Source organism: Medicago sativa, chromosome 7 (assembly GCF_051527215.1).
Source record: "Medicago sativa cultivar Bolivia chromosome 7, Bolivia_mono, whole genome shotgun sequence".
Classification (NCBI taxonomy): domain Eukaryota; kingdom Viridiplantae; phylum Streptophyta; class Magnoliopsida; order Fabales; family Fabaceae; genus Medicago; species Medicago sativa.
This window is the reverse complement of record NC_140755.1, coordinates 51,408,143-51,480,231: the sequence shown is the minus strand read 5'-3', so window position 1 is coordinate 51,480,231 and position 72,089 is coordinate 51,408,143. Positions and strand designations below refer to the sequence as shown.

Genomic DNA, 72,089 nt, shown 5'->3' with positions numbered 1-72,089 from the left:
TTGCCATAAAAAAAAATAGAAGAAATTTTGCAAATAGAATAAACTGGAGTTCCAAATAAATGGTACAGGCTCAAATTTGATGAATTGAGTGGTGGCCTACCAATGTCGTGGCTCCACGGATCTTTGAAAATTTTGGAAAATGGTAAATATAATGGGAGGGGTACATTGAACACAATAACCGTTATACTCCCTGACAACTTTTGAATGCCCCAGTTCCGAGTCTTTGATCTGCAGATTTTTCAAATCAGAGGTTCTTTTGACGACTGGATGCCCCAAGAGGATTGTGCTGGCTGATGCAGTTACTTGTCATGATCCTTAATTTTTGCATAGATCGCCCTTTTGGGTTTCAACCTATCAGGATAATTTTTTTTTTGTCTCTAACTTTTGCCTGGACCGCCCTTTCGGGTTTTCAGTCCACCGAGACACTCATTTTTGCCTAAGCCGCCTTTTTAGGTTTGCGACTTATCGAGCTTTTATTTTTGATAGAGTATTTGTTGACTACATCGGCATGCACGGGACGTGCGAGTTTGTCACCATCCATAGTCACGAAAGTCATTGCACACAAGCCTTCAAAGTTAGGCATCCACTTGCCCCTGGAGTCTGGTTGGAAAGTAATACAAAGTTCCCTTCTTGAAATTCATGGGGACGAACCTTTTTGTTAGAAGCTTGTTTCAAACTTCTCTTGATATATTTGTACAAGGTCGTCATACGTTTAAATTCGATCTAGCTTGGACTTTAGCAGAACTCCTATTGACGGGACTTCGACCTCCACAGGAAGCATGACCTCCATGTTGCATATTGGGGAAGGAGGGGGGGTTGCCCCTGTTGAAATGTGTACTGAAGTACGATATCTGAGCAAAGCGAATGGTAGCACCCCGAGCCAGTCTTTGTAATCGAATGTCATCTTCTGGACAATCTCCTTGATATTTTGTTTACAGCTTCAATGGCTAAGATGCCCCAATATGTGAGAGATCTCGTCGGGAATATCTTCATTTTCCTTCTTCAGCTTCGGACACAGGGAACTCACAGTTGGAAGAGAGTACATGATTAATTTGTTCAACGGGTTTATTAATGCATGATTTGATTATTAATTTTGACAAGAAAGTATAGGTTATGATTATGCAGATATTTGAGAATGATTTTATTTTTTGGTTTTTTGTATTACCATTTTTTCCAAAAAAAAGCACAAAATAAAAACAAAGTCGTGATCAAAACGACCTTTTTATTAATGATGACAATGCAAGAAGCAAAATGCCCTACACAAGTTCACTTTCGTCTCAGGCGGAACGAAAGGATTTTTTGGAAAAGCAGTAAACAATAAACATATTATTTAAACAAATCGAGTAGCGGAAGAAAACATCAACATCGACTTAATTGCAGCTAAACCCTCTTTGTGTTGCAACATCAGACACCATGATCTAGTAGTAGATTGGCTTGCACATTTGGGGTCAAGACTTAGAAAGTCAGCCTATTGGTCCGGATCAAATTCTGGACTTCTTTCTTCAGTGCATTACAATGTTCAATATCATGGCCAGGTGCCCCTTGATGGAAGTTACAGAAAAGGTCAGGTCTATACCATGCTGGCAGTCTTGCTGGCACCGGAGGAGGCGACTTGGTCATGACTAGATTCTTTTCGAGCAACTGTGGAAGCAAAACCGCATATTTCATGGGAATCGGGGCAAATTGTGCCCTTGAGGCCTGTTGTCGAGGCTGCTGTTGCTGATACGGTTGCTGAGGATATTGTGGTTGAAGGTGTTCTTTCACCATACTAACCTCCTGCTCTTTCATTTTCGAACTGCTAGCGGGAACACTTTCTTTGATCAATCGTCCTTCTCGGACTCCTTCTTCCAACTGTACACCCATATCAACCATCTCAGCAAAGTTCTTGGGCGTACTTCCGACCATATTCACGTAATAGAACTGATTGAGAGTTTTTAAGAAAAGTTTGGTCATCTCCTTCCCTTCAACACGTGGGCTGACTTGGGAAGCGATATTTCTCCACCGCTGAGCATATTCCTTGAATGTTTCTTTGTCTCCCTGCGTCATAGCCTGAAGATCGCTTCGGTCTGGGGCCATATCCACATTGTAACTGTATTGCTCTACAAAAGCATCACACAGATCACGGAAAGTTCGAATCTTTGTTTTGTCTAGATTCATGTACTACTTTGAGGCAGGACTAGCCAAACTTTCTTGAAAGAAATAGATAAGGACTTTGTCGTCCTTGGCATATGCCGACATCCTTCTTACATACATTGTCAAATGCTCCTCAGGACAAGAGTTCCCCTTATACTTCTTGAAATCTGGGACCTTGAATTTGTGGGGTACTTGGACGTCCGGCACCAAACAGAGATCGTAAGCAGTCTTCCCAAACATTTTCTTTCCATGGAGGGCTCTCACATCTCGCTGAATTTCATCATATTTTTGTTGTAAGTCATTAACTCTATCATAGGCTTCCATATCCCCTGAATGGTAGATGGGTTCTTCATCTTGTGGGATAGTATGAACGGCAGGTGCTGAGTAGGTTACGGCAGCTGCAGGAGCTCTCACAAAAGGTGGAGGAACATGAGCTACATATTGATGGGTAGGCATCTGAGCTTCACAAGCAATGGGACGGAGTATTTCGCCAGCAGTAAAAGGCAGGAACCAAGGCACGGAACGTTGCGGTGTAGAGTACTCCGGAGTATCGGCACAAAACGTCCATTCAGGGCCAGTAGAAACAGTTTTGGCTAGAGTCCTGGTAGGAGGAGGAGGAGGAGGTGTTCGTGCTTGAGCAACCGTCAGTGTCTTCATCAATTCAGTCATTTCGTCCATCTTAGTCTGTATGGCTGCTATTTCCTCCCGGAGCAATTGATTTTCTTGCTCGAGAAAATTCATCTTTTCTTTATGATTGCTCGAGTGTTGTACATGCGAGTTGGACGAGGACGCCATGAATTTTTTTTGAGATGGGTTGACCTTTCATGGAGAAGGAAAATTTGTGAGACTCAGAATTGAGACTATGAAATGCAAACATGATGCAAGATGCTTATGCAAAAATAGACATATTTTTCGAAGGACTTGTCAAAGTAATTGTAAACATCATAAGGAATATTGTTTCATTTGATAATTTGAAATATTGAAAACAGTTCCCTTTTTTAAGAACAAGAGCAAAGCCAAGGACAAAGTCCCTAAGAAAGCTAAGGTCTAGTTAAGACTTTTGAAATTGTATTCCTCTTTAAAAGGCCCACACCTCTGATGTTTACAAAGTTGAGTCCTTTGATGTTTTGATGAGAAAAAGTTTTTATGAATGAATGCATGTATGCATGTTTATGCTCAAAGTACATAGAATACATGGTGGTAAGGTTAAGTCCACATGTTGGAGTCAAGAGTAACAACGCCATTTGGTAAGGACTATGGTTTCATTTGTAATTGTAACAAGGGTTCTACCAAGTTCCCAAATTGCAACTACCCTTATGAATATATCGGTGTATAGGAATGATCCTAGTCCAATATCATCCACAAGGAAGTCTAGTTTGAGTGTAGTATCGCGTGACAACTAAAGTCAAGAATGCTCTTGGTTTAGCCACCGCACTACGTCCTAAAAAAGGTCAAGATGGGTTAAGGGTTACTAAGGTCCACGGCTTCACGGGACACTCACATTGAAAGTAATAACGTCGACATGAATGCTCATGACAACAAGAGTACTACCTTCCGTGAGGCCTCCGCCGAGTAGGGTTATCACATGTACACATGGTCCAAGAATGCTCTTGGTATGGCACTATGATTATACCCCGTCCTATCTTATATTTCTCTCAAGTCCGGGTTAGGACTTATCTCACCACTCACGTTGAGAAAAGAAGAAAGAAGAAGAAGGGAGAACATATATACATGTATTTCCATCTTTTATTTTTTTGATTTTTTAAGCAAGTTATAGCACAAAAATTTAGGTAAAACCAAGTTAGGCTCAACCCTCTTAAAGGGGTTCCCCAGTGAAGTCGCCATTTCTGTCGCGTCATTTTTCGGAGATCAAGGCTATTTGGTTAGCTTTTGACTCACTTGATTATTTCACGACCGAACATTTTATTTTTTAGAAAAGGGAAAAAAAAGTTCAAACTACCCCATTTTGAAAAGATTTAAGGTTCGGGGGTTAGTTACATAAAGGGAAGGTGTTAGCACCCTTTATGTCCGTAGTACTCTACGGGAACCTCTTGGTTTCATTTAATTAATGTGCTATAACTTACTTGCTTTTTTGGAAAAAAAGGATTTGAAATGATAAAAAAGAAAGAAGACCTAGTTTATCTACATTTTATTGATTTGGAAGGACGAGTGTCCTCTGCCTACGTACCCGTGAGGGATCAAAACCTCGTAGTTCGGGGTAAAAATTGACGTTTGATTGGTTGAGTGTTTTTTTTATTAGTTTTGAAAAAGGTTTTAAAATGAAAAGCCAAGGGGCAAATGATAATTGGTTTGTATTTTTTATATTGAAGAAAAAAAATGACTCAAAATAAGTTAAATTGATTGATGTTTGATTAAGAAAAAAAAATAAAAAAGACGGTCACTTGATTTAAGATCAAGGTTTATTTAAAAAAATATTTTTTGTGTTTTGTTATTTGTATGTTATTTGTTGTTTTTGAAGTAATTGAACTAAAACTAACAGAGCCTAAAAGTAAAGCGTAAGTACCTTATGGTGGCGTTGGACCACCACAAGGACCTTTTATCTAAACTACAAAGCATAAAAATAAACATACACCCACTCACGCACACATGCACCTAAGCTATTACAAAAAACCTATTAATACATTCTACGGTCTGCGATGAAAAAAATAAATAAATTACATTAAAGCCTATTTACATTCTAAATTATGTGCAACAAACGAAAATAAATAAATAAATTACATAAAGCCTATATACATTCTAGTGACAATAATTTATAATGTCTAACAATAAAATAAAATGCAAAAAGCCAACTAAAACAAATATGAGATGTAGCAACATAATAAAAATAATATGCATGGAGAAAGTAAACGTAATAAGAATAAAAATGTATGCAGGGGGGGTGCAGCAGTAATCAGGGTGTGCAGAATTGAAAAAGACTGAAACTGGGCTTAAGAGTGAACCAGGCTGCGTGTGGGCTTCAGAGAACAGATTACGGCCATCTGATCAAAGTCATGTGGTCAGGAAGGCGAGGGTACACAGTCAGACTGTGTACCCACACACACTAGATTGAAGGGGGCCTATATATTTAGGCTGTGGCTGGTTTTCCTTTCGTTTTTAACTTCGTTTCTCTCTCCTTCCATTCCTGTACTCACGTTTCCTCTCTTCTCTCTCTCAACTTCTATTTTCTTGTTTCCTTCTTTTTCTTGTACACTTAAACCAACAAAAAAAAGAAAGAAAAAAGAACTATGTATAAAAAAGAAAGAAAAAAACGAAAGGGATATACCTTTTGGTGTTAGATCAGAATCGATTTGATGGTGATGGCTTTATATCGATCTGCGGTGTTTGTGTTGTTTGTGGCGTGGATCAGCCGAGTTGCTTGTGACGGCTCGTCGATGGCTTACTGAGTTGGGTTCATGCGGATTGCTGATTCGGATGGATGGTGTTATCTGAACGCCGGTTGGACTCGTCGACGGTACTGCTGGGTTCGTCTGTCGTCCTCGGCTTCGTCGGATTTGGGTTGATGATTAGCGATTTCCGATTTGGTGTGAGTTTGTGAGATCGGTTTGGTTGATGATCGAGTTGGTGTTGATTGGTGTTCGAGGTTACGTCTGAATCGGCGGCATTAGTCCTATGGTTCGTGACTGCGTGAAAGGTTTTGTGATGCTGTTAATGGTTGATGATTCGGCAGTGGTTTCTATGTTGTTTGCGAAATTGGATTTTTGCAGGTTTTGTAAAATTTGTGCGTTGCGGTTTGCTGTGTTCGTTGCTGTGAATTTTTGGCTTACGATGAATTGGTTTTTTCCTATGAAATTTTCGGCTATGTGAAATTGTGGTGAATTGGCCTTGATTGTGCGTTGAAATTGGCCCCCTTTGCTGATGAATTGCAGGTGATATTTATAGTGTTGGATTTGGTTCTAGGGTTTGTTGAAAGAGCAGATAAAAATGGCTTTTGGATTGGGATGAGAGGAACGTATTGTGCTTCTGTTCCTGAGTTTGTGTTGCAGATGATGTGTGCACTGGAACTTGATGAACGCCAGCCTGTAGCTTGCATTTGGACTGTTTTTTGGACTTGAACAAAATAAACAAAAAGAACTTGGACCTATTTTGACACTAAATACTTAAAAATAAGAAGAAATAAAAACTAAAATAGATAAATAAATGAAAAAAGAATAAAAATTGGATTTATCTAAAAGGAAACAAAAAAGTTGAAATTAATTAATAAAAATTTACATAAAAAATGGAATTTAAAATAAAAAAAAATGACGAGAGAAAAGGGCCCGACTCGGAATCAAAGATGAGGTATTTTAAAATACCTCTCTGCCGAATTTTTCACTGAAAAGTCAAAGACTTAGTCAGGGTCAAATGACACGTGTTGGTGTATGAGTCTAGGATCTTAGGTCAAAAATTGGGGTATGACAACAGTCTATCGAAGTAATAGTAGTAAGAGAGAGTATCGTTCCGCTCGGGAGTTGTTCAATTTAACTAACTTTTAGAGAATGATTAGAGGAGAAGAAAAGAGATTATAAAAAGATGTTTTCAGCTGGTTAAATAACAATAATAAAAAGGAGCCTTGGGATCATTGGTTCGTCATAATAACAAACCCTTCACTAGACAAGACTTTAACTTCTAATTTCATGGTTTACAACTTAATTTCTAAAGACCGGTTTCCCTTTAGCCCCTCACCTTTCCGATAAAAGTCCGGTGAGAGTTTACCCCTAGTAACCAAGCCTATTTCACTGACTTGATTACCAGAAGAAGCTTATAAGGATTGAAACTACACATGTCTCAATAATTGCAAAGACTATTTCGCTGCCTTTGCAATTATTATCTAGATTCACTTGTTCCAATATCAAAGCTCCGCTTTCGCTTTATGAATTGATATTTGGGATGATGGATTAACAATTATCAAACCCTCCACTTTCGCTTATACAATTTGATAATGGTTAATTCATGTTAAAACGGTGAATCTAAATTAGAAATTACGGTTACATGAAATTAGGGTTAAAGCTTGGTTCGATTAGGATTATGTCATTAGACTTATCCAACAATCCCAAGACAAGAAGAAGTCTACTCACTCATGCTCATCGTAGACATGGCGGAGAAGAGAGAAAGCATAAAATAAATAACAAGATGGTAAATAAAAAGATGAACTTTTATAGGAAAGACAATTGTCACTTATTGAATTCCAAGAAAAGATGAATGTTTATGATGGAGTGCTACTCTATTTATAGCTTTACAATTGAGTAACTTGGACCCGAAGAAAAACTACAATAGAGTAACTTGGACCCGAAGAAAAAGAAGCAAAAGAGACTCTGGAGGGTGGCACGGTTGTGCCACATGTTGGCACGGGCCGTGCCAAGCTTCTGACTTGTGGGAGACATATTTTTGTCTCCGTATCTTCGTATTTTTGCACTGTATTTGCTCCAGAACTCTTTCTTTTGCTCCAAGACACCTTCCATCATATATTCGTTCCTGAAATAAAATAAAATGCAATTTGAAGTAAAAGATTCAAAAAGGAAATAATATTGAAATAAAATAAAACTAAATCTAAATAAAACGATACTAAATAATGCATAAAAATAGACTAAATTATGACTCATCACTTTCTCCATTCATGAAACCATCGACTATAGAGAAGGATGACGAACCGGATCTTTTAAAGTAGACTTGCAGGCGGAGTGGTGTGATTGTGGGAGACTGCGTGTTTTAGCTTTCATTACGACTATCGAAACCTTATCCAAGATGTCTTGAAAAACGAGACTGTATATGCCCTCTACAATTAAAGGTTCGAAGTCGTCCAAGACAAGAGTTATTAACCCCCATATGAAGGTCCCAAGCTTTGCCACGATCCAACCTTGCAAAGACTAAAGAAAGGTTGACCAAACAATATTCACATTAGAACTGAAATGGATGTTGTGGAAAGAACATCAAGACTTTGTGGGCTATGTCAGAAGACCGTTCATATTCGAAGAAATTGTCCTTTTGTTAAAAATCAGTGGTTAATTTTTTTTATTGTTGAACTTTATTCCGAATTATCGTTTTTATAATTATTGTTACATTTTAACTCGTCTTTGTATTGATTGTTTTTATTATGTTAATTAAAAAGATTAAAAATTACGAAGCAAAATAAATGTGAAATAGTTCGTTGAGATTAAAACTTAATACAACATTTAAATAATATTAAGATAAAATTACATTAAATTAGATTAGACAAACAAACATAGCATAAGCTAAGAGTGGATACTCATCATAATCTACTCAAATGTAACATACAAATAAAATGAATCTAAATCAAGCTCTTGTGCTGCAAACATGTCTTGTACATCCTTGTGAGTCTCGAGTAGTTTATATTCATGATGGAGGTCAAAATATTTATCATATGCCAATGAGTACTAGGGGTCCCCGTAGTAAACATAAGTCACTTTGCGAGTAGATTCGCGAGCTAATCGAAAAATGTGATTGAGATAATTCTTCAATTTCACTAATGTCGTTGTTGGACTTACTAACATTTCAAATGGCCTTATCCATTGATCAAATTGAAAGACATATTCCATCATATAGGAGAAGAAGGAGAAGAGGGAGAAGACATGATGAGGAAGATAATAAGGGAGAATTGTATAGGTGACTGAGAATTATTGTGGTTTATGAAGAAAAGGGAATGTGTATTTATAGTCATGAAAATAATGTTTTTTAATATATTTTTTGAAATAAAAAAATATGGAAAAAAAATTAAAATGGCATGTCATGCCAATTCATATTCTTTTATGTGGTTGTGTTACATGTTTATTTTCGGTCCTCATTAAATCATCAATTTGAATCTGATTAATGTATAGTTAGTGATGTTTATATGTTGATATATCCATGCGCATCCTTTTGAATACGCTTGTTTAATTGATATCGTGTTGCGTTTTCCTATATTCGATTGGTGTTCATGTTTTTAAGAATTGATTTAATAATCCGTAAGAGTAACCGGTTACATGAAGCAATGGATATGAAAATTGTTTTTCGAATCATTATTTGAATTTGCAAATAATAGAACCGTGATTGTGGTTTAGCATTCAAACAAAATTTATTAGCAATTGATAATTATTATATTATTAGCTTTCGAATTTGATTCCAAAGTTTTCTATACAAGTAATAGAGATCAAATACGGTAGTCAGTCATAAATTTTAGTGCTGATTACTTTTGTTTTAAATTGTTAACAACCATGAGATATATTATCAATTGATTTTTTTTTATATTTTTAAATGATATGAGTTATTCAATGATAAGTAGCTTATTTAATTCTTACATATTTGATGATGTGAAAATGATGTGTTATTTAACGATGTGTAATTGATGTGTTATTTAACGATGATGCTATATAATGATGTGATATTTGAAGTTCTGATTTAAAGATGTGTTGTATAAAGATGTGTTATTTGAAGATGTGTGATTTAAAGATGTGTTATATAAAGATGTGATATTTGACGATGGTGCTATTTAAAAATGTGTAATTGTCGAGTCATATAAAGATGTGCATTGTCGAGTCATTATTGGTGTTCATGCATTCATGGTCAGCCTGATTTAAAGATGTGATTTAAAGATGAGGGATAAATCAGTAACATACCTCTGATATCCAAAACCGGTACCACATGCATATAAAGTCGAGTTAGGGACATTGCATTCACTGTCAAGCATATTTGAAGATGTAGTATATTTAAAGATGTAGTGAATTTGATTATAGATTTAATCATGTGTAATTTGTGAATTATTTGATGATGTGTCATTTAACGATGTGTAATTGATGTGCTATTTAAAGATGTGAAATTAATAAATGTGCTATTTAAATAAGTGTAACTATTTTAAGATGTGACATTCAATGATTTTCTTCTATATGATTATGTGTGAATGATCTGTATTTTCCTAAATGTGTACTTGATATACTTAAATGGTGTTGATACTTGTATGTTATATAAGATCCTGATTGATGCCTATTGATTTTTATTAAACGAAGGTTTATATTTAAATGTAAATATTATCCGTTTGAGATGTATACATGCCTAAATGTAAATGATGTATTCATTATTCTGGATCTATACATGTATTTATGCATTTTTTATGTTGAATATATTCTCACTCTCTAGTGGTGGGTTGGGCACCTATACCCTTATGGTGTAGATTTGCAGGAAGAAGAAACTAAGTAGCAGTGAGTAGCTGGAGACGTCGTTGGCGCCTCCTCATTTATTTATTTAGTCACTATTGTTGGAGTCTTATAGAGTCGAATGCTTTGATTAGTAACACTGGAGTCGGGACAATTTGTTTTTCTTCTTTACTTTGCATTATAATTCAATTTGAATTCAATTTTGCTAAAGATTCTTAATGATGTGACAATTTAATTAAAGTTTTTTTTTAGAATTATTCCGCTGCGGCATTTTTGAAGTTATGAATTAAATTATTTGAATTTTTATGAAGATATGTGATACCTTGCGTGTTTATTTATTTTGAATACATTTTTATTATAAAAATAAAATGTGGGATTAGGTGTGTTCTGGACCGGCCAAAATGATCCTTGGCCCATTGCTTAGACCCAATACAATCCAAAGCCCAAGCACCACGTTTGGCATCATTACTTGCGACATACCCCTTCTCCACGAGGGGGGTGCACGAAGCAAACGAGACCGGTTCAAATGAACCCCAACGTCTCTTTGCACATTCTGCACGTTCCCGCAATAAACTCTCTGGCGGTTACACTTCCCACGATTTCATAACCGCCAGAGCCAGGTGTGCCACCACAACGGCTCTGCAGCCCTCCACCTCTATAAATAGGGGACTCAATGCAGTCCCCAAGGTAGAACTCTTTCTTCCTCTAAAACCCTCACTCTCTGAATCTCCACTGACTTGAGCGTCGGAGTGCCTGTAGGTACACACTTCGCATATGCTCCAAGAAGCATTCCAACACATTCTACCACCGTAGCAATCACCGCATTCAAAGCACCGGCAGTCACCTTTTGGTCAGGTACGATCAGTGGCGCCGTCTGTGGGAAAAATATATAAGCTCCCCCGTTTTTATACTCCTAAAAACCAAAGCTTTCCATAAAAACTACCATGACTGCCAACGGTGCTCATTCCCAGTTACGAAGTGAGATGCGCGTCCTTCAACAGGATGGCATGACATCTACACCTTCACCTGTGGAAACAAACAGGGAGGAACCAACTCACATAGTTCCTCTCCAAGGAAGGCCTTTGCAAGGCCCCTCACGACCTATGGAGAAACCCGAGGATGCCACACCAACTAGTGTCCTCGTCGGTAACCTGATCCGCACGGTTGAACGACAAACGTCGTTAATCGAGGAACAGAACCGACGCCCGATGGATCTGGAGCAAGCACGCCACATCGTCTCAACCAGGCGAACTCCTTCCCTAACACATAGCAGAAGGGGAACGAGCCCTCACAGGCCCCGTTCCAGATCCCCCCGGCGTTTTGTAAGCATCAAATCTCCGAGCTACTCCAGGAGGTCATCGAGAAGGTCACCAAGACGATCTCCCCCTAGGCGATCACTGCCAAGACGATCTCCCCCGAGAAGATCCCCACCTAGACGAAACAGGCGCTCTTGGTCTCCCTCCGACTCCGAGGACACTCGTGATGCTCGTTACGACCGTAACGCTTATGGTCCGTTCACACGATGCATCCGAGAAGCTGCTATCCCTCGCGGACTGGAGAAACCTCCGCAAATGGACTCATACGATGGGACGACTGATCCGGACGAGCACATCGAGAACATCGAGGCAGTTCTCACTTACAGGTCGGTGCGAGGCGCCTCAAATGTAAGATCTTCGTCACTACTTTGAGACGAGGAACGGTCACATGGTTCAAGAACTTAAGGAGAAACTCCATCGACTCATGGAGCGACCTCTGCTACGAGTTCACAACCCACTTCACAGCTTCAAGGACGCAACCAAAAACGGTGGCGTCCCTTTAAGCCATTGTTCAAGGAAGGAGCGAACCCCTCCGAGACTACATCGAGAGGTTCAACAAAGAAGCTGTTCAGGTACGAGGTGCCGATGAAACAATGAAACTTGACCTCATCACCAAGGGTCCGCTTGGATCGCCCAAGGACTCTCAACGAGTTCCTAGCGATCGCCAAGATCTACATCGCCTACGAAGAGGAGCTGTACGCGGACAACCTTAACAATTACAGGAAGGAGGAGCCTGCTGCTGAATCCTCCAAAAAGCCCTTCCACGAGAAGAAGAAGGAAGGCAAAGCTGCTCGGGAAAGCAAGAGGACCAACGGTTACTTCACCGAGTATACTCCGTTGGCCATGTCAAGGGAGAAAATCCTCACCGAGATCGCTGTAGCCGATCTAACAGAAGCTGGCATCAAGCCACCAAAGGCTCCATCTCAGGAGAGGAAGGGGGTCGACAAGACAAAATACTGTCGATTCCACAAATGTCACGGACACACCATCGACGACTGCATCTGTAACGCCCGTCTTAATTATTTAATTATTTTAATGAGTTTTAGCATATATTTATATGATTTATATGTGTGATTTATATGATTTATGAGGTTTACGTGATTTGTATGAATTTTATGAAATTTGAGTGAATTATAAGATTATAAGGTTTATGAGGAGTTATATGTTTTTTAGAGATTTTATGAAGTATTATGACGTATTTTATAATATAAGATTTAGAAATAAAATAAATATTTATAGGAGGGGCTGTTTCATAAAATTAGAAAGTTTAGTGGGAAAACGGGGTGTTACAATTGGTATCAGAGCAGGTCGGTCCGTCCGGCCAAGTAGTAGAGTCGAGTTGTGTCGTTTAACAGTTGGGATACCATTATTATGTTATTCTGATTGTTGTGTGTTGAGCAGAGAACTAGAATGACTGGAAGAAATGATGCTGCGATTGCTGCTGCGTTGGAAGCTGTGGCTCAAGCTGTAGGACAACATCCTAATGCTGGTGCTGGTGTTAATGCTGAAGTGAGAATGTTGGAGACCTTTCTGAGGAATCACCCCTACTTTTAAAGGAAGATACAACCCTGATGGAGCACAGACATGGCTCAAAGAGATTGAAAGAGTTTTTAGAGTTATGTAATGTACTGACGACCAGAAGATGCGTTTTGGTACGCACATGCTGGCTGAAAAAGCTGATGACTGGTGGGTGAGCCTCCAACCTACCCTAGAGCAAGATGATGCAGTTGTTACTTGGGCCGTGTTTAAGAGGGAGTTTCTAAACAGATACTTTCATGAGGATGTTCGCGGAAGAAAAGAGATCGAATTCCTTGAGCTGAAGCAAGGAATCATGTCGGTGACAGAGTATGCAGCAAAGTTTGTGGAGCTAGCTAAGTTTTATCCGCACTACACCGGTGATAATGCTGAGTTTTCTAAGTGTATCAAGTTTGAGAATGGTTTGCGTGCTGACATCAAGCGGGCCATTGGTTACCAACAGATCCGTGAATGCGATAGTGAGCAGTTGCAGAATCTATGAAGGTGATACTAAAGCTCATTATAAGATTGTGAATGAGAAGAGAGGTAAGGGTCAGCAAAGTCACCCAAAGCCTTACAGTGCTCATGCTGATAAAGGAAAAAGAAGAGTTAATGATGAAAGAAGGTCGAATAGGAAGGATGCTGCTGCTAAGATCGTTTGTTTCTCATGTGGCGAGAAAGGCCATAAGAGTAATGCTTGCACTAAGGATATTAAACGGTGCTTTCGCTGTGGCAGTAAGGGACATACATTTGCAGAGTGTAAGCATGAAGACATTGTGTGTTTTAACTGCAATGAAGAGGGTCATATTGGGTCTCAATGCAAGAATCGGAAGAAGGCTCAGACCAAAGGGAAAGTTTTTGCTTTGACTGGTACTCAGACTGAGAATGAGGATCGTTTGATCAAAGGTACTTGTTATATTAATGATACTCCTTTAGTTGCTATTATTGATACTGGTGCTACGCATTGTTTTGTTGCTTTTGATTGTGCTTCTAAGTTGGGTCTTGCTATGTCTGATATGAATGGGGAAATGGTTATCGAAACTCCAGCTAAGGGTTCAGTGACTACTTCTCTTGTTTGTTTACGATGTCTTTTGTCTATGTATGATCGAGATTTTGAGATTGATTTAGTTTGTCTACCTTTGAGTGGAATGGATGTAATTCTTGGTATGAACTGGTTAGAGTACAACCATGTTCACATTAATTGTTTTAGTAAGTCGGTGTATTTCTCTTCTGCTGAAGAAGAAAGTGGAGCAGAGTTTTTGTCTACTAAGCACCTGAAGCAGTTAGAACGCGATGGAATTTTGATGTTTTCCTTGGTGGCATCCTTATCTTTGGAGAATCAAGCAGTGATTGATAAGTTGTAAGTGGTGTGCGATTTTCCTGAAGTTTTTCCTGATGAGATTCCTGATGTGCCGCCAGAGAGGGAGGTTAAATTTTCTATTGATCTTATTCCAGGAATGAAGCCTGTGTCTATGACACCTTATCGCATGTCAGCTTCAGAGTTGGCTGAGTTGAAGAAACAGTTGGAGGATTTACTCGATAAGAAGTTTATAAGACCGAGTGTTTCACCTTGGGGAGCGCCGATATTGTTGGTTAAAAAGAAGGATGGTAGCATGAGGTTATGTATTGACTATCGACAGTTGAACAAAGTGACTATAAAGAATAGGTATCCACTTCCAAGAATTGATGACTTGATGGATCAGTTAGTAGGTGCACGTGTGTTCAGCAAGATTGACTTGAGGTCGGGTTATCACCAGATTAAAGTAAAAGATGAAGATATGCAGAAGACGGCTTTTAGGACGCGATATGGACATTATGAATATAAGGTGATGCCTTTTGGTGTTAGTAATGAGACTGGTGTGTTTATGGAGTATATGAATCGCATTTTCCATGCATTTTTGGATCGCTTTCGTGGTTGTGTTCATCAACGATATTTTGATTTATTCTAAGACAGAAGAAGAACATGCTGAGCATTTGAAGATTGTCTTGCAAGTGCTGAAAGAAAAGAGGTTGTATGTTAAATTGTCTAAGTGTGAATTATGGTTAAAGGAAGTAAGTTTTCTTGGCCATGTTATTACTGGTAGTGGTATTGCAGTTGATCCGTCTAAAGTTGAAGTAGTATCACAATGGGAGACTCCTAAGTCGGTTACCGAGATTAGAAGCTTTTTAGGATTGGCAGGTTACTACCGAAGATTTATAGAAGGATTTTCTAAGTTAGCACTTCCGTTAACGCAGTTGACGTGTAAAGGTAAAACCTTTGTGTGGGATGTTCATTGTGAGAACAGTTTTAATGAATTGAAGAAGCGTTTGACGACGGCTCCAGTTGATTTTGCCAAAACCTGATGAACCTTTTGTGGTGTATTGTGATGCGTCCAAGTTGGGCTTAGGCGGTGTGCTTATGCAAGATGGTAAAGTGGTTGCTTATGCATCGAGACAGCTGAGAGGTCATGAACGAAATTATCCAACGCATGATCTTGAATTAGCTGCAGTTGTATTTGTACTTAAGATTTGGAGACATTACTTGTATGGTTCGAGATTCGAGGTGTTTAGTGATCACAAGAGCTTGAAGTATTTTTTTGATCAGAAAGAATTGAATATGAGACAGCGAAGGTGGCTCGAATTGTTGAAAGATTATGACTTTGGTTTGAATTATCATCCGGGTAAAGCTAATGTTGTTGCAGATGTCTTAAGTAGGAAGACTTTACATATGTCTGCTATGATGGTTAAAGAGTTTGAATTGCTTGAACAGTTTAGAGATTTGAGCTTAGTCTGTGAAATGTCGTCTCGGAGTGTTAAGCTAGAAATGCTGAAAATTTATAATGATTTCTTGAAAAGTATTAAAGATGCGCAGAAAGTTGATGTTAAGTTTGTGGACTTGTTGGTTGCTAGTAGTCAAACAGAAGATAATGACTTTAAGGTCGATGATCAAGGTGTGTTGAGGTTTCGAGGTAGGATTTATATTCCAGACAATGATGAGATGAAGAAGATGATTCTTGAAGAGAGTCATAGGAGTAGCTTAAGTATTCATCTGGGAGCTACAAAGATGTAACATGACTTAAAGAAGTTGTTTTGGTGGTCTGGATTGAAACGTGATGTAGCACAATTTGTGTACTCTTGTTTGATTTGTCAGAAGTCGAAGGTGGAGCATCAGAAACCTGCTGGGTTGATGACACCATTAGATGTACCAGAATGGAAATGGGATAGTATATCCATGGATTTTGTGACAAGTTTGCAGAATACTCCTAAAGGGAATAACGTTATTTGGGTGATTGTTGATAGATTGACGAAGTCGGCACACTTCATTCCGATTAATATTAGTTTTCCTGTAGCTCAGTTGGCGGAAATTTATATTCGAGACATTGTGAAGCCGCATGGTGTTCCTTCGAGCATTGTGTCAGATAGAGATCCAAGATTTACTTCTAGATTTTGGAAGAGTTTGCAAGAAGCTTTAGGTTCTAAGTTGAGGTTAAGTCCGGCTTATCATCCTCAGACAGACGGTCAGTCGGAAAGAACGATTCAGTCATTGGAAGATTTGTTGAGAGTTTGTGTACTTGAGCAAGGAGGAAGTTGGGATAGTCACCTTCCGTTGATAGAGTTCACATATATTAACAGTTATCATTCTAGTATTGGGATGGCACCCTTTGAGGCGTTGTACGGACGGAGGTGTAGGACTCCGTTGTGTTGGTTTGAAACAGGTGAAAGTGTGATTTTAGGACTAGAGATTGTTCAGCAGACTACAGAGAAGGTGAAGATGATTCAAGAAAAGATGAAAGCATCGCAGAGTCGACAAAAGAGTTACTATGATAAGCGTAGGAAAGACCTTGAGTTTCAAGAAGGAGATCACGTGTTCTTGAGAGTTACTCCGATGACCGGTGTTGGTCGTGCATTGAAGTCAAAGAAGTTGACTCCGAAGTTTATTGGTCCGTATCAGATATCGGAAAGAGTTGGAACGGTGGCGTATCGAGTGGGTTTACCACCGCATTTATCGAATTTATATGATGTGTTTCATGTGTCGCAACTTAGGAGGTATGTTCCAGACCCGTCTCATGTGATCCAGAGAGATGATGTGCAAGTTAGAGACAACCTTACGGTTGAGACATTACCAGTGAGGATCGAAGGGAGTGAAGTGAAAAAGTTGAGGGGCTAAGAGATACCTCTTGTGAAGGTCGTTTGGGACGGAGCGACTGGTGAAAGCTTGACGTGGGAGCTAGAGAGTAAGATGATGGAGTCTTATCCAGAGTTGTTTGCTTGAGGTAAATTTTCGAGGACGAAAATTCTATAAGTTGGGGAGAGTTGTAACGCCCGTCTTAATTATTTAATTATTTTAATGAGTTTTAGCATATATTCATATGATTTATATGTGTGATTTATATGATTTATGAGGTTTACATGATTTGTATGAATTATATGAAATTTGAGTGAATTATAAGATTATAAGGTTTATGAGGAGTTATATGATTTTTAGAGATTTTATGAAGTATTGTGACGTATTTTATAATATAAGATTTAGAAATAAAATAAATATTTAGAGGAGGGGCTGTTTCATAAAATTAGAAAGTTTAGTCAGAAAACGGGGAGTTACAGCATCCATCTGAAAGATGCAATTGAGCTCCTCATCCAAAGAGGGCGGCTCAAACAGTTCGTGAAGAACCCAGAAGCAGAAATAAAGACCGTCGGCCTCGTCGGTGACGGCTCCGAGCCAGGAAGAGCCATCGCCATGTCCGTGGAACATCTCAGTGATTTCCCCGACAATGTAGAGATCACCCCCTACTCATGCACCTGGGAACAGTTCCCCACTGCCAACATCATCACTGGAGGAACGCTGAACATCTCCATGGGAAGCATGAAGAGGAAATTTGAAGAGCTCATGAGCTTCAATTCCATGGCCCCCACCAACCGCAGAGGAAGGCCACCTTTGACATTCTACGATTTTGAGCTTCCTGGTGGTGCTTCAAATTCCGCCATTCCTTTGCTCGTGCGAGCATCGTTGGCCAATGCAGACTTCCGACGAGTCCTGATTGACACAGGGGCCTCGTGTGACATCATGTATACGAGCCTATTCAGGACTCTTCAACTGACGGAGAAAAACATTTCTCCCGACGTTGGAGATGAACTCTACGGCTTCAACGGCACATCTACTCAGCCATGGGGGTACGTAGAACTACTGGTCACCTTCGGAGAAAAGGAGGCCGAGAAAACAATAAAGATCCCATTCTTGGTGATCGATTGCCCTTCTTTCTACAATTGCATCATAGGGAGAATCAAGCTCGCCCAGCTAGGGGCCGCATGTTCAACCACTCACCTGAAGTTGAAGTACCTTGCGAAAGATGGCATCATCGCCTCTCTCAACGGAGCCATCGAAGCTGCAAGAAGATGTTTCCTCCAAGCTAACAAATCTCAGGACTCGGCTTCCCAATCCAGCAATCCTGCTGAAGACAAAGGGAAAGCTGTTGCGAGCACTGTGGATGCCAACTTGGTCGAACTTGACCCCAGGTTCACCAAGGAATACCTGAAGGAACAAAAATGGGAGAAGAAGGATCCGCTCAACGTGAAACTTCTTAGACATATTCCTGATGGTGAGTTTGAGCTGGACCCTTTTGGAAGCGACCCCTCGAAAAATTTCAAGATTGGCAAGGATCTCCCCGAACTTGTCAAGAACTAGTTGATTGCCTGCCTCAGGGAGAACGCCGACCTATTCACATGGAGCGCGACTGACATGCCCAGAATTGACCCTAGCGTCGCTTGTCACCAGCTGACAGTAGATCCCGGGGTTAGCGCTGTAGCCCAGCGACGTAGAAAACAGTCTCCTGAAAAATCAGAGGCTGTAGAAAAAGATGTAAAAGACCTCCTAGAGGCAAATTTTATTTCTAAGGCCAAATACACTACCTGGCTCTCCAATGTTGTACTTGTCAATAAATCTAATGGAAAATGGCGTATGTGTGTTGACTATACCGATCTTCATAGGGCCTGCCCTAAAGACGCATATCCTCTTCCTAACATCGATAAACTCATAGATAATTCCTCCGGCTACAGACTTTTATCCTTCATGGACGCCTATTCTAGGTACAACCAAATACCTATGGCTAAAGAAGATAAAATGAAAACAGCCTTCATGACCGAATCGGGGAACTATTACTACTACGTAATTCCCTTCGGTCTGCGAAACACGGGGGCTACTTATCAACGTATGATGAACAAAGTCTATGACAAGACACTTCTGGGCGACATTCTCGAGGTTTACATGGACGACATGATCGTAAAATCCCAACAAGAGGTGGATCATGCCGCTCATCTCAGAAGAGTGTTCGAGCAGACTCGGAAGTACAACATGCGACTCAACCCAGAGAAATGCACCTTTGGAGTACAAGCGGGTAAATTCCTTGGTTTCTATTTGACAGAAAGAGGAATCGAGGCGAACCCTGACAAATGCCGCGCATTTACGGAGATTCCAACACCCCACTCCAAGAAGTGCATCCAAACGCTTAATGGTATGTTGACTGCTCTCTCTAAATTTGTGGCTAAATCTGCTCAACACGCACTTCCTTTCTTCAAACTCTTGAGGAAAGAAACGAAGTTCGAATGGACGGACGAGTGCGAGGCCGCCTTAAAACATCTCAAAGAAACCCTCTCTACGCCACCGGTGCTCTCGCGACCCGGTCAAGGTGAAGTACTGTACCTATACCTTTCTGTTTCCTCTGACGCGGTCAACGCCGTCCTCATCAGAGAAACGACGAAGGGACAGAAACCGGTGTACTTCACCAGCAAAGCATTGTTAGGACCTGAAATGGGGTATCAGAGAATTGAAAAGGTAGCTCTCGCACTCCTCATAGCAGTCCGAAGATTGAGACAGTATTTCCTAGCGCATACTGATCGATGTCGTGCACGATCAAAATAAGTACTTTAAAACAAGTACTACAAGGTAGGTAACCTTGATCGTCTCTCCAGGATTTCTGATTTAACAATTACCAATAACAAGAACAACAACTATGAATTCAAAAATATAAATTGGGGGGTTTTGTTTCAGGTTGTAAAGAACAGTAAATAGGATGATGAATTCAATTAATAGAAAAGCAATCCACTGGTTTTAGGAAACTTTGTTTATCATCTATCACAGGTTCTCAGAGAATATTTGGTTAAAAGTTTATGCTTTGGTTGATTATAAAACTCATTTAACAAGCGAAAATCAGTTTTATATAGAATTCGTTTGATTAAGCATCGTACGTGTTCAACTAACTATGGTGATGATCAAGTGTCACCAAGAACAAAGTTAATATCATAACAAGATTCGATCAACCCTTTTTTGCAAGCGAAAGAAAGCATATAGTTTTCTGTTCAAATTAATTTAAACAAGCGATGAATTAATTCGAACAATCTCAACGGTATGAATATGAAATAGAATAATTAAGCATCAATTGTACCAAATTCATACACATTAGAGAGACAAGAAAATTGATATATGATCAGCATAAACATAACAAATTGCTATTATAACCGAACCTCAAGAGTAACAACAAAGTTCCTTCACCAATGGATCGAAAGAGAGATTAGTTCTCCAAAGCAAGTGGCTGCCTTAGGGTTTCTATTTTCTGAAACGTGAATGCAGAATCCGCAGCCCTAGCTGTGTTTTTAGTTTTTATATTACATGGGAAAAACGGGCCTTACAAGTATCGGGCCGTAAAACAAATGTTGTCTCGAAATTAATTATTTAAAATAACGTCTGGAACAAAACGCGATTATTTGACTCCTTTGCGCTCTGAACTGGGTTCTGGCCTCAACATAAAAGTTGTAGAATTTTCTCTTAGCTTTCCAACGCATGGTCGTGGCCTCAAACCAATAAACGTAACTCCAGTTTTTCCCTGCGCAATGAAAGGTGTCAAATTACTGTTTATTACCTCAGAGATGGGGTAGATAATGCCAGCTTGTAACAACTTGGTTACTGAAGAAAAATCGAAAGATATCATACACTGCGGAAGAAGAAGAAGAATTTCGATTTTCTTTCCTTGGATCATTACAAATTTGACATGAATCAGTGATACGATTGTTACCTCGATAGTTTCTGTTCTGAATCACGATCACAGCTAAGCAAAGCAGCAAAGCCTCTAGCAAGTTCACACGAACAGTGCTCCTCCAAAACTCGGTGCTAGCCAATGAATTGGAAGTGCAGAGAAGAAATGGGTTGCTTCAAACCGTGTAACCAAAAACTTCAGCACCAGAGTTCTATTTATAGAACTTCTGGTGTACTCTGCAAGTCATAAGTCACTATTGGGCTTCAGTAAGCCCAACAACGAGTTTAGTAATTTTGCTAACTAATTAGCGTTATTTACTAAACGCACCCCTTATATAAGTCATACTTATATATTTCTCTTTTGACTGTTCTTTGTGTGTGACCCTATAGGTTCTAGTCACGTTGGCAATAATATTAAATCTAATATTTAATATTATAAACAATGAGCGGTATCTAGCAACACATCATTGCTACCCAAGTGACAAGAATGTCAAGTGATCTGACGAAACCTTTCCATGATAATACTCATGTGTACACTTACTCCTTTGTCTCGATATCTTTATTGATCCCAAGGCATAGATATTGTCACCCTTGTATAGATCAATGTTTATATTGCTTGATTCCGAAATATACTGAATAACGAATAAGTCCAATATCTTATATTGACTTAGTTCGGCATGGCCATGCAATTTTACAGTCATATTTCATCAAGAGGCCTAAATATATATCTCCTGTTTATGAGGAGGGACAAATCCCATCTAGGACACTCATGTCCCTCAGCATGATTCATCAAGTACCCATCAACCAACGTTATGGTTATCCTTTTACAGACAACGTTAGAATGGCAACAAAGCACTTCAGTCCACATTTAGGGATCATAGTGGTTTCAGGTCTAAGAGCGATATACATTATTATCATCGTGAGAATATCTTATGACAATTTCATAACTTACTATGTAGTATTCTCACGGCAGGTCAATCCAATATAAATATTACTCCTAATATTTATATCTATGTGAAGACTTGATAACTCTTTTATCCATGATCTGTGAGATGTGATCATCAGTCTACCCACATAATAGTCTCTATGCTTTAATGATATCCCACTTCTCAATAAAGTTCGACTACGGATACTTTAAGAATAGTTTCCTTATGTTTAACGGGGTCTCACAATTAAGTTATACTTAATGTTCCATCAAACGGACTAACTATTCTAGGGACATTATTATTTTGAAACAAAACAAAATCAATAAAGAAATGCCTTATTATTATATATTCACAATATATACTTATATCAATATCATGATACAAAGCCAAACCCAATCAACATAGATTGGCTATTAGGGCTTACTCCAACAATCTCCCACTAGCACTAAAAGCCAATCAAATATTAACTCAATATCTATTGGTCAAGTGTTAGCATCAAGCACACTATGGGCAAGATACTCTACTAGCAGATAAGGAACTCTTTCCTATGTTGGTAGGTCATACTTCTTTCAATTTCCACTTTCGATCTTCTATTGAAAAGAAATCGAAGTGTCAAAGTATACATTTGGATCATTGGTGAGATCAAGTTTTTCATTGCTCGCAAGATTTAAACCAATTTTACCTCAGACAAGATTAATGGAATCCACAACGCAAGAAACACATGGTTTTTCACTCAATTATGAGCTAAACAATCCAAATCATATATATTTGACATCTGTAATAGAAACAACAACTATCTGAAGCTTGTACTTTTACAAATTTCATAGGTTATATCTTTGCATAACATTTATTCCAAATTACGATCTGGATATACTGTACACCTATATGAAAGTCAACATCATTGTAACTCATTTACAATGTTTCTTTCATCCATGTTCAAGAAACAATCCATAGTCCTTTAAGATATCCAAGGATATTCTTGAAGGTATTCTAGTGTCGAACACTATAATCAATTTTGGTACATATTAGGAATAATTTTCTAACCATGTCTCACATGTATAGATAAATTGTTTTGGTGACTAGTATGTCATCCACATACTCCACCAAACTAATATCAATGCTCCCACTAATCTCCTTATGTGCACAAGATTTCTTTATTAATAAAAGCTTTCATAAAACTTCACTAATAAAACAAATAATTCAACTTCAAGAAGCTTGCTCCAATTCATACATGAATTTTGTAATATATATACCTTTCTAGCATCCTTTGGATTAACAAAACCCTACATATATGTCAAATACATATACAAGGTCATTCTAATTAAAGAATGCAACATTGTTGTCCATCTCCTAGAATTTGCATTATACAATAATGACAAGTGGGATCGTTAGATTTAAGCATTATGATGATGTAATAGTTTCGTCATGATTTGCATCACGAGTTGCATGAAACCTTCTACATTCAATCACATCTTAAATGTATTCATAATACCATCCATGTCAGCTTTCTACAAGAAAACTCACATTCATCTCATGAGTCATACTCATTTGGATGATTTAACCAATATCCATATATGGTTTGTGTACATGGATTCTTTATAAGATCCCATGGCATTTAGCCATTTCTCAAAGTTCAGGCCATTTACGACCTTCTAGTAAGTTTGGGGCTCATCTACCATGAAAATCATAACACCTTGTTGAGCCATGACAAAATCATGTTACTCATTGTAGTGATATGACATATCAAACTCATCTAGATCTTGTGCTACTCGAACTGGTGATTTAACAACAACCCTTTGTTGAATTAGTTCATGTTCCATTCTTAAAGATACATGTATTTAGTGGTACTTGACTTAATTCAAGTTCTACAACACTCCCACTGGCTCCTGCAGAGACATACTCCTTTAATAGGAATACTCCAGATCTAGAGACAAACGACTATTGTCATGAAAGGTGATGTATAATCAGTATCCCTTAGTTTCCTTAGGGTACCTCCACAAATGTACATTCATTTAATTTGTAGTTTAGTTTATCTAATAAACTGTCATACTCCAATTTTGGACCAGTCATTTCTTTTTAGTCGTATTTTTAAAACGTCAAACTCTTTTCGCTTTATTTATTTAAAGTCATTTAGTCGTCTTTTAAAAATTTTTAAGGCTTTATTTTACAGTTCGAAATGAAAAATCTTTTTGTCCAAGCTTCGTGTAGTTTAAATTATTTCTTTTTGGGCGTCAGCTTTTAAAAAAAAATATTTTACGCGCTCGTTTTAATATTCAGTGTCTCATCTTTATTTTAAAAGCTTTTAATTCAAAATTCCCTCTTTGTCCATCTTTAAAATTACTTTGAAAAGTTTTTACTTTAAAACACCACGTTATTTTTTAGACGTTTCGGTCGAAATTTCGGCAGAGAGGTATTTTAAAATACCTCATTTAAGAAAATCTTTAGTTTTATTATTATTGTTTTATTATTATTATTATTTTTATTATAATTATTTTTTATGTTTAGCTAAGTCACGTGAGTTTTAAACTCACCATCTTTTTTTATTTTCTTTTTATTATTCTTATTTCATTTTTAGTCCTTGAGTCTTTAGTTTGTCCAGCTGTCCAGCTTTGGATACCCTCTAGGGGTAATTTTGTCCATTTTTCATCTGCAGCCAAACCCTAGAAAAGCAGTATTTATAGCAGCATTAATTGTCAGAACTGTTCACCCAATCATTGACTGCAGCCGCAGCCTATCAATCAGAAACCCTAATTTCTCTTTTCAATTCTCAATTTCGAATCAAACCACAAAAAAATCAAAAAAATATCAAGAACAGTATGAACAATATGAACAATTCGTGAACATTCATACTCATTCTTTCCAGAAATTCGAATCTCTCTAACACAAAACCAACAGTTCAAACAACACTGTCACTACCAAAAGCTATTCTCATACAAATCATCAAAACACCAAATCGGTGTCATCACTCAAAGATCATCATCATCTTTTTGGATCGGTCACTTTAATAAAGAAGCAGATCAGAATACTTGGAGCACGTAAGCAAGCTCAAAGCTAGGCGAAATCGATCCCAAGCCTCCACCAGCTCCAAATCGAAGTTTTCTTACTCTCTTTCTGAAGAAATAACCTCCAGATCCTAACACGATCCAAAGAGGTAACAAATTTCTTCTTCTTCTGTGCATTTGCTGCGATTTTCATGTTGTCTGGTGACTTATGTTTGAAATAGCTTAGTATTGTTTTGTTTTGGTTTTAAAAAACGAGTGTTCAAACGTAGATCTAGACCTCCAGAAGCGTTTTCATCGAAAAACAAGTTGATTTTGGTAACAAGTAAAGAAAAAGGAGCCTAGATCTACTTCCGATTTTGAAAAAAAACGTAAAAAAAATTGTCCGACGCGGCGGCGCCGCCCGTTTGGGCTGAGCACCACCGCGTCGGAAGCTCTAGCCACCATCTTCTCCGATCGTTTTGAAGTTAGAGAGAAGGGAGAGCTCTTTGAGTTAGAGAGAGAGAAGGAAATGAGAATTATGAAGGGAAAACCGGTTCCAACCCTTTTATAAGCTATACAAACCGGTCTGGTTCACCTGAACCGGATCGGTCTGTTCGGTTTTCTCCCTTTCCTCTCTAAGCCATCAGATCTATCATCTGTCTCTAAATCCAACGGTCTGCTTATTTCCTTTTGATTCATTATCATGCGCTGTAGTTGGATATGGGATGCTCCCCTGATTGTGAACCATCAGATCTACTTTCTCAGGTAGATCTGACGGTCCTTAGGACTTCTGGCCTATTTCCATGCTCTTTTTTTGACTGCTGCCTACCGTATGCACACTGTTTTTAGCCTTATGATCGAAATATCCAAAGGCCAGGATCAAATCCTCTGCCAATGGATCAAAGTGAAGGCCCAGCTTTTTTTTTCTTTCTTTTTCTCTACTTTTTTATTACTGAAACCCCTCTGTTGTGTTACTTACACCCCTGTCTCATTCAAAAATTCCCCAAAAACTCCTAAAAAATATATGTGTTTATTTTATCGTTTTATTTACTGTTTTTGCTGTTGATATTTTCACTATATTTCATAATTTCATATTCTAAATTTCTTTCATGCATTTTATTTAATATTGTCTCATATATTTTAAAACTTTGGTTTCCATATTTTATCCTTTTGTGTTCTTGGCTTTAAAACTTTAGGTCATGCATTCTTTTTAATGTCCTAAGCATTTTCTCACATATGCATCTTGCTTTATTTTATGCCTTATCATTGCATTGCATTTTAGTAATTGATGCTTTAACTTTCTCTATATCTCATTTAATCATGCTTGCTTTAAATTTCGGTATCTATTCATTGTTTCCTATTGCAAAGCCCCATAACTATTAGTGTGTATAATTAGGGGAATGATGTAATTTGTTGTGGGCTTTGCATTTAGGAATGGTATGTAATAGCTTAGTAATTGCACACACCGACACAAGCACCGACACTACACCATTTTATTCATGCTTGCTTTACTTTTTGCATCGTTACGTTAACTTTCCGTTAGTTAGGAAAATCACTTTTATCTCAAAATTAAATAAACAAAAGTCAAATTATTTTCATAATAAACCTTGGATCCAAATCCAAGTGATTTTCCCTTTATTTTCTTAATCAAAATCCTAATTGAACTTTAATTAAACTTAGACTCAATTTCTTAAATAAAATGAAACAACCTCACTTCTATTTTTATTTCTAGTGCCTTGAGGCCCCTCAATCTCCTTCTTGAAAACCTTTTTTTCAAAAAATAATTAAAATCAACCTAACCCACAAAAATATTTTTTATAAGAGTGAACTACGGTGGTTTTGATCCCTTTTAAGGGTACGTAGGCAGAGGCTTTATTCCTTTCAAATCAATCAAATAAAAATAACCAAAACTCCTACTTCTTCTCCCTCCATTCTTTCACTCATACTTTAAGCAATAATTTTCTAAATAAAAATAAAGTTAGAAAGAGGTTCTCACGGGGTACCGTGAACGACGCGGGTGCCTAACACCTTCCCGAATCGTAACCAACCCCCGGATCCAAAAAGGGTTTTTCAATCTCTTTTTCCCTTCCCAAGAATAAAATCGAGCAAGTCCGGTAGATTGAAGGTTCAAGTCCAATCAATGGCTTGACACCCGAAAATCTTGGTCTACAAAAATGGCGACTTCACTGGGGATCCTACGCGGGTTAAGCCCACCTTTCTTTCTTTATTTCTTATGCTTTATCATTTGTATATACTTTGTAATTATTTTTTACGTGAGTGGTAAGACAAAGTCCTATACCCGGACTTGAGTGAAACATAGGATATAGGACGGGGTAAAATCATAGTGACATACCAAGAGCATTCTTGGACCATGTTTACAAGTGATAACCCTACTCGGCGGAGGCCTCACGGAAGGTAGTAGTCTTGTTAACATGAGCATTCGTGTTGACGTTATTACTTTCAATGTGAGTGTCCGGTGAAGCCGTGGACCTTAGTAACCCTTAACCCCACTTGCCCTTTTTAGGACGTAGTGCGGAAACTGAACCAAGAGCATTCTTGACTTTAGTTGTCACGCGATACTACACTCAAACTAGACTTCCTTGTGGATGATATTGGACTAGGAGCATTCCTACGCACCGATAAATTCATAAGGGTAGTTGTAATTTGGGAACTTGGTAGAACCCTTTCACATGTGCAAATGAAAACCATAGTCCTTACCTAATGGCGTTATTATCCCTTGACTCCAACATTGTTTACCCTAAACCTCATTATGTTTTCATTGCATAATCATGCATACATGCATACATCCATAAACCTTTTGCTCATCAAAAAAATCGAAGGACTTAGACAAGTTTTTGTAAACATTGTAGATATGGCTACTAGGAGTATTAAGAGGTATGGCTTCAAGAAACAAAATTTGGAAGACTTGAGGAAGTTAGCAGTCATCGTCTCTGACCCGGTGGGCTTTCGAGGCCGTCATGGAAAATTGCTAAACATTCTCAACCAGAAGTTTGACGAAGGAGTTCTCAAGACCTTGGTTCAATTCTATGATAACCGTTACCACAGTTTTACTTTCCCTGATTATCAGCTCATTCCTACCCTCGAAGAATATGCTTACCTGGTTGGTTTACCCGTGCTTAATGAAGTACCTTTCAGTGGTCTTGAGGAACCCCCCAAAGCAAAAGCTATTGCAAACTCTCTTCACCTCAAATTGACCGACGTAACGTCTAACCTGACTGCTAAAGGAAAAGAGAAGATCTCAGGTCTCACTTCTGGGTTCTTGATCGGTAAAGCTTACACTTGTGCTAATGCTGGTAACATCCACGCTTTTGAGTCTATACTCGCCCTACTCATCTATGGTCTTGTGCTCTTTCCCAATGTTGAAGGCTTTGTTGATGCCAATGCTATCCACATTTTCCTCGCAAAAAATCCGGTCCCTACCCTTCTTGGTGACATCTACCATTCCCTTCACTATAGGACCGAGAAGCAAGATGGAACTATCCTTGGTTGTGCACCGTTGTTATATCAGTGGTATACCTTACATCTACCCCGATCCTACCTCACCAAAGAAAAAGCCCAATACTCTGAAAAAATCATGGCCCTTACCCCTGACAATGTAGTTTGGTATAACCCGGCTTATGATACTGGAGTGATCATTGATCGTTGTGGAGAGTATGGTAACGTGCCTCTTCTTGGCATTCATGGGGGGATCACCTACAACCCTATCCTGGCAAGACGCCAGTTCGGGTATCCTATGAAGCAAAAGCCCCTCAACATTGCACTAGACAGCATATTCTATCACTATCATACCGACAGCAAGGGTTTGAGGGAGCAATTCGTGAAGGCTTGGCATACCATTCATAAGAAGGATAGCAATCAGTTGGGAGAGAAGTCAGACCTCACTTATGCAACCTATAACCAATGGATCATTGATGAAGCTGCTAAGTACAAGATGCCTTACCCTATACCGAGATACTTATCATCAACCACTCCAGAGCAACCTTTCCCTTTACTTCCTGCCACTCAAGAGAAATATCAGGAGAAAATGGCTGACCTAAGCCGAGTGTGTGATACTTGGAAAAGGAAGTATGAAAAAGCTATGGCTCAAGTAGCAGATAAGGACCTCGAGATAGAACTGCAACAAAGTACCATCCTCAAGCAAGGGGAGCAGCTGATTGAGAAAAATATCCAAATTCAAGCTCTAAGCAAGAGGCTTGCACCGTTCATTAGCACAAAGGAGCGTATGGATTTCTTTGCAGGAACACACCCAGATGGCGAGGAGTAGGAGCGTGAGAGTTTCCCAGGCTTTTTTTATTTATGTTATAATTGTAGCTTTTGTTTATGAACTTTGGAGTCTATCCCTTGGCTCAGTCTGTTAGAAAGGGAACTACCTTGTAGTATTTTCTATTTTGGAGTCTATCCCTTGGCTCAGTCTGTTAGAAAGGGAACTACCTTGTAGTATTTTCTATTTTGGAGTCTATCCCTTGGCTCAGTCTGTTAGAAAGGGAACTACCTTGTAGTATTTTCTATTTTGGAGTCCACCCCTTGGCTCAGTCTGTTAGAAAGGGATTTATCTTGTAGTATTTTATATTTGTAAGTTTATCCTTTGGCTTGGTTGTTAGAAAGGGAATTATCTTGTAGTACTTTTATCATTAATGTAATGTTTAAGTTGTTATGTTTACAAAATTACTTCTATAAGTCCTTCGATAAAAATGAAAAATGCATACTTGCGCATCTTGCATATCATGCATCATATGCATTCATAAAAGTGTCAAAATCAAGTCTCACACTTCACTCCTTTTCTGCCGCAGTAATTGAAAGTGGCCCGACGAATTCAATACAAGCCTACTCGCATCCATCACACAAGGGCTTACATTAAGAAGAAGATGGCAAATGCGGAACAGGAAAACGTTCAGCTCAGAGCAGATGTTAGTAATCTCAAGGCAGAATTAGAGAAGATGGCACTTATGATGGAAGTCCTGATGACTGAGAGAGAACAAGCAGCGGTCTCCGAGCCAGCTCCTACTGTGGTCGCTTCTGTGGCACTTAACGGTACTTCACAGCCGATACCTGCTGTTGTTACATCTGCTGGGCCTACACAGCCTCTCATGGTGGGTTTCTCATCTGATGATATGAACAACCAGAGTTTCCGTCCTCCTGGTCCTCATGGTGTTACTTCCCAATACTACATGCCTCCCGGCTATCCTTGGGGCATGCCTCAGATGACCAATGATGGTGTCCGTCCTGGTACTACGGAAATGCCGTTCCCTTACGGCCAACAGTCAACCCCATTTGTTCAGCCGGGCCATCCAATTCCTCAGGCTGTTGTGACTCCTGCAGGACCCCATGTCCACGTCACACAACAAGAAGATGAACAGGTTTACCATTCAGGTAGTGTGGCAGGAAATAATGAAGTGGAAGACTTGCGTGAGAAATACGATGAAATGTGGCAAGAGGTGAAAGCCCTCCGTGCAAAAGATGCTGTTGGTCCAGAGGCCCATGAACTTTGCTTGGTCCCAGATGTTGTGATACCACCCAAGTTTAAGTTGCCAGAATTTGAGAAGTACAAGGGAAGCACTTGCCCTAAGCTTCATTTGGCTATGTATGTTCGAAAGATGTCAGCCCATGCTAGAGATGACAAGTTACTCATTCACTGTTTCCTCGACAGTTTGGCAGAGCCCGCGTCAAGGTGGTATATGAAGCTAGAGAAAGACAAGATCCATACTTTCAGAGATTTGGGGTTAGCTTTCATTCAGCAATATGACTACAACGGATTCCTGGTTCCAGATAGAGAACAACTCAGAGCTGAAAGTCAAGGAGACAAGGAAAGCTTTAGGGCATATGCCATGAGGTGGAGAGAGTTGGCATCACAGGTCGTCCCGACAATAGGAGACCCAGAGATGACCAAAATCTTTCTCAGAACTCTCAATCCGTTCTACTACCGAAACATGGTTGCCATAGCTCCTAACAATTTCAATGACATGGTGATTATGGGAATGCGTCTCGAAGAAGGGGTCCGAGAAGGGCGGTTAGTTGTTGAAGATGGGTCGTCAGGAAACTCGCCAGGGGGTACTTCGAGTGGTCCTTCGGGTGGTTCATCAAGTGGATCGTCTAATGGCAATAGGAGGTCTGGAAATGGATACCCAAGGAAGAATACTCAAGAGGTCAGCATGGTGGCCCAAGGCGGTCCCCAACCTGTGTACCCAAACTACCCATATGTCGCCAATGTCGCACCACAAGCGCCAGCCCCACAAAACCCACCTCAACAACAACAACGTCCTCAAGCTCCTCCACCATACTATCCACCATTATACCAACAACCTTACCAACCATACAATCCTCAACCATTCTACCCATACCCATATTATCCTCCACCACCCTCACCACCTCAACAACAACAACGTCCTCAAGCTCAACAGCAGCCTCGCCCTCCTAGAAATCAATTCCCTCCCATACCTATGCCATACAAGGATTTGTTGCCTTCTCTCCTTGCCAGAAATTTGGTGCAAACTAGGCCTCAGCCTCGCATGCAAAACCCTTTACCAGCCTGGTATCGTGCCGATCGCACCTGTGAATTCCATCAAGGGGCACCAGGGCATGATATTGAACATTGTCGCGCCCTTAAAGAAGAGGTCCAGAAGTTAATCAATGACAAAGAGCTAACCTTCGCGAACCCTGACCCTGTTGTTCCAAACAACCCTCTGCCGCCACATGGGCCTGCTGTCAATATGATTCAAGGAGACAACTATGTTCTCTATGCAAGTGATATCAAGACTCCTCTGGTCCCGATCCATGTAAAAATGTGTGAGGCCACCCTCTTCAGTCATAATCATGAGGCTTGTGTTGTATGTTCAGTGGATTCTCGCGGGTGTAAGCAAGTCCAGGACGATGTGCAGGGGTTACTGGACAGGAAAGAACTTGTTGTCACTAGAAAGGAGAAAGATAAGAATGTTTGTGTTGTTACTCCAGTTTTCAAGACTCGGGAGCCACTTGTGATAATGGTCAATCGTGCCAAGCCAGCCAGTACTCCCCTGGTGATCTGCCCGCCAGAACAGTTGCCTTATTCATCTCAAAAAGCTGTGCCGTATAATTACGAATACTCCATTCTGGAAGATGGAAAAAAGGTACCCCTTGATTCGTCAGTCCATGTAGACAACATTGCGGAAAATAGCAAGATCTTGAGGAGTGGACGGGTGTTCCCGGTTGTTAATCAGAAGGAAGTCAGTGCTCCAGCCGAAGAACCAGTGAAAGGGCGAAATCTTGATAAGGGCAAAGCTATCAGACAGCCCAATGAGATTGTCTATGAAGATAGTGATGAGATCTTGAAACTAATCAAGAGGAGCGAGTATAAGGTAGTGGATCAGTTGCTACAAACTCCTGCCAAAATCTCTATAATGTCTCTCCTATCCAGCTCTGATGCCCACAGAGATGCCTTGATGAAGGTGCTAGATCAAGCCTATGTGGAATATGATGTGACTCTGGGACAATTTGAAAGTATTGTGGGAAATGTGACCGCCTGCAACAATTTGAGCTTCAGTGACGAAGACCTCCCAGCGGAAGGAAAGAATCACAATCTGGCATTGCTTATCTCCGTCCTCTGCAAATCAGATTCTCTCTCTAACGTCTTGATAGATACTGGGTCCGCTTTAAATGTGATGCCTAAGTCCACTTTGGACCAGCTTTCATATCCAAAAGCTCTCTTGCAGCCCAGCACAGTGACGGTGAGAGCATTTGACGGAACTAGAAGGTCCGTATTTGGGGAAATAAAGTTGCCTATCTCAGTGGGCCCACATGAATTTGAAGTTAAATTCCAAGTTATGGAGATTCAGGCCTCTTTCAGTTGCCTCCTTGGCCGGCCTTGGATCCATGATGCTGGGGCAGTGACATCCACTCTCCACCAGAAGCTGAAGTTTATAAGTCATGGAAAGTTAATAACCGTAAGTGGTGAGACGGCCTTGTTGGTCAGTAATCTGTCGGCTTTCTCTTACATTGGTGGTAGTAGCTCAGAGGGGTCGTCATTCCAAGGTCTCTCCGTTGAAAGGAGTGCAAAGAAAGCTGAGACTAGTATGGCTTCTTTGAAGGACGCTCAGAGGGTTATTCAAGAAGGCAAGACTGAAGCGTGGGGTCAGTTGGTGGAGCTGCACGAGAACAAACGCAAAGAGGGAATTGGTTTCCCGAATAGCAAGCCTGGGACATTCAACCCTGCTGGTTGTACTTTTTACAGTGCTGGTTTTATCAATGATCCACCGGAGACTAATGCGATCATTGAGGATCAATCTGAAGAGGTGGCACCTATCTTCGTAACACCTGGGGGAGTCTGCTGCAATTGGATCGCTGTGGATGTTCCTTCTGTGATACCTCGCTTTAAGTAATATGTTTGTCTTTGTTTTTGTTTTTTCTTTAAGAAAACTCCTTTCGTCCTGCCCCAGACGAAAGTGAAACTTTGTAGGGCCTTATGTTTTGTTTCAAGTACTTTTGGTTATTAATGAAATCGTCGTTTCTATCACGGCCTTTATTTTACTTTACTTTATTTTATTTTAGTGCTTTTTCTGGAAAAAAATGGTAATACATAAAACCAAAATTGTTTCTCTTTTTCCTTTAAAAATCAAACTCAAAGGTCCTGCATTTACTCATTTAAAATCAATCATAAATCATATGCAGGCTGAACATAAATGAGCCCGTTGAACACAGTAATCCTATGCTTCCTCCCAACTTTGAGGTTCCCGTATATGAGGCTATGGTAGAAGGTGATGAAGAGATTCCTGATGAGATTAGATGGATGTTAGAGCGAGAAGGAAAAGCTATTCAACCTCATCAGGAAGAGATAGAAATTGTCAATCTGGGTACAGAGGAAGACAAGAAAGAAATCAAGATAGGGGCATTGTTGGATGCCACGGTTAAGGAAAGAGTTATTGAGCTTCTCAGAGAGTATGCTGACATTTTCGCATGGTCATACAAGGATATGCCAGGGATAGATGCCGAAGTTGTGGAACATCGTCTGCCTTTGAAGCCCGAGTGCCCGCCTGTTAAGCAGAAATTGAGGAGATCTCATCCCGATATGGCCCTCAAAATCAAGGAAGAAGTACGAAAGCAGATTGATGCCGGTTTTTTAATCACATCGGAATACCCTCAATGGTTAGCCAACATAGTGCCTGTCCCGAAGAAAGATGGTAAGGTCAGAATGTGTGTTGATTACAGAGATTTGAACAAAGCCAGTCCAAAAGATGATTTCCCTTTACCTCACATTGATGTATTGGTTGATAATACTGCTAAATGCAAAGTGTTCTCCTTCATGGATGGTTTCTCCGGGTATAATCAGATCAAGATGGCTCCTGAAGATAGAGAGAAGACATCTTTCATCACGCCATGGGGCGCTTTTTGCTATAAGGTGATGCCGTTCGGATTGATAAATGCTGGTGCCACTTACCAAAGGGGCATGACTAAGATTTTCCATGATATGATGCACAAAGAGGTCGAGGTTTATGTGGATGATATGATTGTCAAGTCAAGTACTGAAGAAGAGCATGTTGAGTATTTATTGAAGATGTTTCAGCGGTTGAGAAAGTATAAGCTCCGTCTAAATCCCAATAAGTGTACTTTCGGCGTCAGATCCGGGAAACTTCTTGGTTTTATCGTTAGTCAGAAGGGTATTGAAGTAGATCCCGACAAAGTCAAAGCTATCAGAGAGATGCCTGTTCCAAAAACCGAGAAACAAGTCAGAGGTTTCCTTGGTAGGCTGAACTACATATCCCGATTCATTTCTCAGATGACCGCTACATGTGGGCCGATATTCAAGTTGCTCCGCAAGGATCAAGGGATTGTGTGGACAGATGAATGCCAAAAAGCCTTCGATAGTATCAAGGAGTATTTGTTAGAACCTCCAATCCTTGTCCCTCCAGTAGACGGAAGGCCTTTGATCATGTATTTGACTGTATTGGAAGATTCTATGGGTTGTGTACTTGGTCAGCAAGATGAAACTGGTAAGAAAGAGCATGCAATTTACTACTTAAGCAAGAAGTTCACTGATTGTGAGACTCGATACTCCGCGCTGGAGAAAACTTGTTGTGCCTTAGTCTGGGCTGCCCGGCGTCTCCGCCACTACATGATTAATCACACTACTTGGTTGATCTCCAGAATGGATCCCATCAAATACCTCTTCGAGAAGCCTGTTCTGAACGGAAGAATCTCTCGTTGGCAGATGTTATTGTCCGAGTATGATATTGTGTACCGCACTCAGAAAGCTATCAAAGGAAGTGCCGTTGCTGATCATTTGGCCCATCAACCAATTGAAGATTACCAGCCTATCAAGTTTGACTTCCCAGATGAAGAGATCATGTATTTGAAGATGAAAGATTGTGATGAACCGTTGTTTGGTGAAGGTCCTGATCCTGAATCTGAATGGGGTTTGATATTTGATGGAGCTGTGAATGTCTATGGTAAAGGAATTGGGGCGATTCTCATCAAACCCAATGGCGAGCACATCCCTTTTACTGCAAGGTTACGTTTTGATTGTACAAATAACATTGCAGAGTATGAGGCTTGTATTATGGGTATTGAGGAAGCTATCGATTTGAGAATTAAGAAGATTAAGATATATGGTGATTCAGCTCTGGTGATTAACCAGATTAAGGGAAAGTGGGAAACTCATCATGACGGTTTGATACCTTACAGAGATTACGCCAGACGTCTGTTAACTTTCTTCAACAAAGTGGAATTGAACCACATTCCTAGGGAGGAGAATCAAATGGCAGATGCTTTAGCTACCTTATCCTCCATGATCAAGGTAAATTGCCCCAAAATGGTACCTTTGATTAGTGTCAAGTTCCTTGACAGGCCAGCTTATGTATTTGCTGCTGAAGCAGTCTTTGATGACAAACCATGGTTTCACGATATCAAGGTTTTCCTTCAAACTCAAGAGTATCCGCCTGGGGCATCTCGCAAAGATAAGAGGACTCTAAGAAGATTGTCTGGTAACTTTTTCTTGAATGGAGATGTGTTGTACAAAAGGAACTTCGATGAGGTTTTGCTCCGATGTATAGATCGGCGTGAGGCAGATTTGTTAATGCATGAGATACATGAAGGCACGTTCGGGACTCACGCTAATGGCTATGCAATGGCTAAGAAGGCGTTGAGGGCAGGCTATTACTGGATAACGATGCATGCTGACTGTTATCACCATGCCAAGAAGTGTCACAAGTGTCAGATTTATGCGGATAAGATCCATGTCCCGCCAACTTTGCTCAATGTTATCTCCTCCCCGTGGCCTTTCTCTATGTGGGGCATTGATATGATTGGTCGGATTGAACCAAAAGCTTCCAATGGACATCGTTTCATACTAGTGGCTATTGATTACTTCACCAAGTGGGTTGAAGCGGCATCTTATGCTAATGTGACCAAGCAAGTGGTGGTCCGATTCATCAAGAACAATATCATCTGCAGATATGGTGTCCCTAACAAGATTATCACAGATAATGGTACCAATCTGAATAACAAAATGATGAAGGAATTGTGCGAGGATTTCAAGATTGAACATCATAACTCCTCTCCTTATAGGCCACAGATGAATGGCGCAGTTGAAGCTGCAAATAAGAACATCAAGAAGATTGTGCAAAAGATGGTGGTCACTTACAAAGACTGGCATGAAATGTTACCTTATGCTTTGTATGGTTATCGTACCTCAGTGCGTACTTCGACAGGGGCAACCCCTTTCTCTCTGGTATATGGTATGGAGGCTGTACTCCCGGTGGAGGTTGAAATCCCATCTTTAAGGGTTTTGAAGGAAGCTGAATTGTCTGAAGCTGAATGGTGTCAGGATAGGTATGATCAGTTGAATTTGATTGAAGAAAAGCGTATGACAGCTTTGTGTCGTGGACAGCTATATCAGTCAAGAATGAAACAGGCATTTGACAAGAGGGTGCATCCCCGCAAATTTAAAGAAGGAGACCTTGTGGTCAAGAGTATCAAGTCCTTTCAACCAGACCCAAGGGGCAAATGGACACCTAACTATGAAGGTCCCTATGTTGTCAAGAGAGCTTTCTCTGGTGGTGCTTTAATACTTACAAATATGGATGGAGAAGAGTTACCTCGTCCTGTGAATTCTGATGCAGTCAAGAAATACTTTGTCTAGAAAATATAAAACAGCTCGGTAGGTTGAAAACCCGAAAGGGCGGCGTAAACCAAAAATGAGCGTCTCGATGGATTGAAAACCCGAAAGGGCGGTCCATGCAAAAATTAGAGACAAAAAAAAAAAAAAAAAAAAAAAAAGAGAGAATGTTTACCCTGATGGATTGAAAACCCGAAAGGGCGATCTATGCAAAAGTTAAGGGTTTATGACAAGTAACTGCATCAGACTAAGCATCACTCACTTGGGGCACCTTAGCTGTCAGAAGTTCTCCTATATCAGAGCATCATAGCAGTGGATTTCAAAGTTGTTAGGGAATATAGCGGTTATTGTGTTCAATGTACCTTCCATATATTAATTACCATTTTCCAAATTTTGTAATCCGTGGTGCCATGCCTTTGGCCGGTTACCATTTCTAATACATTAATTTGAGCCTGTGCTTTTGTTTGGAATTCTTGTTTATTCTATGTGCAAAATTTCTTCCATTTTTAATATTAGTACTTGAAACAAAAACTTTGAAAAATCTTTTAAAATTTTCATGTTTTCTTTGAAAAAAAAACAGAACAAAAATGACAAACATATTATCTTTACAGTTATGTATCATAGAAGCATGTGTCAACATCCGGTCTAAAAGCAGGTGGATACAACAATTGGACATAGTCATTGCTAAAAAAAAGAGAAAAAGAAAAAGCTCGCTAAGTTGAAAACCTGAAAGGGCGACTTAGGCAAGAATGAGCGTCCTGGTGGATCGAAAACCCGAAAGGGCGGTCCAGGCAAAAATTAAGGACATAGAAAATGCAAAAAAAAAGAGAATATATTCCCGATGGATTGAAAACCCGAAAGGGCGATCCAGGCAAAAGTTAGGGATTTCGAAAGATTTGAAAGAAAATATTCAAAAGAAAGCAATGACTATGTAGAGCCTGAATTTGAGAAGGTGCCGCGGTTGAGAAATGTCGACCTCTGCCAATGATTTGTTTGAAGGGTTGTACCCCGGCTTTTGTTTTGGTTCATCCCCAGCAATGTTATCCCCAATGAAGATTACTAAGTGTTGGCTATGCGATGTCGGGCCACTTTCTTTAGACCTGCCCATGTCTTTCTGTTAAATCGTCATATAAGTCTCATATGCACTCATTCATCCATGTATACATAGCACGCATACAAATATCATTCATGCATACTTGCATTATTTTCCTATGTCTCACTCCAATACACAAGATGTTAATCTCAAAGTGTCTAATCCATAAATGTCACCAATCAGTATGTGTTCAAGTGGCAGGTCCCATCAAGTAATCACTTTACCGATACCAATCAGTATATTCGTCTTTACCACGGCAGTTGGTAGTAGACAGGCTTTATCTTCCGTTTTTTCGTCTTTACCACGGGCAGTTGGTAATACACAAGCTTTAACCAGTATTTTCGTCTTTACCACGGCAGTTGGTAGTAGACAAGCTTTATCTTCCGCATTTTCATCATTTACCACGGGCTGTTGGTAATTGATAAGCTTTACTTTCCACCTCAAGCTTTACTTTTGTCTCAAGCTTTATGTTCAGTCTCAAGCTTTATCTCCCGTCTGAGCTTTATCTTCAGTCCAAGCTTTATCTTCCGCATTGTCATCGTTTACCACGGGCTGTTGGTAATTGATAAGCTTTACTTTCCACCTCAAGCTTTACTTTTGTCTCAAGCTTTATGTTCAGTCTCAAGCTTTATCTCCCGTCTGAGCTTTATCTTCAGTCCAAGCTTTATCTTCCGCATTGTCATCGTTTACCACGGGCTGTTGGTAATTGATAAGCTTTACTTTCCGTCTCAAGCTTTATTTTCCGTCTTAAGCTTTATTGCCTGTTCCAAGCTTTATCTTCGGTACTTTCGTCTTTATCACGACAGTTAATAAAAGACAAGCTTTATCCTCCGCATTTTCGCCTTTACCATGGCAGTCAGTATTAGACAGGCTTTTTCTCCCCAGTGTTATTTATCAGTTTGTTCCCCCAGTCAGTATATGTTTGTCGTCATAACATTGTACACATGCATACCATAACACTCATGAACATTACACTCTTAGCATCTCGACTGGTCCAAAAGTGGTGTATTTAAGTATTTAAGTCTCTTCGACCCATCGATTTAAAAGTCTTCTTCCAAATCTTTGTGACGAAGAAACTTAAATAGGGGCATCTGTCATACTCCAATTTTGGACCAGTCATTTCTTTTTAGTCGTATTTTTAAAACGTCAAACTCTTTTCGCTTTATTTATTTAAAGTCATTTAGTCGTCTTTTAAAAATTTTTAAGGCTTTATTTTACAGTTCGAAATGAAAAATCTTTTTGTCCAAGCTTCGTGTAGTTTAAATTATTTCTTTTTGGGCGTCAGCTTTTAAAAAAAAATATTTTACGCGCTCGTTTTAATATTCAGTGTCTCATCTTTATTTTAAAAGCTTTTAATTCAAAATTCCCTCTTTGTCCATCTTTAAAATTACTTTGAAAAGTTTTTACTTTAAAACACCACGTTATTTTTTAGACGTTTCGGTCGAAATTTCGGCAGAGAGGTATTTTAAAATACCTCATTTAAGAAAATCTTTAGTTTTATTATTATTGTTTTATTATTATTATTATTTTTATTATAATTATTTTTTATGTTTAGCTAAGTCACGTGAGTTTTAAACTCACCATCTTTTTTTATTTTCTTTTTATTATTCTTATTTCATTTTTAGTCCTTGAGTCTTTAGTTTGTCCAGCTGTCCAGCTTTGGATACCCTCTAGGGGTAATTTTGTCCATTTTTCATCTGCAGCCAAACCCTAGAAAAGCAGTATTTATAGCAGCATTAATTGTCAGAACTGTTCACCCAATCATTGACTGCAGCCGCAGCCTATCAATCAGAAACCCTAATTTCTCTTTTCAATTCTCAATTTCGAATCAAACCACAAAAAAATCAAAAAAATATCAAGAACAGTATGAACAATATGAACAATTCGTGAACATTCATACTCATTCTTTCCAGAAATTCGAATCTCTCTAACACAAAACCAACAGTTCAAACAACACTGTCACTACCAAAAGCTATTCTCATACAAATCATCAAAACACCAAATCGGTGTCATCACTCAAAGATCATCATCATCTTTTTGGATCGGTCACTTTAATAAAGAAGCAGATCAGAATACTTGGAGCACGTAAGCAAGCTCAAAGCTAGGCGAAATCGATCCCAAGCCTCCACCAGCTCCAAATCGAAGTTTTCTTACTCTCTTTCTGAAGAAATAACCTCCAGATCCTAACACGATCCAAAGAGGTAACAAATTTCTTCTTCTTCTGTGCATTTGCTGCGATTTTCATGTTGTCTGGTGACTTATGTTTGAAATAGCTTAGTATTGTTTTGTTTTGGTTTTAAAAAACGAGTGTTCAAACGTAGATCTAGACCTCCAGAAGCGTTTTCATCGAAAAACAAGTTGATTTTGGTAACAAGTAAAGAAAAAGGAGCCTAGATCTACTTCCGATTTTGAAAAAAAACGTAAAAAAAATTGTCCGACGCGGCGGCGCCGCCCGTTTGGGCTGAGCACCACCGCGTCGGAAGCTCTAGCCACCATCTTCTCCGATCGTTTTGAAGTTAGAGAGAAGGGAGAGCTCTTTGAGTTAGAGAGAGAGAAGGAAATGAGAATTATGAAGGGAAAACCGGTTCCAACCCTTTTATAAGCTATACAAACCGGTCTGGTTCACCTGAACCGGATCGGTTTGTTCGGTTTTCTCCCTTTCCTCTCTAAGCCATCAGATCTATCATCTGTCTCTAAATCCAACGGTCTGCTTATTTCCTTTTGATTCATTATCATGCGCTGTAGTTGGATATGGGATGCTCCCCTGATTGTGAACCATCAGATCTACTTTCTCAGGTAGATCTGACGGTCCTTAGGACTTCTGGCCTATTTCCATGCTCTTTTTTTGACTGCTGCCTACCGTATGCACACTGTTTTTAGCCTTATGATCGAAATATCCAAAGGCCAGGATCAAATCCTCTGCCAATGGATCAAAGTGAAGGCCCAGCTTTTTTTTTCTTTCTTTTTCTCTACTTTTTTATTACTGAAACCCCTCTGTTGTGTTACTTACACCCCTGTCTCATTCAAAAATTCCCCAAAAACTCCTAAAAAATATATGTGTTTATTTTATCGTTTTATTTACTGTTTTTGCTGTTGATATTTTCACTATATTTCATAATTTCATATTCTAAATTTCTTTCATGCATTTTATTTAATATTGTCTCATATATTTTAAAACTTTGGTTTCCATATTTTATCCTTTTGTGTTCTTGGCTTTAAAACTTTAGGTCATGCATTCTTTTTAATGTCCTAAGCATTTTCTCACATATGCATCTTGCTTTATTTTATGCCTTATCATTGCATTGCATTTTAGTAATTGATGCTTTAACTTTCTCTATATCTCATTTAATCATGCTTGCTTTAAATTTCGGTATCTATTCATTGTTTCCTATTGCAAAGCCCCATAACTATTAGTGTGTATAATTAGGGGAATGATGTAATTTGTTGTGGGCTTTGCATTTAGGAATGGTATGTAATAGCTTAGTAATTGCACACACCGACACAAGCACCGACACTACACCATTTTATTCATGCTTGCTTTACTTTTTGCATCGTTACGTTAACTTTCCGTTAGTTAGGAAAATCACTTTTATCTCAAAATTAAATAAACAAAAGTCAAATTATTTTCATAATAAACCTTGGATCCAAATCCAAGTGATTTTCCCTTTATTTTCTTAATCAAAATCCTAATTGAACTTTAATTAAACTTAGACTCAATTTCTTAAATAAAATGAAACAACCTCACTTCTATTTTTATTTCTAGTGCCTTGAGGCCCCTCAATCTCCTTCTTGAAAACCTTTTTTTCAAAAAATAATTAAAATCAACCTAACCCACAAAAATATTTTTTATAAGAGTGAACTACGGTGGTTTTGATCCCTTTTAAGGGTACGTAGGCAGAGGCTTTATTCCTTTCAAATCAATCAAATAAAAATAACCAAAACTCCTACTTCTTCTCCCTCCATTCTTTCACTCATACTTTAAGCAATAATTTTCTAAATAAAAATAAAGTTAGAAAGAGGTTCTCACGGGGTACCGTGAACGACGCGGGTGCCTAACACCTTCCCGAATCGTAACCAACCCCCGGATCCAAAAAGGGTTTTTCAATCTCTTTTTCCCTTCCCAAGAATAAAATCGAGCAAGTCCGGTAGATTGAAGGTTCAAGTCCAATCAATGGCTTGACACCCGAAAATCTTGGTCTACATAAACCATATAACCTCAAATTATCATAAAGTCAAAAACTAGGTACTCTTACCTCCATATCCAATATGGTGTCTTTATGATTACTCTATTGGAATTTGTAGTGGGTGAAGAATAACTGTAATTTAATTTAACATCAAGAGTCAATGAGTTATAACCAAACTATTTTAGATCGATTCATGTCAAACATGAAGCGATATAAATAATAATTATACTCATTAATCAAGCATTTACCATCACGACTTACTCATATGGTCTTTATACTTTTCAAACCTATTTCTTTTACTTCATTGTTAAACTCTTTGAACAATTTCAAAGATTTATTGAATTGTGTCAAATACAGTTTTCTCATATACTATTAATTAGTAATGTTAGATGAAGTAAGAGAAATAAAATATCAAGCAAATATGTTTAGTGCTCCATATACATCTCATATGTATATCAACTCAAATAGATTATGTGTCCTTTTCACCTTTACCGGTATACTAATCTATTTTGAAAGGTGGAACTCACATCCTTCAAATGATATAAAACCAAATGAGTCCAATAGTCCATATCCATGGATTTTGGAAATGTGAATCACACTTGTTTGTACTAAACAGTGATGCCAATGATATACAAAAGGTTCAAATCTCATTTGATCCTTTTCTCATATGTTATAGACTAGCTTATCAAGATCATGGAACTCAAATCCATTACTTGATCAGCACATTGTATAGAAAACATTATTAGGACAATAGGACAATATTTGTCTATCATTCAACTACATAATCCTTCTCTTGTCAATACAAGATTTATGATTTAATGTTTCTATTTTATATGGAATTTAATAACAATTATTTGGTTCCATATCAAGTTAAGTTTAAGTCCAAGCATAAGCTCTTATAGTCAATGAAACAATTTGTTCCATTCCAGACGTAGGTGAACTTCACTTATAGTTAATGTTCTGCTTCTTTAAAACTCTCTATATTTCAACAAATATGAGATTAATCATCAAGTATCAAATACTTATGATGAAGAAGTAGAAATTTAACTTTCTATAACTATATGGGTAAATAAGAAGTCTTACTTCTTTCTTATATTTTGACCCTTTCAAAACTACAAGCAATTTTTGTTTTTCAACTTTTGAAATAATTGCTTCCCCTTTTTGCAACCGTGTTTAACCTTTCAAAGGTAGAAAAACAGAATTTGAATTTTATTCTTATCCATGTACATCTACTTGATAGGCTTAAACTATTCATCTTATAACATTGAGGTTGAATGATCATATCATTCTCCATCGTCGTTATCACTATGAGATATCCTATATCTACTCATTTGACCCAATGCTTCTGATAAGCGTTGTTTTTCAAATATAGACATAGAAAGTTGCTAGGAAATAACTGCTCGAGAATATACAGTTTTTCTCATTCTTAAGAACAATTCTTAAATTTTGTACCAATTCAGAAACTCTTTTCTGAAAATTTTGTTCTTCATAAGAACTTTTAACAGTATAATAAAATTTATATGCTAAAGAAATTCTAAATACATAAAATAAATAAAATAAATGTATCATGATTTAAAACATATTTAAATAGGTCTTTAATTAAATACGCTCCCACTATTTTACTCAAAACAAATGACCTTCAACATTTGAATCGGAAAATCTCATTGGAAGATTTTCTAGTGGGTTGAAATCCATATTTCACCTTGCTTTAAGTCAACGGGGGCTGTACTCAAAACTCAGTTATTTAGGTAGGAACTCCTTCCAATTGTATCTCATACAACTTTCAAATCATTTGAGTGAATAACTCCTTACTCTAATCTATCATATAGATGTTCCCAAACATTGCTTCTAAATTTATTTTAATCTTATTAAAATTAATTTAGTTAAGTTAAACCCAAAAGAATAACACTTGGGTAAATTGGATTACCGCACCGCAACTTACTAGTATAGAAAGTGCACCTCGCGGAGGCGAAACCTACACATTTCGATATTAGTCTTGAAGGGTGTTAAACTTTTGGAAAGCATTAAACTTAATATTTTGAATTGAAGGATTTTTATTAAGTTTGATCTCATCTCACCACGGCTTATATATCATATATATTCGCACTCCAATAATAACATGCATAACGATTATACAATAATAAAAGTGACATGATTATGGTCATCCTAACGCTATGACTCTCTCAAGCCAATGAGAGAATCTAAACTAATCCTAGAAACGACCTTGCTTCTCCAAGCTTGACCCTCCAGGACTATCCTAACGTCATGAGCCCTATTACTTCTTTGCATTCTATTTACATTACATATGAAAGAAACTCGTTTTACATACGAGGGAGTGGATGAGAAGAGAATGTACAATAGAGATATAAGAGAGAGGCACGACACGCAGGCCGTATTTTAATATCCAAAAGAAATAAAATAAAAGGACTAAGGCCATAATCATTCACATGATAATAATAACAAACACACTTTTATTATTATTAAGGTCTTATAATTAAAATAAATTAAATTAAAATTTGACATATTATCACACTACGCAGATTAGCTGGGGGTTTAATTGAGTACCAAAATATATTATATTGAGTACAAAATTATATTATATTAAGTACAAAAATATCTCATATTATGTACCAAAATATATTTTATTGAGTACCAAAATATATTAGATTGCATACCAAAATATCTCAGATTGTGTTCCAAAATATTCTAGATTGCGTATTTCGCATCAACACTTGACACGTTTATGAACACCCAAATCGTTTCGGCAAATATTATGATCAAATCCAAAAGATCATATATGATATTTAAACTCTTTCAAATCATGATTCTTTTAAATTATAAACAAATCAAGTTAAAGTCATGCAAATCGATTAAATAATTTCAAAAGATCATATATGACATTGAAACTATTTCAAATCATGATCTTTTAAATTAACTATCAATTTAGGATCGTTTATTACCTTTCAAACAACTTTTGAAAAACAATCCAAAAGGTAGAATTTTTATTTACTTAATTATAGTAATATTGACACTCAATAATTATTATAATTAAATCTGCTTTATTTAGGCAATCAATTTGTTTCCAAAACAAATTACAGGGCTAAAATTAAGCAAATATTTTATTACCAAATTCAAAAATCATATCTGATATTGAAACTCTTTCAAAATCATGATCTTTTAAATTTACTACCTTTCTCCAATTAAATAAATTAATTAAACATAAATATTTTCAAGGATTGTTTGTTTAGCATGAACAACCGGATCTATGATGTTTCACCAGATTCGGATATTGAAGCTCACTCTCACGAATTGTTCAAATTTACAACAATCTCTTTGAAAACAATTGATCGAATGATACAACCATAATAATACAACGCTTGTATAGTTAGGTATCCTAACACAACAATCAAACATCAATAGTTTTAACAATTGTTTGTTCAGTATGGACAACCGGATCTTTGATGCTTCACCAGAATCGGTATTCGAAGCTCAATCTCACGAGTTGACTACAAATTCACAATCAATTATATAAAACCTATTGAACGAATGATATCATCAATATATCACATATAATGATGTTGTATTAAAATCATATATCACATATATGATATTGATCAATCAATTTTAATTAATATTTAAATTTAAATAATAAAATATTAACACTTAATATTCTATTTTATTAACGGATTTGCATTCCAAATTAATTCCTTATAGAATATCAAAATATTAGCAAATCAAATATTTGCGAAAATATTATTATCTCTTAAAACAATTTTAAAAGATAATCTAATTTGATTTGTTTCCAATCATGTTCCCGTCGATATGTATAATCGATATGTCGATACTTCACCAGAAACAGTTTCTGAAACATCAAACAAATCGAAAAGCCATGCACAGAAAACATGATACGATGCCAATTTTAATTCTCTTTATTATTTAATTCCGATTCAAAATGTTTAATCATATTAAAACATAAAGCAGTAACAAAGCAATCCGATTCATGGTTTCGTAATTGGCTCTGATACCACTGAAGGAAAATCGAAAGATATCATACACAGCGGAAGAAGAAGAAGAAGAAGAAGAATTTCGATTTTCTTTCCTTGGATCATTACGAATTTGACATGAATCAGTGATACGATTGTTACCTCGATAATTTCTGTTCTGAATCACGATCACAGCTAAGCAAAGCAGCAAAGCCTCTAGTAAGTCCACACGAACAGTGCTCCTCCAAAACTTGGTGCTAGCCAATGAATTGGAAGTGCAGAGAAGAAAGAGGTTGCTTCAAACCGTGTAACCAAAAACTTCAGCACCAGAGTTCTATTTATAGAACTTCTGGTGTGCTCTGCAAGTCATAAGTCACTATTGGGCTTCAGTAAGCCCAACAACGAGTTTAGTAATTTTGCTAACTAATTAGCGTTATTTACTAAACGCACCCCTTATATAAGTCATACTTATATATTTCTCTTTTGACTGTTCTTTGTGTGTGACCATATAGGTTCTAGTCACGTTGGCAATAATATTAAATCTAATATTTAATATTATGAACAATGAGCGGTATCTAGCAACACATCATTGCTACCCAAGTGACAAGAATGTCAAGTGATCTGACGAAACCTTTCCATGATAATACTCATGTGTACACTTACTCCTTTGTCTCGATATCTTTATTGATCCCAAGGCATAGATATTGCCACCCTTGTATAGATCAATGTTTATATTGCTTGATTCCGAAATATACTGAATAACGAATAAGTCCAATATCTTATATTGACTTAGTTCGTCATGTCCATGCAATTTTACAGTCATATTTCATCAAGAGGCCTAAAGATATATCTCCTGTTTATGAGGAGGGACAAATCCCATCTAGGACACTCATGTCCCTCAGCATCATTCATCAAGTACCCATCAACCAACGTTATGGTTATCCTTTTACAGACAACGTTAGAATGGCAACAAAGCACTTGAGTCCACATTTAGGGATCATAGTGGTTTCAGGTCTAAGAGCGATATACATTATAATCATCGTGAGAATATCTTATGACAATTTCATAACTTACTATGTAGTATTCTCACGGCGGGTCAATCCAATATAAATATTACTCCTAATATTTATATCTATGTGAAGACTTGATAACTCTTTTATCCATGATCTGTGAGATGTGATCATCAGTCTACCCACATAATAGTCTCTATGCTTTAATGATATCCCACTTCTCAATATAGTTCGACTACGGATACTTTAAGAATAGTTTCCTTATGTTTAACGGGGTCTCACAATTAAGTTATACTTAATGTTCCATCAAACGGACTAACTATTCTAGGGACTTTATTATTTTGAAACAAAACAAAATCAATAAAGAAATGCCTTATTATTATATATTCACAATATATACTTATATCAATATCATGATACAAAGCCAAACCCAATCAACATAGATTGGCTATTAGGGCTTACTCCAACAGTTACTTCTTTTCACAACATCTAAAATCAAGGGGTTAAGTCTCCTCTGTGGCTGCCTCACTGGTTTTGCTCCATCTTCTAATAGTATTCTATGCATACACATGGAAGGGCTAATCCCAGGAATGTCAGCTAAGGTCCAACCAATGGCTTTCTTATGGGTTTTCAATATTTCCAACAACTTTCCCTCTTGTTCAGCTTCAAGATTTGAGGAGATAATAACAGGTAATGTCTCACTCTCTCCTAAATAAGCATATTTTAAGTTTTGAGGGAGTGGTTTGAGCTCTAAATTGGGTGGCTTCTCAATGGATGGCAATGGCATGGTAGAAGAATCTGCAGTAATGTCAACATTAGCAACATCATGTATATCAATGGAAGAAACAATACAAGTATGATTAGTAACATTATCAGTGCAAGTGTCATCAGTGACAGTGTCAAGAACATTGGTGTATGTGTTATCAGTGTTTGTGCCATCAGTAGCATCTTGACTATCAACCTGTAAATCATTTTCAACACATGTTGAACATAATTGAACATCAGTGCAACTTTCACAAATGTAAGTGTCATCAAGGTCAGAAAAGGAGGGAGAATATGCAGTAAACTCATTAACACACTCATCATCAATTAAGTCAGCAAGTAACTCTAAGGCAAAGAGAGAGTGCTCTTCATTGGGGTGTTTCATTGCATCAAAGATGTTAAGTTAATTATGTTATCCCCAAATTCCATAGAATGTGTCCCTGCATAAACATCAATTTTTGTTCTAGCAGTTCTAAAAAATGGTCTGCCAAAAATGAGAGTTGCCTTAGTGGAACTCTTTTCTCTTTGCATGTCAAGGATGTAAAAATCTGCAGGAAAAATTAGATCATTAACTTTAACAAGCACATCCTCCACAACACCTTTCGGGCGGGTAATGCTCCTGTTTGCAAGTTGAATGACAAGACCTGTAGGCTGCAAAGGACCAAGAGAAAGAGAGTTATAAACAGAAGTGGGCATAACATTAATGGAAGATCCAAAATCCAACATGCAATTCCCAAATTCTATATCTCCTATGGTACAAGGAATAGTAAAAAATCCAGGGTCTTCACATTTCTCAGGCAGGCCTGTCTGCTGTATAATTGCAGAGACATTCCTACTCATGTTGACCCTAGACTTCCCTTTCAGCTTCCTTTTGTTAGTGCACATCTCCTTCAGAAACTTTGCATATTTTGGAATTTGTTTAATTGCCTCAAGGAGAGGAATGTTAACTTCAACCTTCTTGAAGATATCCAAAATCTCCCTTTCTTTGTCTACTTGATCCATCTTCTTGCTCTTCACGGCTCTCTGAGGAAAGGGAAATGGTATAGACTGCTCATCCTCTTCATCAGGTTCAAAGGTAGGTGAGTTAGGTGTAGGTGCAGGTGCAGAAGCATGAGTTTATTAATTTTTATCATTTTTTTCATTTTTTTCGCCACTCGTTTCTGCACTTGTACCTACTGCTACATCAACATGTTTACCAGACCTAAGGGTGATTGAACTGACATTTGGGTTTGGTATAGTTTGGGCAGGGAGATTCCCGGAGCCCTGAGTTTGCATTTGGTTCATAGCAGTTGCCAGTTGTCCGACCTGTGTTTTCAGATCGTTAATGGATGTGGTTGTTGTCTGTTGGTATTGGATTTGCTGTGTAGTCAATTGCTTGACAAGGTCCTCCAATGAGGGTCCAGAAGTAGCCACTGCTGGTGGGGGTGCGGGTTGAGTAGGCTGGGGAAGTGGTACATGTAACTGTTGTTGCAATTGTTGCGCGGTTGAATTTCCATACCGCAAAACCTGATGGTTCCTCCAGTTGGGATGATACTTGTTTATTGAAAGGTCAGGGACATTATACCTATTTTGGTTGTTGCCTTGGTTCTACACATTCGCTGCGTATGCTTGAGGAAACTCATTAATGGAATCATCTTGTAAGATGGGACAGGTATCTGTCGGATGCTCAGGGGAGGTGCAAATGCCACATACCCTTTCTATCTGGGTCTTTCCTAAAGCCAATTGTTTTACTAGAGATGTAAGCTCTTCAAGTCTGGTTTCTATAGCTTTGTTTGAAGAGGAGGCTTGAATTTCATTCACTCCTTTTGTCAGAGCCACGAAATTGCTTCTAGTGGTGAATTGTTGGGAGTTGAGAGACATGTTCTTAATGAGGGCTTTCGCTGCGGCAGGTGTCTTATCGACAAGGGCTCCGCCACTAGCAGCATCTAAGATGTTTCTGTCCATGGGTAATAGCCCTTCATAGAAGTACTGAACAAGTAGTTGCTCACTAATCTGATGTTGCGGGCAACTAGATACTAACTGTTTAAATCTTTCCCAATATTCAGCAAGTAACTCGGTGTCACGTTGTCTGATGCCGCATATTTCTTTCCTTATTGATGCAGCTCGGGAGGCAGGGAAATATTTTTCTTGGAACAGTTTCTTTAGGTCGGTCCAACTCGCAACAGTGTTGGGCTGCAGATAGTACAACCAATCCTTTGCTGCTCCTTGCAGCGAGAACGGGAATGCTCTCAGCTTAACATGATCTTCAGTAATTCCTTCAGGTCTTAAGGGTGTAGAGCACACGACCTGAAACTCCTTCAGATGCTTATGGGGGTCTTCTTCTGCAAGACCATTAAACTTGGGCAACAAATTGATTAAGCCAGACTTTAGTTCAAACGGAACAGTAACATCAGCATATTCAATACATAAACCATTATAATTGACATCAGGAGCAGCAAGCTCTCTTAATGTTCTTTCAGCCATGTTATTATCCAGAACAAGTTCAGAATCAAATAAAGTATGCAAAGAAAAGCTATGTAAAGAATCAGAATCACACTCGTTAACGGGTGATGAACTAGTGTTAGCCAGATTCAATCTACAACGTGTGTGAAAGGTTCTCTCAATTTCAAGATCAAGAGCTAACAAGTCAGAACAAGCAGACCTAGTAGCCAGAACTATTTCAGCAAAGCTGCAACAAACGTGAAAACGTCACAATGTCCCTACTAAGCAAAAACAAAACGAAAGTAGAGATACGATTAAAATAAATTCAGAAAAATACAAAAACACAAAATTTAATCTAATTAACTGAAATAAGAATTTTTGAAATTTTTTTTGGAATTTTCTGAAACTATGAAAACAGTAATAAATTAATTAAAAATAGAAAAATGATGAATTTGGGGTTTTGAGCACCAGAATCCTTTAGGACTTCTAAAGGAGTCCCGATCAGTGAAATTTTTTGGATTTCCAGACTAAATTTCAGAGCAATCGGACACAGTAGACTGAAAACCGGTTTTTTACGCGTCTGAAACTCGACAAAAACGGTACGATCACCTGAAAATCAACAAAAATAACAGAAAACGGATGTTAAAGGGGTTAGTGGGTTCTTATATTGGCTATCCTTAATCAAAGATCCCCGGCAACGACGCCAATTTGATCGATATCGTGCACGATCAAAAATAAGTATTTTAAAACAAGTAGTACAAGGTAGTTAACCTTGGTCGTCTCTCGAGGATTTCTGATTTAACAATTACCAATAACAAGAACAGCAACTATGAATTCAAAAATATAAATTGGGGGGGTTTTGTTTTCAGGTTGTAAAGAACAGTAAATAGTATGATGAATTCAATTAATAGAAAAGCAATCCACTGGTTTTAGGAAACTTTGTTTATCGTCTATCACAGGTTCTCAGAGAATATTTGTTTAAAATTTTATGCGTTGGATGATTATAAAACTCATTTAACAAGCGAAAATCAGTTTTATATAGAATTCGTTTGATTAAGCATCATACGTGTTCAACTAACTATGGTGATGATCAAGCGTCACCAAGAACAAAGTTAACATCATAATAAGATTCGATCAACCCTTTTTTGCAAGCCAAAAAAAAGCATATATAGTTTTCTGTTCAAATTAATTTAAACAAGCGATGAATTAATTCGAACAATCTCAACGGTATGAATATGAAACAGAATAATTAAGCATCAATTGTACCAAATTCATACACATTAGAGACAAGAAAATTGATATATGATCAGCATAAACATAACAAATTGCTATTAAAACCGAACCTCAAGAGTAACAACAAAGTTCCTTCACCAATGGATCGAAAGAGAGATTAGTTCTCCATAGCAAGTGGCTGCCTTAGGGTTTCTATTTTCTGAAACGTGAATGCAGAATCCGCAGCCCTAGCTGTGTTTTTTAGTTTTTATATTACATGGGAAAAACGGGCCTTACAAGTATCGGGCCGAAAAACAAATGTTGTCTCAAAATTAATTATTTAAAATAACGTCTGGAACAAAACGCGGTTATTTGACTCCTTTGCGCTCTGAACTGGGTACTGCCCTCAACATGAAAGTTGTAGCATTTTCTCTTAGCTTTCCAACGCATGGTCGTGGGTCTCAAACCGATAAACGCAGCTCCGGTTATTCCCTGCGCAATGAAAGGTGTCAAATTACTGTTTATTCAGAGCAAAAATAAAATAAATGCACAACTAAACTAATCTTAGAAAACACATTAAAAGCACTAAAAATAAAGGGAGAAATCATAGAATTGCCATAGCATAAGATAGAAGAAAGTACATTATAAATGCACTGATCACATACAATGATAGTCCGGACGGACCAGCCCATCAGACAAATCTTGGGTCGCCCAGATGTAGTCGGTCGGATGATGAAATGGTCACTCGAGCTATCCGAGTTTGACATACATTACGAATCCAAAAAGGCACTGAAGGCACAAGTGTTCGCCGACTTTCTTGCCGAGATGACTTTCCCAGCTGAGGATAGTTATGAGGAATGGACCGTCTTTGTAGACGGATCATCCAACTCCAAGGGGAGCGGAGCCGGAATAATCGTAGAAGATAACAAAGGTATCGTTGTCGAAATCTCCCTCGCTTTGTCTTTCCCTGTTACCAATAACTCTGCAGAGTATGAGGCTTTCCTGGCTGGCTTGCGAACCGCCAAAGACATGGGGGCCAGAAAGGTGAAAATCTTTACCGACTCACAACTTGTGGCTTCCCAAGTCACCGGAGAGTTCCAGGTAAAGGAGGCCACCTCCAAAAGTACGTCCAGTTGGTACTAGAGAAGATGAAAGAGTTCGAAACCGTTGAAGTAACTAACGTTCCTCTCGAACAGAATACTCGGGTAGGCAATCTTTCAAAACTCGCAATTACACGAACTGCGAACGGGAACAAAACAGTAATACAGGAGGTTCTCATCGAACCAAGCATCCAGGATAGAGGAGCTCTACCTCAAGAGATCAATTCGATCATCGGTATGGAAGACTGGAGGGGACCCATCTCTCGATACATAGAGAATGGGGAACTCCCTTCGAACCCGCAAGAAAAGACAAGGTTGATACGAAGAGCCTGCTCATTCACTTTGGTGGAGGGAACCTTATACAAAAGAGGCTTCATCATTCCACTAATCAAGTGTCAACGAGACCCAAGAAGTCCTCGCTGACATCCACGACGGCATATGCAGACAACACCTTGGTGCCAAAGCTCTCGCAAAAAAGGTCGTGCGAGCGGGGTACTATTGGCCCACCATGTTGAAAGACGCCCAAGATTACGAAAACCTCTGCGATAAATGCCAGCGACACGGGGATATGCATCTAGCACCCCCCGCTGAGATGACATCCTTGGTTTCCCCTTGGCCTTTTGCATGGTGGGGCATCGACCTTTTGGGACCATTCCCCAAAGCCACTGTGCAGTTAAAATATCTAGTCGTCGCAATCGACTACTCAACCAAATGGATTGAAGCAGAACCATTGGCCAATGTACTTGCGAAAAAGTACGGTAAGGATTCTAGGGTTAGGAATCGTATGCTAGGGTTTAGACTGATGATTAGATCCCTTGGGAATGCTGTCAAGAGTAGTATTTATAGCCTGCTATGGGCTTGGGTTTTGGTTGCTTGGTTCCCAAGCAACAGGGGTATTTGTGTATTTTAGGCGGTTCCTAGAGGTTTCCAGAAGCTTAGAAGGGCGGTGCCTTAAGATGAGCGCGCCAGAGGCTCGGGAGCCCTTCTGGAGGGCGCTCGACTCCTTCTAGAGGTCTTTAAAGCCTTTCTGGAGGTTTTAGAGCCTTTCTGAAGGGCTCCTAAGCTTTTAGGAATATTATGACGGTTCACAGCCCCCCAAGCACTAGTCTTGGGACAAGTCGAAGTGATGATAGCATGGAGCTGGACCTTCTGGAGGTCATCAAGTCTTCTAGAAGGTTTTGGTGGTTCATAGCCCCCCAAGCACAAGTCTTGGAACAAGTCGAAGTGATGATGATGTGAAATCATGCCATATAGTTGTGTTATTTCGAAGGATTTTCCCAAGGCGATTTTGGAACGTTCCGGAGATCCCGAGGGTAGACCTGTGTCCTGAACTTTGGAGCATTGCTATCATGAAATGCTTTAACAGTCCCCGAGGGTGTATGTATTCGCGGTCTACTGGTCTCTATAGCCCCCCAAGCGTGAGTCTTGGGACAAGGCGAGATGGTTTGTGACCTATGACTGTCTTGGGCGTGCTTTGTTCAAAGGAGGACACCTAGTGGCGGCTTTGTGTGCTTCTATTCGTTTGGGCGGGTTTATTAGGGCGCCTTCCGTGTAGCTGCAAACTCCTTGTATTTCCACTACTCGTCGATGGCCGTCATGTTAACTTCGGCGGCTTTATGAAGCGCCTTTCCGAACACTAATTATGTGCTTGATAACTTAATTCCAATATTTTGAGCTGTTTACTTTGTATTATGTGTGATGAAAAATTGCTTTGTTCAATATCATCGTTTATTTGCTTAATTCGTATGCGTGATCGTGCGTAACTACTCCGATTGTCGCTTTAGTATTTTGGCGCCTAATTTGCGGGCGATGTTGATTTGGCGAGACCCCGTCAGAGCCTCTCCTTAGAGGTTGACGTTTTTCGACTTGGCGAGACCCTGTCAGAGCCTTGCTTAAAGGTTGACGGGCTCGTATATCCTCGGGATCTATCTTCAACTTGTCAGAGCCTTGCTTAAAGGTTGACTAGTCAAAGCCTTGCTTAAAGGTTGACTATTTTCGACTTGGCGAGACCCTGTCAGAGCCTTGCTTAAAGGTTGACGGGCTCGCAGATCCTTGGGATCTATCTTCAACTGGTCAGAGCCTTGCTTAAAGGTTGACTAGTCAGAGCCTTGCTTAAAGGTTGACTATTTTCGACTTGGCGAGACCCTGTCAGAGCCTTGCTTAAAGGTTGACGAGCTCGCAGATCCTGAGGATCTATCTTCAACTTGTCGGCCAGAATTCTGCGTAGTTGATTTCTATCTGCAAAACAAATCTCAAAGTCGAGAAAGGTTAGAAATAACTTTGTGTTTTATCTTCCAGCTCTTAATGGCGGGATCATTGCTTTCTACATTTCATTCTAGCGTGGTGGCGGTGATTTCTTCCTTCTAATGTCGCCCATGGTGGGTGGTTTGTTTCTCTCCTAAACTTGATTAATCTGCAACATAATGTTACTTCCGAACTTCCAAAGTAATCAGTAACATGAATAAAGGAGTTTTAATCATATGCAATTATATTCAACTAACTGTTATTTAGCTCGCCTATACCTTGTATTCCTCTTCCTTTTTCTCTTCATTTTTCTAACTAAATGTCTCTGACCATTAACTTATCATTCTCCTATTAATCCGAACTAACTCGCTTACTCTCTATGTATATATTTCCTTCTATGAAGTTGGAACTAAGTTTTCTACTCAACTTTATTCTTCTATGTGTGTCGATTCTGCCCAATCTAGCTTATTACTCCATTATTTATGTTTTTACTAAACAGATAGTTTAGTTCGCAAAGTAAATGGTACATGGAAAGGGTTCCCAGGAAAGAGAGGTGGGTCACTTGGACCTCTTAAATACCAGGGCTTTCCTCGCCAGAATCCCTCACACGTGACCTTTTAACAATCCTACACTTTACTTCTGCCATGGGGTCCCTAGAGTAGTCTTTCTTTTAATAACTCGATTCTACCTCTTGTGTTTTACTCATCATTCTTTCTTCATTACATCGTAACTAAATCGCCCAACGAAAATTAATATCAAGTAAAACAAATTATGTTAAAGCTAATTTGTCTATAAGACATATTGTCCACATATGATGTACATGCACCAAAAAACAATTGCAAAATAAACAAATCGCTAAGAGCCTTTAAAATCAAAACAGCCGAAATATATTTTCTTAACATATATCTGTCTATAAATTTTCTTCGAATCAAATAGCGTAAATGTAATATATTGGGCCAGAAATATTCTTCATATCAAATAGTATATATCCTTAAAATATATTTGGCGATAAATTTTCTTAAAATATATAATATATGTTGCCTCAAAACATACTATTTGATTGAACAAAAGTTGAGCACAAAAATAATATTCTTATCTGAAGTTGATGGGGCGAGTACTACCTCGCCAAAGCGACTGCTCGTCCAACCTTCGCCATTTTTGTTTAAGTCTTCGTCCGACCCCGGACCATTGATTTTGCTATCGTCTCAGGGATAGCCTTCGCCTCCTATTTCTCGGTCTTCTTCTCGCCGTTATACGCAATTATGTTCTCAAAGTAGAATGTGTAACAATCCATCGAAATAACACAAAGTCAATAATGATGACGATAATAATAATTATAATATAGTTAGCTGGATTTATAGTAAGGCAGAGGAGTGTTTATCTTTTAACCGAAATAATTTAAATGAGGCCATTGTAAATTTATATAAGCGCCGAATAACAGACAATGATGAAGTAGTATAATAAGAGTCTAACTAGAGAATAATCATTAAAATTTGGAGATAAACAGGACCTGGAGTGTATCGTAACACACAAACTAAGATTGAAAGAAAGCGGTCACCCTGAAAGTGTACAATTTAAGTGTGTAGAGCATTCTATTCTATGATATAAAATCATGATAATCAACAGAGCTAATCAATCATCAATCGATATGATAAAAGAACAAGCAAGCATAATAATGAAATTAAATTTATCCCCAAACTGGATCGGAAAGGGAAGTAATGAATAAGCATCAATATATGGGCCGTTTTAGGATTTACGACATAAGCACTTAGCATATACATTCACACAGATAGCCACGCCGTTGCAATATATTGATGTGGTATTTGGTGTCGACGGCGATAATGGAATTAATGTGGCAAAAACCATATATATCGTACTATATTTTGGAAAAACAGAACCTGATAATATAATGAATGAACTCCATTGAGTGACTGCTGCGGCTTCTCTTGTATTGATGCTCGGAGTTAGGATTTGAATATTCCCCGGAGTTCGCCGTGGGCGGCGGGGTTGGGTTGAGAGTGTGGCCCGGGTTAGTTTTACCGTTTCCCACAGACGGCGCCAACTGTACTTGCGAAAAAGTACGGTAAGGATTCTAGTGTTAGGAATCGTATGCTAGGGTTTAGACTGATGATTAGATCCCTTGGGAATGCTCTCAAGAGTAGTATTTATAGCCTGCTATGGGCTTGGGTTTTGGTTGCTTGGTTCCCAAGCAACAGGGGTATTTTTGTATTTTAGGCGGTTCCTAGAGGTTTCCAGAAGCTTAGAAGGGCGGTGCCTTAAAATGAGCGCGCCAGAGGCTCGGGAGCCCTTCTAGAGGGCGCTCGAGCCCTTCTAGAGGTCTTTAAAGCCTTTCTGGAGGTCTTAGAGCCTTTCTGAAGGGCTCCTAAGCTTTTAGGAATATTATGACGGTTCAGCCAAGATCACGGCTAAAAACGTACTCTGCTTCTTCAAAAGAAACATCCTAGCAAGATTTGGAGTACCGGCACTAGTGATATCCGACAATGGTACGCAGTTCACGGATCAAAGGTTCCAGGACTACCTAAGGAATATCGGCATCAAACAAAGCTTCACCTCCGTCGAACACCCTCAAGCCAACGGCCTCGCCGTGGCTGTGAACAGGTTCATTCTACGAGGAATACGAAGAAGAATAGAAACTTCTAAAACCCAATGGGCTGAAGAGTTGCACGCGGTCCTTTGGGCCTACAGAACTACTCCCCATTCCTCGACTGGCGAGTCACCTTTTCGACTTACGTATGGGACAGAGGCGGTCTTACACATTGAGCTAACCGAACTCACATGGCGTACTAACGCCAACACTGACTTCCCAGCCAACACGGCAAATCTACGTGAAGAGCTCGAATTTGTCGATGAAGTCAAGATCGGGGCAACCTTACGAGAGGCAGCGTTAAAACAAAAAATAGCCGCTCGCCACAACAAGAAGGTCATAAGAAGGGAATTCAAAGTAGGCGACCTCGTCCTTAGGCGAAACCATAAGGATTCTGAAGAAGGGAAACTCGCCGCCAACTGGGACAGCCCCTACAGGATCCGGATGAAGACCGAGACGGGGGCTTACGGACTCGAAGATCTCCACCAAAACACAATTCCAAGGACTTGGAATGTAGAAAAACTCAAAAGGTATTACACTTAGATGGCAAACAACGCCAATTTACTCTAATGTACATACTCAGTTCTATACAACGAACTCCTCGCTCTCAAACGAGCAAATAAATGGAAGAGGAAATTCGTGCCACTCGAATCCAAAAGGAAAAAGGATGAGAGAAAGTTACACAGCAAAATCTCTTACTCCTCAGTATGTGCGCTTATCGCTGCGACATCACTGCTCGACATGTTAGGTAGAACCCCAGCTCGCGTTGGGTGATTCACGCCTCAGTGCGTTGAACTTAGAATGATTTCTTCATTCATCTGCTGTTGCACGTCCGAAACACGACTTTGGACACACATTCAGATAAACAATCTCTTGGATGTGCAATACTTCGAACTAATACTCCGCGTAAACAGTTGGAAACTTCCTGCCCAAACTCTTCCTTGCAAAACAACGCAAAGGTAAAACTTTCCAAACAAAGTAACTAGCTACCTGGGAAGAAAAGGGCAAAACTCTGATTTCATCAAGTCAAAGTAACAAAAAGTCAGGCGGGCATGATAAACTCTCCAGTCATTAAATCACTTCGTCGAAATAATGACTGCGGGGAGTAGTCCATTCCCCAAAGCAAAACGAACTTCGGCTTGAAAACCTCACACTTCAAAAGCGAGCAACAACACAAGTCGAACAACTAAGAGCATACGAATTATTGCAGTCTGTGAAACACACAAGATAGATAGTTCGCTCTCAACAAATACTTTAAACAGTATTAAAAAGCCTCACACAACGAGCAATCAAACTCAAACATTATACTTGGAGACAAATCACGCATTTTAAAGCAAGTATTAATGAAACGAGTAAAAGGCATACGAACCATTCAAAAGTCGCGGCGTTCTATCCAGTACGGCCCTTCACATACAACTCTACTTCCCTGTAGCATCCCTACGGTCCAGATTTGATCAAACCAATCATCTAAGGGTCATGATCTTTCGTAGTGGTTCATGGAACGTCAAGATTGAATCAACAGTTGGGGTGACACCTCAGAAACACAAACCGAGAACACTCTACAGACTATAGGTACTCAAGTACTACAATAGCCTTTACACGTGTCATATAGAAGCCAAAGGTCATGACTCTTCAGTTTTTCCCTCGAAACGAGGGCATTAATTACGGAATGACATTCAACTAAACTCTCTAGCGAGGGAATCTTTCCGTCTAATCCTACATGCCGAACATCAGGGTGGCGAACATGATTCATCACTATGGCGAACTCACTCAGATATAGGCCGAATGGAGCCGAGAGATTGGCGAGTCCGCTCGTCCAACCCTCGTAACACTCCTGACCGTCCTCATAAGCTACCTCCTAGGTCCGAAATGCCCGCAAAGTCCGGGGAGCAAAACTCTCCTTACGAGAAAGATACTCGAAAACAAACATCCTCCGGCGGTCTGTCATGAATGGTTGAACGCCCGCACTTAAGTCATCACTCTTCATTAAGAGCAACGACTTGGGGGGCTACTGTTCAGGACCGGCCAAAAGGATCCTTGGCCCATTGCTTAGGCCCAATACAATCCAAAGCCCAAACTCCACGTTTGGCATCATTACTTGCGACATACCCCCTCTCCACGAGGGGGGTGCACGAAGCACACGAGACCGTTTCAAATGAACCCTAACGTCTCTTTGCACATTCTGCACGTTCCCGCAATAAACTCTCTGGCGGTTACACTTCCCACGATTTCTTAACCGCCAGAGCCAGGTGTGCCACCACAACGGCTCTGCAGCCCTCCACCTCTATAAATAGGGGACTCAATGCAGTCCCCAAGGTAGAACTCTTTCTTCCTCTAAAACCCTCACTCTCTGAATCTCTACTGACTTGAGCGTCGGAGTGCCTGCAGGTACATACCCCCCATCCGCTCCAAGAAGCATTCCAACACATTCTACCACCGTAGCAATCACTGCATTCAAAGCACCGGCGGTCACCTTCTGGTCAGGTACGATCAGGGTGTTACATGCAGTTTCTTTTTTGATATTTTTTTAATAGAATTAGAAAGAAAAAAATTAGTAAATTTTTTTGAGGGAAAATATGATTTTTGGAGGGAAGTTTTTGATGGAGAACTTGTAGGATTATAATTATAGATGATGATGATGGGTAGTGGTTTTTTTTTTCATTGTTTAATTTAATTAATAGAATGATAGTTATTTATCATTTTAATTGTTAATTAATTAATTTTTTTTATAATTAACATGGGTTGTGGAGGGAAAATTTGGAGGGAAATTTTTTGAAGGGAACTTATAGGATTATAGTTATAAATCTTTATAAACACCCATTTTTTATGCCACAATAGGGTAGTTATTGGACACGAAGTTTATTATGGAAATCACATCTCATTTTGGATTCTAATTTCAACATTTATACCTCAAACTTAAGTGAATTGTGTACCCATAAATAATCTATATATATATATATATATATATATATATACTAGTATGGACACCCGTGCCAAGCACGGGCTAGATTTTCGTCATATTTGAGGGAGAGAATGTTGCGATGTATCAAGTGTCAATTAACAAAAATCTTATTTGTAAGCCTTGAAGTTTTGGATGAAGATATGGTGGTATCATTTTCACTTGCGTGGTTGTTCTTTCTCCAAATTGTCGATCTACACCAGTGTAGGCTCCTCTAGAAATTCCAATGGTGGTATCACATCCTGGTTCAATATTGTGGAGTAGCGGGAGTGATTCTTGGTAGTGGATCATGGACAGGGAATTCCAGACACTTAATGGAGAGATGTTAATGTGTCAAGTGTGAGTTAAAATTCCACATTGTAAATGCGAGCAACATATAAGTGAGATTACTCATATACATAAAGCCTTAAGACTTTGAAAGAAGATGTGATGTGAATCTCACTTGTGTGACTTCTCTTAGTCTAATGTGATAATACAAAGCGATGTAGGCTCCCATGGAAGTTTGAACATAATAATGATTTGTTTTGTTAGTTTTTGGGTTTATCTGTTTGATTTCTTTATCTAAAAAATTTGTTTTGAATGTCGTTCGCTTCCATGCAAAAAACTTTATTCAACCTCTCTATTATTTCAAATTCCTTCATTTTTGATATTTTGTGGGATCTTACAATGGAAAAATGTAGATGTGTTATGATGTGTTGACAAAATACATGTTTATTAGATATTTTAAATTAAGTGACATTTTTTTATGAGTCTAATTTCTTAGTAGCGTAATTACCTATTTTAAATTAAGTGGCATTTTTTTAATGACTCTTACGGATAAAAACACTCCTTATTTTTTTCTCTTATAATTTCTCTCAAGTTTAAATTCATTTGTCATCTTCTTTCCTTTGCTACTTTACTTTATCTCTTATTGTGAAAGAATGAAACAAACAACCCTCTTTGAAATCGCCGCCAACCGATGTTTTTTTACCATGTTGTGCCTCTGAACTTATGTGGCTATCTCACCATAACACAAACATATGAAGTCTCGCATTTAAGGGAGGGATGTTTATGTGTCATGTGTGGGTTAAACTTCTTCATCAGCTGCAATAGTATATACTGAGTAACATATAAGCGAGATGAAAAATATACATAATGTCTTAAGATTTTAGGCAAAGATGTGATCTCAATCTCACTTGTAGGGTTTCTCTTAGTCCAATGTGATGGTCCAATCCATTGTAGGCTCCCTCAAAACTCCGCACATTATGATGAAATGTTCTTTTAGTTTTTGAATTTTAATTTGCTCAATTTTTTATATCAAATATAAGTTATTGGATGTCGTTTGCTTGCACGTTTTTTTTATCCAACCAATAGCATATAAATTACCTTCACATTTTGGTCTTTGGTTGAATCACTTAATGGAAAAATACATATGTGTTATGATGAGTAGAAAAAGTACGTGATTATTCCCTTAAAAAAAGTACGTGATTATAAGACATTTTAAAATGATGTGCCCTTTTTTAACCGAGTCTATTTTTTAACAGAGTTTATTTACTCTTAAATCTCCAACTCTTTTAACTAACCCATAAAATTATCAGTAACTTACTCTATTTCCAATACTTTTATGGACAAAACACGCTACTTTTTTTTCTTCTACCATTTTCTTTATTGTTCAAATTTCTTTCTCGTATTCTTATTCTTTTTCTTTCTTAATTTTTTTTCTCATTTCTTAAAAGATAGGAACATAAACTTCCCTCCATGAAAACACCATCAATCCATCTTTTTAACCATGTTGTGCCTCCTTTTAAACTTATTTGACTGTCAACAAATCACAGATGTATAAAGTCTCACACTTAAAGGATATATGTTAATGTGTCAATTGTGACTTCTACGTTTCTATTAAATAATTGATAAAAATAATTGATAATGATAATTGATTAGAAATATGATATTGTAAAATTTACATTTATGGGTTAATGTAAAAGCTGAGACCCAATTAGTTGTTAAGGAAAAAAAAACCTTTTATATTTTCATATAATTGTCCTTTTTTTACTTATTATTTTCATTGAAGTAATTATACATTTTTTATTATTATCAAGACATATTTGTCTCTTTAATCATTGTAAAATCTACATATTCTTATTTGAATCTTTTTGTTAAGCCTTATTTGAACGGTTATTTTTCATATAAATTCATTCATGAATTTTTATTGTCATTTAATCCTTCCTTTAATTTAATTATACATTTTATAATTTGATGATATAAAATTTCCATTCCAAGCAAGAGAAGTCAAATACATTGATTGATTAATTTTTTTACATTAATGGTTGATTCATATTCAAAAACAACGGAAATGGAACATGATATATTGATTTCTTTGACAATAATTAACGATAGTGTTTTATGAAAATGGAATCCGAATCATTGATTTATATCTTTATTCCAAAATAACTCCAAGAATAATATATTGTTATATAAGGATCAATATTATGTCGAACATAACATTCTTGTATAAAAAAAATGTAGAATATGACAAATTTAAGAAAAAAAGAACATATATAAAGATCAAATCAATTAAGATCATTATCCTAGCAATGTCTAAAAAACCAAATACAATCGACTATTCATTATTAGGTATGGGTTGAGTCAGTCAATTCACCTACTAACTGAAGATTATAACAATGAAGTTTGGATGCCCATTTTCTAAAACCAAAGTTTTACCAAACTTCATCAACATGACCATGTCGAAAAAAAGTGTCAATCTTTTTAAAATAAGATTATTTCTATATTTGAATATTTCTGGAAAAAAAATTAGAAAGCAATGAATAGTTAGAATATTTTCAAATGAAATTTAAGATGACAGTAAAGATAATTGGGACAAAGAAAATCATAGAAATTAATGGAAAATATTGTGTTGCCAATTTTTTTTAATCCGGTTTATGTTCATAATTGTTTATTAGGTTAAGTTTTTTTTTTCTTTTTTGGACAGAATATTGGGTTAAGTTAATGTCCTTTAGTTTTTTTATTTTTCATTTTTTCTTATTAAATTTTTAGCTTAAAAAAACTTGTTAGAAAAGATGTTTAAAATATCTATAATTTGCTATTTTTAATTTGAAAACTGTCCTAAATACTATTTACAAATGAAAGACATAAGATTTTATTCATTATCACGGTTGAAAAGTGATTGGCTAATAAAAAATAAATGAGTCATGATTCAATTTAATTGGATGATAAATAAGCATTAAATGAGATGGAGAATGTGAAGATGTCACGTGTACTTTTGATTTGAAGCAAGCCAAATGTTTAATAAACCGTAAAACAATAAAAAAAAAACCAATGACATCCAAAAAACTAAAATTTAAGAAAAAGGAATTTACTCGTTTGATGCTATATTTTTTAAGCAAGCCAAATGCTATATTCTATTAATTTTGTTTTCTTAAATTATATTGAAAAATACCATTAAATTCCAAAAATTTAGTGATATAATTCAACTTTAATCTTTGGAAAGTAACTTTGTACACAATATCCATTTTATATACAAAAACACAATATCAAACAAAACTTCAAGGTACCTAATAATTTTTACAAAAATAAATAAAAAAAAAATAGCAATTATATTTTCATCACAATCTTTTAGTGGCAAGTCTATATGTCCGGACATTTAATTTTAAATTGAAATTTTGTTTTTCAAATATGTTCCGGTAATTTTTTATTGAGAATTTTTTTGGACACGAATTGGCAAAAGGAGGTCAATTCATGTCCATGGTCAAATTTGTTTAAAAAATGTACAACATAAATAGAAAATTGTGTTATAATTAAATTTGAAAATAGAAAATTGTGTAAATATATGAACAAACCAAAGTTGAACAACAAAAAGAGGGATATTGAGAAATTGATTCCATGAAAAAGAATTTAAAATTTAAAATAAAGAAAACGTTTCAATAAACCTAAAGAAATGTTTTGGGAAAAATATTGAAATTTGAGAATGAATTTCTGAATGAAGTGAAAATGAATTAATAAATATATGAACAAACCAAAGTTGAACAACAAAAAGAGGGATATTGAGAAATTGATTCCATGAAAAAGAATTTAAAATTTAAAATAAAGAAAACGTTTCAATAAACCTAAAGAAAGGTTTTGGGAAAAATATTGAAATTTGAGAATGAATTTCAGAATGAAGTGAAAATGAATTAGATCTTTTATTTTATAGATGAATTACATCCCTACAAAGTTAATACAATTAATTTTTATTTATTGTCATTATTAGCATGTTTTCAAAATAGGTAACAATTTGAATAAAACATTCCATTTATTCTATTTTCATTATAAGCTCTTTAGTCAACTTGCATGATCAAGCATAACATTGAATTCTAACTTTCTTTCTTAAAAAGAACAATTAATTGTGCTAATCTTTTTGTTTTTTCTGTTTATGAATCCGTACAATTGTGCTAATTTATTTTTCACGAATTGAGGCATAGAATTGTACGAATTGAGGCATATCATTTCCACTGAAGTCAAGGCAAATAAGACATATCAATGATTTTTAAATAAGTTATTGTTTTTTTTTTCAATGCATCCTTAGTAGTTAAGGCAAATAAACATTCCTTAAAAAAAAATTATTGTCACTATCAAATATCGTGGCGTAAAATTATAAACTCAAACACTAAAATTTTAAACAATGTAGCAACAATTTTATAAATACTAAAATTTTCAAAAAACAAAACAGTAATTTTTTAAGTTGATTATAATTGTCAATAGAATTTTTAATTGATTAGTCACAATAAGGTCACAATTGTTATAAAAAAAAATCAAGAAAATCATTACCCTTTGTTTTCCAAAATTTTCAGTTGCAATCCTGGTACATTAAATACTCCTCCAAATTTTAGCACATCAGAGTTATTTTATATGTAATGTTACGTTTATTAAAAAAAAATCAAGAAACTCATTACCCTTTGTTTTCCAAAATTTTTGGTTGCAATCCTGGTACAATAAATATTCATCCAAATTTTAGCACTTGTCATTTTGGTGTGTATATTCCCTAAAAAAAAACATGTTGGCGTGTAGATGAAAGAAAACATTAAATGCACATATCATTATAAAGTTGCCATGTGTACTATCAAAATAAAATAGGGGAAATGTTTATAATAGAGATTATTGTAGCACTTGATTGCAAATTAACCATTAATCAACTATTTCCTTCTATACACTCTACTACTACATGATATCAATCAACTATTTCTAAATAAGAAAAAAAACTCCTTGAGTGCGGCAACACTGATCATTTGACCAAATCATTATTGCTTTGAGTGGGCAACACCATATGGTGTAGAAAAATCGGTGATGAAATGGTAAAGAAGTTACCATATATATATATATATATATTTAAGAAAGAAGTTACCATATTTGTAAACCAAATTAATTATGTATTGATTACGGCAATAGCATGATATCATAAAAAAAACGGAAACAAAAAAACCAATATGGCAAAAATAAAAAACATTGGAGTCCAAACAGAGTAATTGCCAAAAAAATGGTATTGCCAATTGCTATTTTTTTCTGATAAAAAACAGTGTATACGGACGACATTTTTTTCGGAGACTTAAAAAATTAGTTTGATACGATGATATATAAAAGTGGTACTCTATTTTGATACGATGTACATAACGTTGATCCTATTTAAGATAAATCTTATTTCCGAAGATTAAAAAAATTTCAGAAAAAGTATACAATAATTAATTCCTTCAAAAAAAAAGTACACAATAATTAAGTTATCTCCGAGTAATCACAACAAATATCGGTAACTAATATGTAAAATTGATCGGTCAATTAGAGTCGAAATTAGAGTGGAAAAGAAAAAAAAAACTTTAGTCTGGAATGAACGTATATAATAATATCGTACGTATACAATACGGTTGGATTCCTCCATAAACATAAAATACGGTTGGATTAAAATGTATATAATACATATTGTTAAGGCAAAATGCACATGTACATAAAACAACACTGTATATTTGATACCATTTTTTAATCAAATATTTACATAATACATAATACATAATTAACGCAACTATCTTGATCAAAGGTCTAATCAAAGGTCTTATGCATTGCAAAAAATTTGTTTGAGGAACATTAAATGCTATAAGTAAAATGAGGCGCCACGTGTACTTATGCTCATAAAAGTATCCTTTTGTATTATATAAAGATATTTGATAAAGAAAAATCACAATGAAAGAAAGAAAAATAATAATTAGAGAGATGACAAATTTAGAGAGATTGAGAGAAGAAGCAAGAAATAGACAGTGATAGGTAGAGGTTACGATTATTTTAGAGGGATTTAGTGAAGGCGCAAGAAATTGGAATTGATAGGTAGAGGTTACAATTATTTTAGCATTGAAACACTTGTAGGAAAAGTGGAACATGCTTTAAGAAAAAAATTGAAGTGAAGAGCAAATTTGAAAAGAAAAACAAGCAACAACGATAATAATAATAATGCAAGAAAGTGTGAACAATGATTACGTGAAGTAAATTAATACGAAATTGTATATTAAATAGACAAATGGATTGAAAGATGAGGGAGATAAAACCTGCAATTTATGGTAGGAAAAGTGGAACATGCTTAAAGACAATTGAAGTGAAGAGCAAATTTGAAAAGAAAAAAAAAGCAACAACGATAATAATAATAATAATAATGCAAGAAAGTGTGAACAATGATTAAGTGAAGTAAATTAATACGAAATTGCATATTATATAGACAAATGGATTGAAAGATGAGAGAGATAAAACCTGCAATTTATACTTGATTGCATTGTGTAGGTTTGGTTTCATAAATTTGTTGGTTATTATTGTAATATGCACAATGGGTTAGTGGTAATGGTTTCTTCTTCATGCTTGAAAAGGAATTAAATGATTGAAAAGGAAAAATGCGATCTTAAATCGCGTTTTCTGAACCTCTGTTAGGGTTCCAGGCGCACTGCACTTTCTTCTTCATCATGCTTGCAAATTGATCAGAATAGCCTCATTCAATTGATCACGTGCAATCGTGTTAATGCCCTTTGGTGTTACAAAGATTGATTCACGTTGTATTCATCATTAGAGACCTTTCTGCCATTGATTTACCCAACCACTTTTGCTGATTTTTTGCGCTCCTGACTGTTATTTTCATCACTTCTGCCATACCGTTTGATTGGTAGGCATAAATTATGGAACCGACAGCTGCACCTACCTCTCGTGTGCAGCCCACCCCAACTGTGGAGACTGTTACCAAGGCTCTTTCTTTTGCCCAGGCACTGACATGGTCGCACATGATCTCCACCAATGACGACTTGTCGCAACCAACAATACGTGGAGAGACTGTTTCCATTCGCATTTTTCAATCAATGTATGAAAAGGGAATGGACGTCTGTAAGAGAAACCTTCATGGAAGGTTGGTACTTAACAATGGAGGTAAGTTGTACACATCGAAAGGAAATTGAATCGAAGTTAAAGAAACAATGGAAGACTGACTGTTGCACCTTGGACATTACTATCTCTAGGTAAGGGATTTTATGAGTTCTTTTTTGCTTCTGAATCTGATTTACAAACTGTTTGGGTGATGGGAACTCTAAATTTCAACCCGAGGTTATTACGATTATTTGAATGGGAGAAAGACTTTGATATGCATAATTAGAGAAACACACATGCCCAAATCAGGATACACTTAATGGCATTGCAACATGTTTATTGGATGAAACGTACACTCCAGGAGATCTCTTGTGTTGTTGGAATGCCGCTGGTCCTTCACAATGCAACATCCAAAAGAATTTTTTCATGAAATTATCGTAGAGCGGGAAGGATTTTCTTTTACTGTGGAGGTTGTTTATGAACGGCTTCCAGATTTTTGCTCTCATTGTCAGACACTTGGACATGATGTTATTAATTGCCATTGGTTATACCCAAGGAAGGAAGACATGTCTAAGGAAAAAGTTGCTAAGGGGAAGGCGTAAATTCCAGCCAAGAAACTTCAGTGGGTGCCTAGTAAATAGAATCCCTCTGGTATAGGTTCATCCAATGCATTTGCAGCACCTACAGAGCCACAAAAAAATGTTACTGATGCTGATGTTTCTACCTCTGCGGCTTCAACACAAACACTTCCCTGCCTGTCTGATGAGATCCCTCAAGGTTCATTATCTTTGCGCCCAGTGTTGGAGTTGGTTTCCCTTGATGATGTGCATGTTGACGCGCTTTCGGATGATGTGGAACAAGTAAGTTAGAGATCACGGGAGGAGTTGGAGGTTCCCCAGATTCAGGATGCACTTGCTACACATCCATCCTCAGATGACCATGATGATGAGCATTCTTTGACTATTGATTTGGAGGCCTCCGCTTCTGCTAGGGAGGTGCCACCGCCTCAACATGGTGTAGCACATGTTGGCGTGCAAACTAGTCCCCAACATGGCCACCTTGTTGTCATGTCCATCCCGGACGACATTGCCATTTTTTTGGAAGTGGAGCGACCTGCTCATAACACCAATTACACAGTTGAATAGACAGGGATTCCCGAGAATGGCGACATAATCTTGACTGTTTATGAACCACAAAGTAATCCAAACGTACAACATGATCTGGACCTTTGGATGTGTGTTCGTGACTATGACAAAGCCAATGCAAAGATACCCTTTACTCCGGTCTTATCTCGGAAACAGAAACAACAGGTTAGGAAACAACTTCAGATTGGTAAGTCGCCACCATACAAAACCCGCTCTAGGGGAGGATCTACTTCAGGTGATCAACGAATTTTCTCTATTGGAATGTCCGCAGTTTTGGTAATTCAGCCACTAAAATCTCTCTCAAAATTTTTTATTTGTTGCATAAGCCTTCTATTATTTTTTTGGCGAATCCAATGGTAACGTTTGCACATGTTCCATCTTGGTATTATCATAGCATTGGTGTTACTAAATATTGTACAAATGTTAGAGATAATTTAATGTCGAATCATCTTCCCACATTGGGTCCTCTCTATACTTGGCATAACGGTAGATTTGGTACGGAAAATTCCGCCCTTCGTTTGGATACGTCTATTTGTGCAGGATATTTGTATTGGTTGCATTGTTGCTAAAACAAATATTCTTGTTTGTGTTCTTGGAACCAATGTTCCAACATGTGTTTAGGCATCCCTGTAAGATGTTGGATACGATGTTCCAACATCCTGGCACTGTTCAGTGTGCCTGGGTTCATGCCTATTTGTACGCGCGCCCTTTATTGTTTAAGGAAACAATATTTCCTTATCTTATTGACCAAGCAACGTGCACATCTTTACAGAATCAGCTGTGGAATATTTCTAAAGTAGTGTTTATATTTTAGGAAATATTTGTTATTGTTTCGGTCGATCCTAAAGATGTTCCGACATTTCAGGACTTTCCATATTTGTTTCTGAATTCTGTTTTGCAGATTAGCTAAACCGATCTGCTTTGTGCTGAAGCCCAACAAGAATATTTAGCCCAAGCTGCTTCAGTATATAAGGGAGACTTCAAGACCTAATTGATCATTCAAGCCGTCATACTAAAAAGAGTTTAGATTTTTAGGGTTTTGAGTCTACATGTGCTCTACTCTTGTATCATGTTGATGCAAGTTTAGAACCTTTATTGCGAGCCTTTCTTGTATCGTTTGTGATAATTGTTTAGGACTGTGTGTTGAGTTTGATACTCTTGTGTATGATGGGATAAACCGCAAGTGCACGGTTTACCTATGTAGTAATAAAAAGATATCGTTCCGACAGGGAGTTATGAATTCAGATAACTTTTAACAATGATTAGATTGAAAGTTTAAAAGGTAGAAAGTTGTATTTTTGTTTAATTAAAAGAAAATAAAAATAATAAAATAAAAGAGTCTTGGGATTATTGGTTCATCATAACAATGAATCCTTCACAAACAAACCCTAAACTTCTAACTTTATATTTGATTTACGTTCTAAAGACAAGTTTCTCTTTAGCCTATCACATCTCCTTTCGGTCTCAGTGAGTGTGTTCCTCTAACAAGCACGCCTATTCTCATGGTTGATTGTTATTAGAATCCTTGAAGAACGAAACTTTATGTGTCTCAAGGTTCACTAGACTATTCTCATGTTTCACAACCCTTGTCTAATTTTACTTGTTCCAATATTAAAACTTCATCTTTCGATCCTTCGCCTAATATTTGTGATGATGACGTAACGATTACTAATCCCTCCGCGTTCGCTTCCTAGCTTAGTAATTGCTAATTCATTATAAAAACGGTAAAATTAGATTAGAAAGTAGATGTATCTAAAACTAGGGTTTATTGTTTGGTTTGATTAGGATTACGTCATTAGACTTATCCAACATTCCCAAGACAAGAAGAGTCTACTCACTAACGTTCATTGTAGACATAGAAGAGAAGAAGAAGAAGAAAAACATAAAAATAAAATAAAGGTGAACTTTTATTCCAAGAACAAAAGATGATTTGTTTGTGATGGCTAGCTACTCTATTTATAGGATACATTCGACTTAAAATCTAAGCAATTACATCAATAGAATAATCCATAAGCAACTGCGGGCTTTTTAGTCAAAACCAAAATAGAGTAGCTTAAATCCTAAGTAAAAGCAGCAAAAGGCTGTCCTGGGAGGTGGCACGGCCGTGCCAACCTTAGCATGTAACACCCCGTTCTCCCAACAACGTAATATTAATATAATAAATCAGAGTAATCCACAAAACGAAGTGTCACACTGCTTTTCATAAATTCATAAAATAGAAAATATTCTATTTATTCAACAACATGAAAATCTCTTTTATATTTGCAGCGGAAAAATTCTTTTTAAACATAATTCAATTTCAACAGGTACTTCACAAGTTCTTGGCACAAAGGCCTCAACGAAATAATATTGTCATAAACAACGAAATCAACATAATCTTTTATAAAATTGATACATAACGAATGAAATAACAACAAAAGCGTATCCCATCCCGTTACGTATCAGAGCCTACGACACTTGAGCCAGACAATCCTACTAATCATCAGTACCTGCAAGTTACCCATACGAAGAGCAACATTTTCAAGCAGAAGGGGTGAGAATCACAATCAAATAATAATATATATATATAATTTATCAATTTAATGAAAACATCAACATCAACATGTCTGAAACAAACAACAACATTTCATTATCCACAATGACACCAGCAACTCAACCGACACCGACAACTTCGACAATACAACAACTACAACAACTAATGCAATATGCATGTGGTACCATTTTACGCGCGTTGAATGACAAGCATTCCAGGGCATGAGCCCTCAATAATTTGGATGGTTAAAGCATCCCAGGGCATAAACCCTCAACAGGTGAATGATAAACATTCCAGGGCATAAGCCCTCAACAGGCGAATGATAAACATTCCAGGGCATAAGCCCTCAACAGGTG

At 37.7% G+C, this 72,089-nt stretch overlaps 4 protein-coding genes and 1 pseudogene across 4 annotated transcripts; 3 read left to right on the top strand and 2 right to left on the bottom strand.

The window, feature by feature from the left end:
• Nucleotides 1-2,160: 2,160 nt before the first annotated feature.
• LOC146906576 (uncharacterized) lies at nucleotides 2,161-2,874 on the bottom strand. Its single transcript, XM_085728885.1, has one exon. It carries the CDS (start codon nucleotides 2,872-2,874, stop codon nucleotides 2,161-2,163), a length of 714 nt encoding a protein of 237 aa, XP_085585011.1.
• Nucleotides 2,875-27,892: 25,018 nt separating this feature from the next.
• Nucleotides 27,893-29,305, top strand: LOC146906575 (uncharacterized). The gene has a single exon (XM_085728884.1). The coding sequence runs from the start codon at nucleotides 27,893-27,895 to the stop codon at nucleotides 29,303-29,305; it is 1,413 nt and encodes a 470-aa protein (XP_085585010.1).
• Nucleotides 29,306-29,775: 470 nt separating this feature from the next.
• Nucleotides 29,776-38,114, top strand: LOC146906574 (uncharacterized). The gene is made up of 2 exons (XM_085724686.1): nucleotides 29,776-33,388; nucleotides 33,682-38,114. The coding sequence occupies exons 1-2, from the start codon at nucleotides 29,907-29,909 to the stop codon at nucleotides 37,145-37,147; spliced, it is 6,948 nt and encodes a 2,315-aa protein (XP_085580812.1). The 5' UTR covers nucleotides 29,776-29,906; the 3' UTR covers nucleotides 37,148-38,114.
• Nucleotides 38,115-47,844: 9,730 nt separating this feature from the next.
• LOC146906573 (uncharacterized) lies at nucleotides 47,845-50,618 on the bottom strand (annotated as a pseudogene).
• Nucleotides 50,619-52,454: 1,836 nt separating this feature from the next.
• Nucleotides 52,455-53,311, top strand: LOC146906572 (uncharacterized). The gene is made up of 2 exons (XM_085728883.1): nucleotides 52,455-52,889; nucleotides 52,985-53,311. The coding sequence occupies exons 1-2, from the start codon at nucleotides 52,455-52,457 to the stop codon at nucleotides 53,309-53,311; spliced, it is 762 nt and encodes a 253-aa protein (XP_085585009.1).
• Nucleotides 53,312-72,089: the final 18,778 nt, after the last annotated feature.

Bases quoted from the DNA above. Each gene is read 5' to 3' on its own strand.
- LOC146906576 (XM_085728885.1), bottom strand. From the start codon at position 2,874: ATGAATTTTCTCGAGCAAGAAAATCAATTGCTCCGGGAGGAAATAGCA.
- LOC146906575 (XM_085728884.1), top strand. From the start codon at position 27,893: ATGGCTACTAGGAGTATTAAGAGGTATGGCTTCAAGAAACAAAATTTG.
- LOC146906574 (XM_085724686.1), top strand. From the start codon at position 29,907: ATGGCAAATGCGGAACAGGAAAACGTTCAGCTCAGAGCAGATGTTAGT. The intron at 33,389-33,681 runs GTAATATGTTTG...AATCATATGCAG, and splicing joins TCTGTGATACCTCGCTTTAA to GCTGAACATAAATGAGCCCG.
- LOC146906572 (XM_085728883.1), top strand. From the start codon at position 52,455: ATGATAGTCCGGACGGACCAGCCCATCAGACAAATCTTGGGTCGCCCA. The intron at 52,890-52,984 runs GTAAAGGAGGCC...CCTCTCGAACAG, and splicing joins AAGTCACCGGAGAGTTCCAG to AATACTCGGGTAGGCAATCT.